The sequence below is a fragment of the Hylobates moloch genome, unplaced genomic scaffold (assembly GCF_009828535.3).
Source record: "Hylobates moloch isolate HMO894 unplaced genomic scaffold, HMol_V3 SCAFFOLD_13, whole genome shotgun sequence".
NCBI classification, from domain to species: Eukaryota; Metazoa; Chordata; class Mammalia; order Primates; family Hylobatidae; genus Hylobates; species Hylobates moloch.
The window spans coordinates 97,188,794-97,260,716 of NW_026652288.1; the positions used below are offsets into that span (position 1 = coordinate 97,188,794).

The 71,923-nt window shown below is 43.6% G+C and overlaps 2 protein-coding genes across 8 annotated transcripts in view; both read right to left on the minus strand.

Moving 5' to 3' along the window:
* The window catches only part of RTP2 (receptor transporter protein 2), a 17,067-nt gene extending 7,331 nt beyond the window's left edge, over window positions 1-9,736 (minus strand). Inside the window, exons 1-2 of the mRNA XM_032172312.2 lie at window positions 9,541-9,736; window positions 5,942-6,030 (exon numbers count right to left, since the gene is read on the minus strand). The gene's annotated coding sequence lies outside the window, so the exon portion shown is untranslated. The remainder of the gene's footprint in view (window positions 1-5,941; window positions 6,031-9,540) is intronic.
* Window positions 9,737-15,846: 6,110 nt separating this feature from the next.
* BCL6 (BCL6 transcription repressor) lies at window positions 15,847-39,668 on the minus strand. Of its 7 annotated transcripts, none has more exons than XM_032171886.2 (10): window positions 39,540-39,635; window positions 29,016-29,054; window positions 27,672-27,842; window positions 25,848-26,069; window positions 23,189-24,160; window positions 22,477-22,661; window positions 20,858-21,025; window positions 19,622-19,752; window positions 19,372-19,509; window positions 15,847-17,060 (listed from the first exon to the last, which is right to left on the minus strand). In XM_032171886.2, the coding sequence occupies exons 3-10, from the start codon at window positions 27,830-27,832 to the stop codon at window positions 16,917-16,919; spliced, it is 2,121 nt and encodes a 706-aa protein (XP_032027777.1). In that variant the 5' UTR covers window positions 27,833-27,842; window positions 29,016-29,054; window positions 39,540-39,635; the 3' UTR covers window positions 15,847-16,916. The 7 variants fall into 7 exon arrangements, with proteins under 7 accessions (XP_032027777.1, XP_032027779.1, XP_032027778.1 ...); XM_032171888.2 differs by lacking the exon at window positions 39,540-39,635 and adding an exon at window positions 31,699-37,808; XM_032171887.2 differs by lacking the exon at window positions 39,540-39,635 and adding an exon at window positions 30,244-31,681.
* Window positions 39,669-71,923: the final 32,255 nt, after the last annotated feature.

Consider the following 71,923-nt stretch of genomic DNA (forward strand, 5'->3'; position numbering starts at 1 on the left):
AGGCAAGTCTTTCACTATAAATAGAACAAATTTTACCTTGAGTATCTATCTTTAGGAACCAGGTCACCTTCCAAAGGCTGATGGGGAGTCCTTGATGAGCAGTCAGAAAGGCTGTTTGGCCCCAACGCTTAGCTCAGTTAACTTCCTTGGAGACTTTACATTCCCAGAATTGACTGTGTACTTCAATTTACATGGGAATGAGGAAGGAAAGGACTAATACACTCATTAGTATTGTATTTACTCTTAAGGCTGGATACTGACTTTACCTTTTTTCTTATCCAAAAATTAAGATAAAATTGTTCAAGTGTATAAAATTGGACAAACATTACATAGATATTACAAAAACAGGCAGTTAAAAGCCCCCAGTACAGACTTAAACAGACCACTTAGCTCTGACATTGGAACCAGAAGATACACAGTCAATAGGAATCACAGGCCCAAAATGATCAGGCTTTGCTTAGAGTTAAGTTAAATATGCTAGAAACACTTCAATTTATTTCCCCAGTTGTCAAACAATTGGAAAGAGCAGATCTACATAGTATAAAAATGCTTTCTTACTCCCAAGGATAAGGCAGGTAGATTTTATAGTAAAACAAAGCATATGAGATGCAGATCTTACATGAGATGTAAAACAAACATGTTAAACGAAGATGTTTTACATGAGATGCAAAACAAAGCATATGAGATGCAGATCTTTATATTTCTCAGTAAATTTGAGCTTTCTTGATATGTGCTTATAGACACTGTAGTTAAAAAGCTACATTTCTTGCAAAGTCTCAAGGTAAATGTAAGTAAAGCTTTGGAAGAGAGAATTCTGCAAGAAAACCCACTGACCAGAATAAGAAGAATTTTAAAACAGAAAGATCCCTTGTTAGTGAAACAAGAAAATGGCCACAACTACAAGCCAGAACATCTAACAATTATAGTTAAATTTGGATATAGAGTGGGAGCACATGAAGAACCAATGCATGCCTCACTTCATCTCACGCAGAGTGAATATTTCTTTTCTTTTATTCTCTTGGGACAGAGTCTCACTATGTCACGCAAGCTGGAGTGCAATGGCGTGATCTCCGCTCACTGCAACCTCTGCCTCCTGAGTTCAAGCAATTCTCCTGCCTCAGCCTCCTGAGTAGCTGGGATCACAGACGTGCACCAGCACACCTGGCTAATTTTTGTATTTTTAGTAGAGATGGGGTTTCACCATATTGGCCAGGCTGGTCTCGAACTCCTGACGTCGTGATCCACCCATGTCGGCCTCCGCAAGAGGTGGGATTATAGGCATGAGCCACCGTGCCTGGCCAGAGTGAGTATTTCATTAAACATGACCCACCCCAGTAACAATGAGCACACCTACCATACACATCTGGGTTCCTAATACCATTCTCCAATTAAAACAACAACAACAAACTGGGTCTTCTTGGAAAAATTACATGAAGGGTCATTCATTCCTATGTCTGGAGGTTGATGCTGCCTGTGAGATGGGACCACAGCTAACGCTATAGGCCAAAACATCTACACACGGCCTTTCTATGGAGCCTGGGCTTCCTCACAGGATGCTGGCTGAGTTCCAAGGGCTGTTGTCCCAAGAGAATCAGGCAGAAGCTGTGCTTCCTTTTATGAGCTACCCTCAAAAGTCACAAGGCAACACTTTTTTCACCATTGCCCAGATTCAAGGTAAAGGAACATAGACCCCACATTTGGATAGGAGGAAAGTCAAAGCTATGTTGTAAGAAGATGCAAGTCGGGAGATACCAATGTGATCGTCTTTGGAAAACATGCATTGTCACAGCAGGTAGGGAAGTCAATAAGGCTTCCACAGAAGGAGTGGTATGTGAATAAACCCTTACAGGATGAGCAATTGGCAGCTAAATAAAAAAATTTTTTTGAAGGGGTGCTTTTCCCTAAGGAGGGGAAAGCATGGGCAAAGACTTAGAAAATGAAATGACATAGAATCATTCTTGAGACTCCGTATCATTTAGGACATCTGGATCACACAGAAGAGTGGTGGAAGTTGAGGCCTGAAAGATACATGGGACCTGGATTATGGAGTTTTTAATGCCCTGGCAAAGTTGAAATTTTGCCTTAGAGGGGATGTGAAATTACTAAATCATTTTAGGCCTGAACTACATGATCCTATTTGCATATCAACAATGTGCTATTTAAACGCATTGCTCTCTCTTCCTTTTCCCCATAAATTGGTTGGTGTCTAAAAATGCTGTTTCCATGACACACTTGCCGTGAATTCTAATCCGCTTAGCTCCTTGCAAATCTAGATCCCTCTGTAGGAGGTGTGAAAAGGACCTTCACTCCATTATCCAAAAGTGTTCTCTAGGGAGAAGACTCCATTGAGTATTCTTTTGTATACTCCCAATTAAGACCTACTGGATTAAGTGTCATGAGAAGATGGAGAAATAGTTTATAATGTTTTATATTGAAAAGTTATTAATAGAGTTGGGATATTAAATTTTTAATGAGTTTTATTATCAATAAAACTTCTATGGACTATTTTCACTAATGAAAGTACATGTGAATGAGAAATAGATACACTGATGCTTATAAGTCTCCAGTAGTACCTCAGCATGTGACAAATGAACACAGACACCCACGGGCTATATCTACCAAATTGTCTTAAATCTCCTACCTAGATTTATCATGCTGTAAGAAGATAGAAAAATCTTAATGTGGATTTATGCTGGTAGCCAGGGGGAAGAGGGAGTTTGAAAATAATTAACAGTGAAAAGTAAACTCTGTGAATATAAAGTAGAAACTGCTGGTGCCGGTGCCATAACAGTTACTTAATCTGTGTCATGACCTGCAAGGCAATTAAATGAAGTCTGAGTGGGTGAAGAAACTCTCAAGATTCAGTCCAAAATGGTTTCCATGTCCAAGGGGACCCATTGATGGAAGCTGGTCAGGGGACAACACCAAACTCATTCTATCCAGAGAATTTATATGATGCAAGAAATAGCAAAAGCTTCAAGCTGATTCTCGAGGCATCAGAAGCTGGGCAAAGAAACAGCAGACTAGTTCCTCATCTTAAATACTAGTTGCAGAAGTGGACCTTAATTTAATATACCTTAATTATAATAAAAGGTAATAGTGATAAAGCCCTCACTATGCACTATGAGTTTTTCTAAGTATTTTGCATATATTAATTCATTTAAGCACACACAAGAACCCTATGAGGTGGATACTATAATTATTTTCCCCATTTTCCATAAGAGGAAACCAGGACTCAGAAAGGTTGAGTGATTTACTGGTGGTCATATAGTTAATAAGTGACAATTCTGGGATTTGGACTCATACAATCTGGCTTACTGACTATGCATATTTATCCACTAAGCTATTCCCTAGGCCCAGTTTTTTTTTTTTTTTTTTTTTTCCTGTCTTCCCCGGAGTAGAACCTAGGCACAGTTTTTAAAGTAATAAACTCATTGTAAAATTTCAAATGATACAAAAATATATTAACTATTAAATGAAAGTTCCATATCCTGTTCACCCCACCTCTCCCTGCCCTTCGTTTTTTTCCAAGTTACTATTGTTAAACATTTAGAATTCATTTGATTAAAGAATGTATTTGATTTTTTAAAACATTGCAGTGTTTTATAGTATCTCTAATGTTTAAAAAAGTTATATGGCATTGACATCTTCCAAGTTTGGTGCACAATGGCTTGTGAGACACAGATTTGGAGCTTGTTTGTGAGCCTCTGTTAGCTCAAGAGTGCCCCTATCTGAAACCGGCATCAGCACCTCACCGAGGCTTGTGTGTGCCACTGCACAGGCAGTACCTTGGGAATTTATTAAAATACTGTCTCTGGCGGGCACGCCTGTAATCCCAGCACTTTGGGAGGCCGAGGTGGGCAGATCACGAAGTCAGGATTTCCAGACCAGTCTGGCCAACATAGTGAAACTCCATCTCTACTAAAAATACAAAAAAATTGGCCAGGCATGGTGGTGCGCCCTTATAATCCCAGCTACTCAGGAGGCTGAAGCAGGAGAATCGTGTGAACCCGGGAGGTGGAGGTTGTAGTGAGCCGACATCACGCCATTGCACTCCAGCCTGGGTGACAGTGAGAGATTCTGTCTCAAAATAAATAAATAAGTAAATAAAATACTGTCTCTGTGTGAAAGTGTTTATCTAAAGAGGGAGGAAACATCATTGAAAGTTGAAAAAACTGTTAACATGATGTGAGGACATGCATTGGCAACACATGTATGATGAATAATTTTATATGTCAACTTCGCTTGACCAAGGGGTGCTCAAATATCTGCTTGGACACGATTTCTGGATGTGTCTGTGAGAGTGTTTTTGGAAGAGATCAGCCATTTGAATTGGTGAATTGAGGAAAGCAGATGGCCCTCCCCACGTGGATGGGCATCATCCTATCCATTAAGGGCCTGAGTAGAATAAAAAGACAATGCAGGAAGGTTGAATTCACTCTCTGCCCGACTTTTGAGCTGAGACATTGATCTCCTCCTGCCCTCAACTCCGGGTTCTCAAGCCTTGAGACTCGGACTAGAATCTACAAGATCAGCTCTCTGGCTCTCAGGCCTTCAAACTATACCACTGGCTTTCCTGGGTCTTCAGCTTGTAGTTGGCAAGACTGTGGGAGTTTTCAACCTCTGCAATCACATGAGCCAATTCCTCATAATAAATGTCTTCCTAAATATCCATATATATATATAATATATTATATGTGTGTATGTATATATCCTATAAAAGCACACACACATAAATATCTATATTAGTGGTTCTGTTTCTCTGAAGAACCTGGGAACCATATGATATGTATGGTTCTCTATATATTTAGGTATATATATATATACATGTGTGTATATGATATACATATACATATGTGTATATATGTGTATATCTTACCTAAATATATGGAGAACCATACAAATACACATACACACACACAAACACACATACACACCCCACATATAGATCTTATCAATTCCATTTCTCTGGACGACCCTGACTAATACACCATGATTCTCTCTAAATGGGATTTCAGTAAAAGCCTGAAAACCTTTGCAGACATTTCTGGGTTTTCGACTGGAGGATTCCTGAAAGCAAAAATTCTCTGGCAATGTCAAGGGTCCACTCTGTTGGCACAGAGCTCTCTATGGGGAGTCAGAGACCTAGATTCTTATCTCAAGCTTGTAATAACCCTAGTTAAATCAGTTTAGTACCCTGAGCATCAATTTTCTAGGTGCTGAATCAGAAATTTCGAAGATGCTGACCTCTAAAGCCCCATTCTCTGCTGAGATTTTGGATGTCTAAAGGCGCCATGTAAAGCAAAGTGCTCTCACTGATTTTAATAGGGATAGCCACCCCTTTTGCTGTTTCTATGCATCTCTATCCTGGTTTTGGTGTGCTTTTGATTCCAGTGGTTCAAAGAGTCTTCCAGCTTTGTCTGCACTTTAGGATCCAAGGGAATATAGGCAGTGTCCAGAGGAGTCTATTTTTAAATGCATTCAGTAAGCATTTATTAACACCTTGTCAGGTGAGGCTCTGAGGCTATTGGCATAACTGAAACATGGTCCCTGCCCTCGTGGATTCAGTCTGGGGCAGACATAGTATTACCTTCATTTGTTTTCAGCCTTGAAGCACTCAACACCTGCACCATGCACTATGTCATTAGGGAACCTACTGCTCTCCTGTTAGAAGTAAACTCTCAGCTTTCCTTGTTTGACCCATGAGTTGTTTTGAGGGAATTTTTAAAAAAATGTATAAACAAGTGGAATTTTTCCAGTTCCCGTTTTATTCTTGATTTCTAACTTAATTGCACTGTTCTTAGAGAATGTGGTCTGTATGGCACCAATCCACTGAAGTTTTCTAAGGCTACTGTTGATCTTTCTTAATTATACTTTTCTGTATTTAATTTTTAAACATTTATGCTGAATCAATTTAGAGAGATAATATGATAATTACAACCTCAGAGTCTAGAGCCAGATCTTGATTTTCCTTTCAGCTCTGCCAGTGACTGGCTGCATAAAATCGGGTGATGACGTCAGTCTCCACATCTGTAAAGTAAGAATAATAAAAGAGACTATTGCAGTGGGTTCCAGAGAGGTTCAAATAAGCTCATACTTTCACAGAACCAAAAACAGTTCTTGGCACACAGTGACTGCTCAGTAAATGTTATTTAATATTATTTTTCTACTTATATATTCCATTTATAGAACATTCTCAAAAAGACAAAATTATAGAGGTGGAGAACAGATCGGCGGTTGCCAGAGGTTAGAGATGAAGGGAGGGAAACAGGATGACGATAAAAGGGTAGCACAAATGGTCTTCAGGATGATGGAACTGTTGTATATCTTGATTGTGGTGGTGGCCATGTGAATCTACACATGCAACAAAATCGCATAGAAACACACACGCACACATACGCATATACACATACACACGAGTGCATGTAAAACGAGTTAAGTCTGAATAAGGTCTGTGGATTACACCCACTGTGTCAGCTTCCTGGCTTGGATATTGTGCTATGGTTAGGGAAGACCTTACCATTGAGGGAAACTTGCAGAAGGGTACACAGGACCTCTCTGCACTATTTTTTTGTAACTTTTTGTGAGTCCATAATTATTTAAAAATTTAAAAAACTTTTAAATGCTCCTGGCATATGGTGAATGTCTAGTAAGTGTTATTTATTACGTTTTGTCATAGCTGTTTTTCAAGTTTTTATGTATATTTAACAGATATTAATTTTGAAATTAAATTCAGAACAATAGATGCTATTTTTAAAAAGACAGTGTATCTCAGCAAAGTTCCATATTGTTACATGTACCGGAACTTTGAGCCCCTTGTGAGCTGAAAAATGAATTAGAATTTCTGATAACTAGTGTCATTTTGTTAGCCCCTTTTGAATTGTGAAAATATCAGGAGGCATGAATAAGAAAACCCTAAGTCCTGAGTCCATGCGTGTTGGTCTCCTGGATGCAGGAAAACTCGGGAACAGTAGATGAGAAAGGGCTGGCCCCCAGCAATTAGAACTCTGCAGCCTCAACGAATGCTTTATATTCCCAGAACCCCCCTAGTGAGAGCAATCTCCTACCTCCATCACTCAGTTACTTTGACCAGAAAAGTCCTTGTCAGTGTTTCCAAAAGGGGTCCTGAAGATTATCTCATACAGTCTTTGCATTTGCAATCAGAAGCTGAGGCCCAGGGGCAGTAAGTTTCCTGACCAAGGCCAGTAGCTGGTCAACAGCAGAGCCTGGTCTTCAATCAAGGCAAAAGCTGTTTGCCCTGGGTTTCACTGTGGCATGTCCCAGGACAGCAGGGATTTGATGCTGTCTCCCACCCACAACTACCCGGAGTCATTGAGTGTAATCAGGAGACCAATGCTTAAGGGGCACCTCCTCAGGCCCTCAGCACCGAAGGGGAGCAGAGAGGAGATTGAGATGCACCCAGCCCGCAGCCTAGGCACCAGCCGTCCAGGGACACAGGCCTACACTGTGATGCAGGTGGTGAGAGCCATGGCACGTCCTGGTGGCTTCCGCTCTGTCTACGCCCAGAATTTACAACTTTGACCCTAAGAGAATACCAACCCTAAAAGCCTAAATTTTCTCCTTACACTGTTGTGAGTTGAAAAAGCTGTGCTCAAGGGTACACAAATGTTACCAGTGGAGGGTGCCCAGGTTCTTGGCATTTTGAACAAAGAATTGGACAAAATGCACAAACAAAGCTATGAAAGACTAAAGCAAAGATGGCATAGATTTATTGAAACGAAAGTATACTCCACACAGGGGCAGTTGGCTGGACCTCAAGAACGCTGGTTACAGAATTTTCTGGGCTTTAAATACCTTCTAGAGGCTTCCCATTGATTAGTTGGTTCACACACTATGTAAATGAAGTAGTGGCTCACAACCAATCTGATTGGTCATGGAAGGTAACCAATCTGATTGGTCATGGAAGGTGACCAATCAGAGGCTAAAGTGAAGTTACAAAGTTACACCCCTATGCAAGTGAAGACTAGGCCTACAATCAGTCTGATTGGTTGCAGGAGGGGACCAATCAGAGGTACTTTCATTTTTAATCTGCAAGGCAGAAAAGCAGGAGGGGTGGAGGGAGCAGGTTGCAAAGGGAGTAGCCTCCGATCCTTTTGTTACTTGGGTGTGAAGAGATGGGATTTTCCTTTTTATTCAGTTCTAGGGAACTAGTGCAAATTGGCCTTAGGATCTCTGTCTCCAGACCCTATTCTCCTGCCTCACAAAGACAGGTGTACCTTTTTGTTAATTCACCCACTGACACACAACGTTACTGCGTATGCTAGCTGAGTGTCTGACAGCAAGTCAGAAGGCAAATGGTCTGTTCTCGGCCCTCACCCACTAGCCAGATGTTCTTAGGCTCTCCTCTCCGAACCTCAGTTTTGCCACCTGTCAAATGGGATATCTTGCTTCCTTAACTGGCGAGATTGTGGTGAGGATTAAGTGAACCCTTGGAGACGAAAGGCTTTTACGATTTGTAAAATTTGTTATGCTAGACACTAGATTAGTGTCATATCATAAACCCCTGCCTCTCTCCACAGTTCTACTAGGAATTGGCCTCTTTTGCCCAAGAATTGAGATATAACCCCTTATGTTTTCAAGAAGAACTGGAAATTCCTGATCCCCAAAGGAGTGATTCAGAATGGAACTTTACACACATTCAAGTAGATCTCCGCAAGAAAGATTTGGGGGCCAGAGCCCCCCAGTCAATTCTGTTAAATGGCTCTGCTGAGATGACGAAGAGGCTTTAGAAAGAGAATAGGTACAAAGGCATAGGAGACCAACAAAAAAGAGCACTGGCCCCATTTATACCTTCCTGCTTCCCTGGAGCCAGAAAAAGTGGCACCTGCAGCCTTCACTGCTTGGTCTACCCTGCCACCTTGTGGCTATTTGCTAGACTGCACCAGTAGAACAGCCTCAGAGAAAGCGGGGACCAACAGGAACCCTTAATCACGCACTCACTCCTTTACTCCGTCACTCAACAAACTCGTACAGATGCTCACAGTTGTTCAGGCTGAAGAAATTCACAGGCTGGAAGAAGAGAGGGACTGAAGGGAGGGTAAATGGAGAAAAGAGACTTGCTAGGCAGGGGTCTTGGTGTTTGCAAAGACACTGAAGCCTCGAAGTGGTGAGCTTCTCCATGTGACTGAAGAATAGGGTGCACCAGGTAGAAATGATGGGAGATGGGGTTAGAGCCTCGCTATCAGAAAATGATATGTATGAAACTGTAAGCCTCTGTACGTTAGAAAAAAAAAACACACACACACACACAATCAAAAAACGAAGAAAGACACAACTTGGTCCCTGGAGTGCAGGTCAATTCAGGTTACAGGAGCTGTCCAACCCTCCGCAAATGGCCCCCAGACTTCCATGGCCCTTCCTTCCTGAGACTCCTAGGAGGAAACACATACTCTGAATCCCTCGCCGTGATTAAAATCAGTTTCTAAATGAGATAGGATCTTGTATAATCTCAAGTTTGAAAGGGACCTTAGAGTCATTTAATCCAACCCTCCCTGCAAGCCAAGATTGCTGCCAACTCACCACACATCTTGAGCTTAAATCGCCTTCAGTGATGAGTTCAGATGCTCACCCAAAGCCCGTTCCATCTTTAGACAGCAGGAAGTCCTTTATTCTATCAAGTTGAGTTCTTCCTGTTTATAATTCCTGTTCATTGATACAAGGTTCCCCCCGGCCAGGGTTCTGTCAAAGAAGTAATCAGATAAATGAATGTATATGAAGAAGGTAACCATTTAGTGGCAGCACTAAGATTTCTGGAAATAGGAAGACATGGTAGCATTATTTCTGAGGAACTAATACTGGCATAGGCTTTGGGGGAGCCGTGTCCTCGTCCTTATAGAATTTCTTTGCTTAATGTCACTTGACTTCCTTTCTTTTATGATAGAGTTGGATTCGATCAGAATTCTCAACCCTGGTTCTAAGTCAATCACCTGGAGAGCAGGCAGCAGAATGTCTGAAAGCTCCCTATGGTACAGAACTGCTGGATGAGACCATCAGTGGGGTAAGCTCAAATACTCCATGATTATTCAAGACATGATTAACTATAATAGTCTCCAGTTCTTGTTAAGGGGTTTGTATCAAGCCCATGATGGTCTGGTATGTAAGTTCTTGGTGATTCCTATTTCATAAAGACCTACCTGGATCTAGAGCTTTCTCCCATCTGCATGATCAAAGTGTGGTTGTTCATGGAGCACAATTATTTTGTTATCTGGTGCTCTTTTGGACAGAGACCTACCAGTGACATAAAAGACAAAACTAGCTAGAGAAGAAAAAAGAGACGTATTGCCTGATCTTAGCCAAGTGCCATGACCTTCTTGTACCCCATTCACCTCATCTGTAAGAGGTAAGACAAACCCACTTCAGTGAGTTGTCGTGAGGGTAATTGAGACCATGAGTGTAAAGCCTACTGGCAAAGAGAAAGCTCTCCAAATCTCAATTCCCTGAGTCTTTGACAGCTGGAAGAAAGTGCAAACAAGAAGCTAGGGTGGTGCCTTTTCTGAGAGCATTTTCCTCATCTTTCTTCCCATGAACAGCCTCTGTTGAGTTGTATCATATCCCCACAAAATTTATATGTTGAAGTCCTAACTTCCAGTACCTTAGAATGTGACCTTATTTGGAAATAGAGTCATTGCAGATATAATTAATTAAGTTGAGGTCATGAGAGTGGGCCCTAATCTAACACAAGTGATGACCTCATAAAAAGGGAAGAACTATGGATACAGAGACACAAACACAGAAACACCATGTGAAGATGAAAAGACTGAGGTGATGCTTCTACCAGCCAAAGAATGCCAGATTGCCAGGAAATGACCAGAAGCTAGGAGAGAGGGCTGGAACAGATTCATCCTTACAGCCCTCAAAAGAAACCAACAGTGCCAACACCTTGATCTCGGACTTCCAGCCTTCAGAACCATGAGGCAATAACATTCTATTGTTTAAGTCATTTCAGTTTGTGGTACTTTGTGTCAGCAGCCTTGGCAAACTAATTACACCTCTAGAGGTGACTCCTACTGGTGACATCAAAGGACAGCTCTGTCCAGATGGAAGGAGGCACTGAAGTTCCACAGAACAAACGGGAGACATACGAGAACCCTGAGAGTGCCTCTCCATGGGCCACCAGCTCAACACGGCTGTCCACCTTGTACTGCCCTGAAAGAACGTTTTGCCATTCTGAACATGCCCCTTCTCAAGACATGCAGAATCCATAGGAACATCAGTTTTTTATTATACTTTAAGTTCTGGGATACATATGCAGAATGTACAGGTTTGTAATATGGGTGTACATGTGCCATGGTGGTTTGCTGCACCCACCAACCTATCATCTACATTCGGTATTTCTCCTAATGCTATCCCTCCCCTAGCCCCCAACCCCCAACAGGCCCCAGTGTGTGATGTTTCCCTCTCTGTGCCTATATGTTTTCATTGAGGAACATCATTTATTAGCCATAGTTTTCTATATTTTGGTGTTTCCTTGTAATTTTCCTTCCATATATGTCCATGTTTTGTTTTGTGATTTTGACTACGAACCCTTTGAGGGCTGGAACCACGTTACAAACCTCACTGGGAGTCAGGTGATGTTTGATAAGAATTCTTGGTGTGTCCTTAAGCATGTCACCTTTCCTTTCAGGGCTGGTTTCCTTGTCTATGGAAGAAATTATCATCACTAAGCTCTCTCCAGTTACAATATTCTGTGATCCCAACTCCATATGTATTTATATAACCAACCTGCCTTCTTGGGGTCCTTAAAGGGAAAGAAAGACCCAGGAAACACATCTCTTAGATATGTTGAGCAGCTGTCATCTGGGGTTAAATGAGTCAGCCTCATTTAATAAGGGGCTAGGCCCCAAAGGTTTGGGAGCAATGTATTACTCAGGGGCTGAAAACCCCACTAGGTCTCTTTTCTAGACTCCAAAGTCCTCCTGCCTGGGCATCTGTCTTTCTAGAAGGCCACTTTTTTATGTTAATTTTTTTTCATTTTTTCTCCCATGAGTCATAGGGAATGAGAGAAGGCCACTTTCTTAGTGAGTGCTGAAGCTTTCTCTTCTTTGGAGGCAGGGCCTGGATGCTACATTTCATGTAATGGGCAGCCTTCCCATGGTAGGGCTGGGCTTCTGTGTACCGTTTTGAAGCTTCCTAGCTCTGCTCTGGGATGGGAGGAACATTGCCTTTCCAATTGGGTACAGCATTTTGGGTAAATGACATTTTGTTTCTTACATTGGAGGGATTACAGCATGCCTTGGCCTCCACTACAGAGAAGCTTGGGCCTAGTCAAAGAAGTGTAAGTGTCCTTCTAATGGCAAACACCCCAGAAGCATGGCTATCTGTGTGTAAATTATGCTCTTTTGGTTCCAGGAAATAGACTCATACAGGCCAGTCCAAGTAATGGCAGTGGTGTAGAAATGGAGGCAGTGACCCCATTATAGAGTGGTTATAAGAGGGGCCGGGTGCGGTGGCTCACGCTTGTAATCCCAGCACTTTGGGAGGCCAAGGCGGGTGGATCATGAGGTCAGGAGATCGAGACCACAGTGAAACCCCGTCTCTACTAAAAATACAAAAAAATTAGCCGGGCGTGGTGGCGGGCGCCTGTAGCCCCAGCTACTCGGAGAGGCTGAGGCAGGAGAATGGGGTGAACCCGGGAGGCGGAGATTGCAGTGAGCCGAGATCGGGCCACTGCACTCCAGCCTGGGTGATAGAGCAAGACTCCATCTCAAAAAACAAAAAAAAAAAAAAAAAAAGAGGTATGGATTATCCTAGAAATCTAAGACTAGAAACCCCCACACAATTATAAGCTTCATAGAACTAGATTCTGAAAGGTCACCCTAGTTCTGCCGACCTCATTCTGGAGCTTTGCCGTTAATGTGGCCCAACTACTCTTCAGGGATCAGCTTTTCTCTGCTTCTCTTCCTCATTCTAATTCTCTTAGTGCTTACCAATGCATATGTCTGGTAGAACACAAGACAACTTATTATTATTATTAAATTTTTTTTTTTTTTGAGACAGAGTCTCACTCTGTCTGTCGCCTAGGCTAGAGTGCAGTGGCACGATCTTGGCTCATTGCAACCTCCACCCCCTGAGTTCCAGCACTTCTCTTGCCTCAGCCTCCCTAGTAGCTGGGATTACAGGCATGCACTACCATGCCTGACTAATTTTTGTATTTTTAGTAGAGACGGGGTTTCGCCATGTTGGCCAGGCTGGTCTTGAACTCCTGACCTCAAGTCATCCACCTGCTTTGGCCTCCCAAAGTGCTGGGATTACAGGAGTGAGCCACCGCGACCAACCTTATTATTAATTATTACTATGAGTGAGACAGAGAGAGAAAGTGGAAACCCAGATTCCAAAGGGAATAGCTCATTTCTCCAAGAAGCCTGAGGCCTAACAATTGAATTGAACTGATTAAAGTTCTACTGACAACCATTGTGTGAATTCAGCCTACCGGGACACTTTTAGCTGCATGACCTTGGACTAGTTCCTGCCTCCATTTCCCCATGTCTAAAACGGAACATTTGTAACCAGGCATGGTGGCGTGTCCCTGTAGTCCCAGCTACTCTGGAGGTTGAGGCAGGAGGATTGCTTGAGCTCAGGAGTCCAAGTGAGGTATGATCGTGCCATTGCCGCACCCCAGCCTGAGTGACAGAGCAAGGCTCCGTCTCTAAGAAAAATAAAATAACAAATAAATAAGTAAATATTAAAAATTAAAATGGAACATTTGCCTCTGGTTTTCCTTCCCTTAGGATTGTGTAAAAGCAGGAGCCTGTTCTCCGGTCTCTACCCCAGGCTATGGATGGCAGTAGCAAAGTGCCTTCACCCCTCCTGCCTCAATCCTTTTGTGGATCAGATGCAAGATTTGAGCTAGGTGATCTTACCACCCCAATCTCTTCCAGCTTCTAAATAGCTCTACGTAATTCTAACCACCCCACTTCTCTGGGATCACCCCTTACACATCCTCATCACCCTGGTCCTCAGAAACTTATCTTCTAAAAATCTCACAATGTAGAACATCATGCATATTCCATGTATTGGTGGAAAGTTGCGTTCACATCGTGCTTTTTAGTAAACATTTTATATTCCCTTTGCCCTGGCTTATCTGCTTAGAGACTTTTCTTTTTAGTTATTATTGATTGTCAATTGGCTGCAGTTACTCACTCTTTGATGTTCCCTTTTGTTTAAATGGCCACCCACACTATCTGCCCTCACCCCTCCATCTCTCTATTAAACAGTAATGAAATGCAAACAAACTTGGAGGTACTTTGGGAGCAAAGGGACCCTGGGGCCAGCTTCCCTTAGGCCTGTGAATTGTCGTTCCTGAAGCTGTCTGTTTTGTAAGTTCTTCTGCCAAGTTTCTATGGGAGCAGAGGGATCATTTTCTCCCTTTTCAAAGAGCAGGGTGAGTTGAGGCCTCGAGCTGGCAAGTCCTTTAAAGTCATTTTCAAAGGAAACCTGAGCTGAAAGGCCATGCAGCTGGCAGAGGGTGCTGTGCCTTTCTGAGGCTCTCTGTGGGGCACTGGGTGGTCAGCTCCCATAGCTTCCCAGCACGTGCTCGGAGCCTGCTGCAAAGGCACTGCCAAGGGACACGACTGCCCAACAAGTGGGCCCATGGCCCTGGGGACAGGCTCAACTCCACACGCTCTCCCCACTGCCACCTAGGAACAGGAAATGGGGTGTGCAGGCTTCTCCTCTGGGCCAGTGACCAGAACCACACTTGTCCTCACTGTTCTCAGGTCAAACTTGATCCTTGGGGTTTTTTGAGGTAAAATAAAACTAGATGCCAAAGCAAGCTAGGGTGAACTTGCATCTGAATCAGGGAATCATAAGTGGTGTAGTTCACTCTCATAGCAGGTTGGAAAGGGGACCCAGAGGGAAAGTGCTTGTCCCAAGTCACACTGGAGGAGGTGGCTGAGCTCTACCGCAGGGCTCTTGGGACAGAGCACCTCTGCAGGGTTGGAGGTTTGCTTGGCCACTAACCCTTCATAAAGCTTCTGAGTCTGCAGATGTCTGCCAATCACCCAGCAGACACCAAAAAGCCCCAGATGCACTCAGGCTGAGAAATATATTTCTGGGGCCACATGCCTTCATACTGCCCCATGAGCCGAGTGGAGAGAAATTGTTCGTGAAGCCAGAAAGCAAGATGGGCCTTCTCAATTCCAAGACCGGGCAAACTGAGGTCCAGAGGAAGAAGAGATGCCTATCTATGTGTCAGCAGAGCTAGGAGGGAAGTCATTAAATGCTTAGCCTAGGCCGGGCATGGTAGCTCACACCTGTAATCCCAGCACTTTGGGAGGCTGAGAAAGGCAGATCGCCTGAGGTCAGGAGTTTGAGACCAGCCTGGCCCACATGGCAAAACCCCGTCTCTATTAAAAGCACAAAAAATTAGCTGGGCATGGTGGCGTGCATCTGTAATCTCACCTACTTGGGAGGCTGAGGCAGGAGAATCACTGGAACCCAGGAGGCGGAGGTTGCAGTGAGCTGAGATCGCACCACTGCACTCCAGACTAGGAGACAAAGCGAGTCTCTGTCTCAAAAAACAAAAAACAAAACAAAACAAAAATGCTTAGCATAGAGCTGAGTGGGAGGTCCTTCCAAAATCTCCCACCTGAGCTCTTCAGAAAGGGCCTGGAGTCCGCAGTCCCTCCTGGTGCTGGGATCCAAATGTGCGTTCATGCCAAGGTACCAGGAACCCAGCCTCATCTCAAAAGACGCTCCTTTTTTAGAATGCAGCAGTCAGCAGCCCCTTCCCTCCAAGAGCGTTTTCCACTAGGTTAGGAACTGAGGGAGCCAGACACAGGCCAGGCCCCATTCCAACGCAAGAAAAGCCCTCCAGACCAAGCCAGCTTGACTTTTCAACATTTTATTCTTATATTTGTACAGCTATATTTTACAACGCGGTAATGCAGTTTAGACACAGCCAAACCCTGTCTCCGGAGTAGTTATAACACAAGCATGACGCAGAATGGGATGAGACAAACATTCCCAAAGAGAGTTTAGTTAGTAACAACTTCAAGTCCCTGTGTCTGCCTACACTTCAAAAAGGGATGGCGCACGCTCGCCCATCATTGAAAACTTCCGTGAAAAAAGGCACCGTGAGGACACGTTGTACGGGTATATACAAACTGAAAACTACAACAAAATTACACATTTTTCCTTCTGCAGATTTTTTTGTTCTTTTTTTTTAATACACACTTTGTAAATTGTAAACCTTCACTTGCAAAAAAATACAAATACACTGAGGCATTTTAGACAAAATATTTTCTTACTTATACAGATGCAATACTTAAAATATTCTCTTAAGTGCTCTTTCTCAATAAAGATTCTCAGATCCGTGTCTGCCTGCAGATACAAAATCGAGCCTTTAACGCAGTTTTATATTTTTAATATATCTTTTTTAGGTTTATATATATTTATTTTATATATATATATATTTATATATTTACAACTCTGCCATATATTCCTTCACCTTTGGTTAAAAAAATTAAAGCCCTCTCTTTGATAACATACTGAAGTCTTGTCTTTTAAAAGAATGCACATTTACATACAAAAGAAACATCTGTTCCCACAAAACATATACATTCCTCATTTTGCAGACTAAAGTCAAGTCAGAACTTTTGCATACTCCCCTGCTTTGACATATAAAATGATTTTGCTTTTTGCTGACATGGTTCACCTTACACATAGGAGAAGAAGCAATATGATTTTCTTAATGTTTTATGGCAGTGGGGGAGGGGGAGCTGCTGCGGCTCCCGATCCCCCAGGCCCCGACCCCCACCCCCCCCACCCCCAGCTATGATTTGCACTAGTGGATGAAAGAGGCACTACATCATGGGATGAACATTGTAAAGTGTTCCAGTATCCTTTGGGTAGATTCTGAGAAGGGGCTGGAGACGAAAGCAACAACACTCCATGCTTCAGCAGGCTTTGGGGAGCTCCGGAGGCAGGTCAGTGGCTGACACGCGGTATTGCACCTTGGTGTTGGTGATGGCGCCATGCTTCTGGCGCAAGTGAAGTCGCAGCTGGCTTTTGTGACGGAAATGCAGGTTACACTTCTCACACTGCAGGGATATCAGAAGCAAACTGTTAGCTGTCATCAACCCAAGAAAGGTGTCATTGCTCAAAGACCCAGAGAGGAAAGATTCTCCCTCCAAGGGACTGGGGCAGCTCTTGCCTCTCCAAGGCCAGGTTAAGAACCCATATGCATCCGGGCTTCTGCCAACAGATAAGCTAGCGTTCTGCAAATGTCCGTTCCCTGCTTTCCCAAGTGCTGCTTCTGCCTCTCCCTTGCTAGAGATGTCCTTCCCTGCCTTAACTCCACAAGTTCAAGTCTTATCCAAAAGTGCAGTTAGATGCAAACTCCTCTAATTATTAAGGCATTTCTGAATCTCTCAAGGATGAAAATAATCCCTGTTTTCCTTTGAGCCTCTGTAAGATTTCTACCTTTACCACACAGCCCTCCGTGTGCATGGATCCTTCTTCAGTGGGTAACACTTTGAGGGCAGTGGCTATTTTTTTCTAAACTTTATAATCTTCCTAGTACCTAACAGAATATACCTCTTATTCAAATTATGCAACTAATCTGAACACATCTGGACAAATGGACTAGATCAGTCTGAATTCACGGAAATTCTGGAGTCTAGCGTAAATTTTTTTTAAATGCAGTTATATTCTTTCCTAGGGTATATATCTTAGATAAGCTAACTAAACATTAGCAAGTGGAGCCATTTCTTGATTTAATTCAATGAATGGGTAATAAGCGCTTTAGTTGAGATAAAAGCTACTTAAAAGTAAAACGGATGACTAAATGTAATGGGGTAATCTAGATGAGACCTTGAATGAGAAAGGACATTCTTAGATAAAAACAAAGAAAATGTAAGTAACGTATGAACTTTAGCTTATAATTATATATCAGTACTGGTTCATTAGTTGTGACAAATGTATGGAACTAACGTTGTTAACAATAGGATAAAATGGGTGCATGTAGGAGCCCTCAGTACAATCTTTGCAACTTTTCTATAAATCTAAAACTATTCTAAAACAAAAAGGGTAATAAAATATGTTCAGATAGAGTATATGTTTTCAAGTGAAAATGGAAATAGATGAAGACAAATAAAAAATGAGCAGGGCCATGTGTAAAATCTCTGGTCTTGGGGGACACAGGGTCTACTGTATCTATGCCATTCATCGCTATGTGTCCCCAGCATGTCATTTCTCTCTCTGGGCCTTGGATCTCCCTTCTGAATGGCCTGGGTCAATACAAGCTGAAAGTCATTCTCAACTCTGATATCCTATGCATCTAAAATTCTAGCAAATCATCATAATAGCAGATATTTATTTTACTATTACTATGTGCTATCCTCAACACTTTAATAATTAGTTAATACTACAACTCCATGAAGTAGATACTATTATCAAACTCACTCTACAGATTAGGAAATTAAGGTACTGAGAGGATAACGAATTTGCCCAAACAGCAGGTAAGAAGATATTCACTCACAGCTTGATCAACAAGTGAACAAAAATAATCACGTTTTGCAGGTTAACCTCTGGTATGTAGGTTAACATTCATTGATTACTTCTTTGTCTCATCGCCACCTAGAAGGATGTCATCAACTCCTCAAAGCAACCATAGGCAAAATTACACAAATGAGCGTGGCTGTGTTCCAATAACCTTTTACTTAGGAACAATGAAATTTAAATTTCATATAATTTGCATATGGCACAAAATATTCTTTTACTTTTTAATTGTAAAAACCATTCCTAGTTCATGGAATATTCAAACATTGGCACACAGGCTATAGCTGCCGAGACTCCACCCTAGAACACTCCAATCCCAGTGACCTATCCACAGTGTCGTGCTGCACGACTGGCCGCCTCCTCTTTCTTAAAATGACCTTCTCTATGTTTTTTTTTTATATTTTTTCTTGTAACATCATTAATTCTTACAACATTCTTTTTGTTCTCTTGCTCCCAAGACTGTTCCTTCTCAAACACCTGAGCTCCTCTTAAATGTGCATCTAGCCCAGTATGGGGTGTCCAGTAGGCAATCAATAAGTATTTGTGAAATGAATGAATCTAGGTGGAGTGAATCAAGTCTATGTATCCACAGTCTAGACTCCTCTCCTAAGGCCCAGATCACCTAGTCCAATACCCTTATTTTAAAGATGAGTCCCCTAAGGCTTGGGCCAAGGTCAAGCAGGGTGTCTGACCATCAGGCCCAGATCTAGGTCTTCCAACCATTAGCGTAGTTGTTGCCCCACTGTGTGCTTGAGATGGGAGCAGACAGTTCCACTGCCTCCCGGCTCCACCTCCTTCCCTGCCCTCCACATCCCCGCAGGCCAAGAGAGCGGCCTCAAGAGGCTTACGTACATGGTAAGGTTTCTCTCCCGTGTGGATTCGCAGGTGGCTCTTCAGAGTCTGAAGGTGCCGGAAACGGGTGCCACAGATTTCACAGGGATAGGGCTTCTCGCCAGTGTGGATGAGCACGTGGGCACGGAGGTGGGCCACCTGAATGAAGAAGAAAGCGTGAGACGTCTTCTGGGTTGGCTGCAGGCCTCTGGGCAGCCCCTCATCGGCACACAGCGACGGAGTGGGCCTTTCTCCAGGCCACTCTGCTCACCTGTACAAATCTGGCTCCACAGGTTTCGCATTTGTAGGGCTTCTCTCCAGAGTGAATTCGAGTGTGGGTTTTCAGGTTGGCTGGCCGGTTGAACTGGGCCCCACAGATGTTGCAACGATAGGGTTTCTCACCTATTACCAAGAAAAAGGGAAAAAGAAAAGCCAGATTCAATAAGGAAGGTCTCTGCAGTCCCTGGCTCCTGGATTTCTAAGCAGGCTGCTCCTCCCTGAGGCCACTTGTGTTTTCCTTTCCCTTAGGGAATGTCAGAGAGAGTATCCAGGGGCCTGCCCCCACGCCGGCCAGCCCTCTCTCACACACACACCTGCATGCCTTGCAGGGGACCAGGGCCAAGAAACAAGTGGTGGCATGGAGTAGCAACAATGCCAGGTGTGGGATAGGAGAGGGGGAGGTTCCAGGAAGCCTGGGCTTTAGAACCAGCTTTGTCATTAGGATTATCTGCCTGTGGAACCTGGACAAGTCACTCTCCTTCTCTGGGCCTGTTTCCCTCTCTGGAACCTGAGGGGCTACTTCAGATTACCTGGGAAGGTTCTTCCAGTTTTTCCCTTGGATAAGACAGATTCACTCATCAACTCATTCACCAGGGAGACACAATCAGGCTGCTCTAGTTTCTCTCTTTTAGAACAAACATATTTTTCCACTTGTGGCAACTACAGCTGGATTCCATTTGCAAGAGGGGTGGGGCTTGGGTCTGAGTAGATGCTCAGGCAGAGGAAACCAATAGAATGGCTGAACCTTCCTTCATGGCAAGTTTCTGAGATAATAGGGCCATTTACAGTACTAAGAGAGTAGATTGTAAACAACAATCAGGTCATGAGAAGCTACCCGGTAAAGGAATGTGAGTTGATAAGGAACAAGTCATTGAAACAAATCAACAGGCTTTTTTTTTTTTTCTGGCTTTACAAAAATCGAATCTATTTATCTTTCCCAGACTTAGTCTCTTCACCTGTACAGTGGGATTAACACTTCTGACCCCAGCAAAGGCAGAAAAGCAGGATAGAGCATCTCAGAGGAAAGACAAAAGATACAGGGAGTGGATGAGTCAAGTCACTAAGCAAAGACAAGAAAGGGCTAGGCCCCTCGTTCAGGCCAGGATGGGGCCTGCCTCCTGCCTTGCCCCACCAGGTCTCCAGGCTCCACACAGCTTTCTCTGGGATCCTCTCCCTGTCCTGCCCCAATAACTGTGGAGAGTTCGGGTCGTGTGGGGCAGGGCCATACCGGTATGGACGGTCTTGTGGCTGGCGAGGTTACCCTTGTAGCGGAAGGAGGCCTGGCAGCGGTCACACTTGTAGGGTTTGTCACTGTGGGTCTGCAGCGTGTGCCTCTTGAGTGAGGCCTCCTCAGAGAAGCGGCAGTCACACTCATTGCAGAAGAAGGCCCCGTTCTCTGTTGGAGGGTGGTAGGGGGACACCAAAGTCAGCACGAGGAAGGGAGGTAGGGCTCTAAGGCCGCTCTCCTCCGTAGCTACCCCCTGTGCCAAACTGAACCCTCAGTCCCTCACTCACCCACCCGACATTCATGGGAGCTCAGAGCAAAGGATCTGTGGGGACTTTATTTTTCTTAGCATTTAGAGTCTTAGCCATAGAGAAGGGAAAAAGGAGATGGATTAAGGTACAGAAGGGAAGCTCAAACAAATAGGTGCTCAGAGGGCCTGCACCAGTTTGAGGAAAGCTCAACAGAGATTTTCTTTCCCCAAGAGCTCTGAGAATTGATTTTAAAAAATAAGTTTACAGTTTTACTTACATTTATACACAGAAGCCCTAGGGCAAGACCCTTTTCTGAGCCTCTCTCTGTATCTCTGTCTTCAAAGTCAGATAATAAATCCCTGTCCTGCCTACCTCACAGGAGGATATTATATTACACAAAATAAAACACAAAGCATTCCAGGAATGTAAGATATAGGTCAAATTCAATTCTGCTTTGAGGTCACTGAAGGAGGAATTAATGATGAACACTCTGTGGTCACCCTTGCACCTATTTGGATTTCATGTCTCCGAATCCTCCTGTGAGATTGGGAGACCAAAGTGATGGTGGAAGTGGGAACAGAGGTCCAGAGGAAAAGAACTGGAGTGCAGAGCAAAGGCAAACTAGCCAGGGGGCAGGAGGGGACAGCCCTCGCGCTCCCATCTATGGGTCCATGACCCTGTGCCAAATCTCTTGGTGTAAGCAGCTGATTTATTTTTTCCTTTGTTGTAACAATTTGAAAATGACAAGTCACGGTGATTTAACCCTGATTAGGTACTACTGGGCTCCATTACTGTAGCCGGAGCTGGGTGAATAATTAGACTTTTTTTGTCTGGTAAAAACTGGAAATGCCAACCACCGACTATCCAGAAACTCCAATTTAATAATTCTCTTCAACTTTTTAACTCGACTAATATTACTGAGTTCCTACTCCATGCTAGGGACTTACTACTACCTATGGGGGATACAAGAATAAATAAGGTCAGATGCTTCTCCTTACACAATGTACAGCCTGGCACAGAATAACATGCACACAGGTCAGTCCTAGTTGTTCTGGTATTGAGGAATGGAGAAAGCTCTGGGAGTTACAGCCAGCCCCACAAGCTACTTTTGCTGGCGTGAAGCTAAAAAGACTGTATGGTAAGTCTTGATTACCCCAGATCAGCTCTAAAACCCCATCCCTTGCTTTGGTTAGCCCAGTTCCCTAAGAAGCGAAGCGTGGGATGAACGGCTGGCGACTTGGAGTGCCAGTGGACTTCCAATTGAGGACTGCTCCAATAGAGACAACAGCATAAGTAAAATGGAGCACAAAACCTATGGAGCAGAGGGGCCTTCCCCCTCCCTGACAAGAGGAGGGAGGGAAAGGGACTCACCACAGCTGGAGTCTGAGTACTCAGACTGGGTCTCTCCCATCTCCTCAGGAAACGTGGGGCCAGCGGTGTGGAGGCACATCTCTGCATGCTGTGGGGACTGAGAGCCGCAGGACGTGCACTTCGGGGGGTGCATGTAGAGTGGTGAGTGGCTCTCGCTGCTGCTGCGGGGAGAGCCCGTCATGGACCTGTGGGCAGAAGTAAAGACAGCCTCAGCACCTGGGGCAGGGCCTCAAGACCACCCTCTCCTCCCTGTGTGCGGGCAAGCCCAGAGGCCAGAGCTGGGCTGCCCACTCAGGCTCTGAGACCCCAGCGTTGTCCTCAAGTTTATCTCCAAACAGTATCTGCGGAAAGATCACTGACCAGGGTCAAACTGAGCCAGAGCTTCCCCGCAGCCCACAATCCCTCTCAGTCCAAGGGTAGTAGGATGGTCCCCTGCCACATCAAGACCACAGGAAGTGCCTGTGGGATTTACAGAATGCTGTTCTGCCCCAGAAGGGAATTATCTCTCTGGCTATGAAAAAATATACACTACTTAAGTGTAATATACTTCCTCACTTAGACTAACTCAATCTATAGGCACTGATTCCACACCTCTAATAGGCTCAGCAATTCAGGCAAGAAAAGAAGAAACCCCTGCATCCATCAGAAGAAATGACACGGAACCCTGCCCAGGTAACCCCTGACCTCAGACCCAGACAGTCTCTGAAATCACCTGTTAACGATGCTATTGAGCCGGCTGGCTTGTGGGATGGTGGAGTCCTCCCCGCTGGCACTGAGCTTGGTTGGGGACTGGAGGTCAAGATTCTCAGGCTCCATGGGTGGCTGGCAGGCAGGTGGGGCAGTGTAGGCTCGTGGGGAAAGGCGGCCCAGCTCAGCCTGCTCAGGCCCCTCTGGTTTGGCATTCTGGTTGAGGCTGTTGAGCACGATGAACTTGTATTTCTTCCAGTTGCAGGCTTTGGGGTCAGTAGGGCTCTTGGCTGGAGGGGAGCCAGAGGCCTGGAGGATGCAGGCATTCTTACTGCTGCAGGACTCTGTGGGTGAGTTGGGCTGGCAGTCAGATTTCTGGGGGCTCTGTGGACTAACCAGACCCTTCCGGTTCAGGGGTGCATTGGGGGGCTCGAAATGCAGGGCAATCTCATCTTCCGAAGAGGGTCTCTCTTCTTCTTTGCTGGCCTTGTCACAAGGGAAGTAGGGGGCATTTCGGGCTGAGGGGGCAGCAGGCTTGAGGCCCTCAGCCACACTGTAGTGCATATCACTTCGTGCCTCTTCTGGGACTGTTTCCTTGGGTGAATAGATATTGCTGTGGCACACACTGGGGGACACCTCCAAGGCCGGCCGGCTGTACTCACCGGGGACTGGCCTGGCACTATCACACGGGAGGGCCCGCTCCTTGGGGAAGGGGTTGGCCATAGGCATCCGGACATCCCGAAACTCCTCATCGGAGAAGAGGAGGCTGCTGACAGGGAGGTGGCTGTACATGGAATAAGAGGCTGGCGGTGTGGACAGGCCACTGTACAGGCTGGGGGCGAAGGCTCTGCTCTCACACCCAGGGGCGTTCCTCAGTGGCAGGTTGTTCTCCACCACCTCACGACCCCGATAGGCCATGATGTCGTGGGGCATCAGCATCCGGCTGTTGGGGAACTCTTCACGAGGGGGCTTGATGGCAGGAATCATCTCTGCTTCACTGTGAAAGAAAACAAGAGGAAAGACACCGGCCCCAAGTGAGAACTGTGAAATAGATGGCCTTCCAGTGACACTTACATAACCACATCTGTGTCTGAACTAGCTAGACATGGGTGACGTGGCTGTGGGGCAGTGAATACAATTACAACGCATTTATGCTAGAAGCCTGGAAATCTAGCCTACAATTGGGAAGACTGAGGCCCAGAGAAGGGAAGTGAGTTACCGGCATGATCTGTGCCTGATTAGACATAATCTTGTATGTTTAAGGCACATGTCTATGCATGTGTGTGAATCTATAGCTCTTCTGATGTTATAAAATTTTATAGCTCACATAAAACTTTCAAAGCCCTTATCTCATTTCACCCATGCAAAATCCTCAAAGGAAGGAAAGGCGGTTATTATTATCTCCATTTTACACATAGGGAAACAGGAAAAGAATTTATACAATGTTGGTACGACACTTTTGGAGGATCACACACGAACGAGTAACCTACTGAAGAAAGAACTTGTCCCAGATGCTGATGAAAGTTTATATAAAGAACAGGCGGCAAATGCCAACGCATGAATCCCTGGTCTAGAGCAGCCAGACCTGGTTTGCAAACCTAGCTGTGCCACTTAGCAGCTAGGCGACATGGAGCAAGTTACTCAGACATTCTAAGCACAGGGCCTGACCCACTGAAAGTACTTGTAAATGACAGCAATGATGATCTTGCCACCATCATCACCCACAGGAGACAAAGAACTCTAGCTGTATATACCTGAAGGAACATCATGTGGGTGAAATAAATAAGCAAGCTCACCATGATCACAGTCAACAGAGCTAGAAACAAGAAGGTGGTTAAAGAGAAGCCAAAAAGAGAAGCTTTCTAACGGTCCAAGGTATGCTGTGTGGTTCTGGGAACACTGAGTTCCTGGCTCCTGGAGGTTTTCAAACACAGCCTGGAAAACCCTTCTGTCTGAGCGAGGATGCAATCACCCTAGCATGGCTGGATCAAATGGTTCTAAAGAAATTAAGCTCTGAGTCTCTGTTCCACTCAGTGAAGCTCTTCACTTCTTTGGATCTCAAGTTCCTCACCTTTAAATGAAGGTCATGTCTTATCACCCCTCAGGTAGGAGATTAAACTCAGTGAACTCAATTCAATTCAATAAATGTCCTGCCTAGTAGGAGCAGCGTGACATAAAAGGTGAGTAAGATAGCTCCTATAACCTTGAGCAGCCCACAGTCTGGTAGGGAACTGAGGCACATATGTAAATAGTTATAATAGGAGTCTAAAGGAGAACTAAAATACATATGCAAATATTAAAATAGAAGGAAAGTTGAAAGCACAGGCAAAATGCTTCGCAACACAGAGGAAGAGCTGAGGGAGGAAAAGTGGTAACCAGAAAAACTTCCACGGAAGAGCTGGCATCCGAGATTGGCCTTGCAGGATGGGTGGGAGGAGAGGGTATATTAAGTGAATGGAAGAAAGCAAGATGCAGTAGTGCATAGGACATATCTGTACAGCCACAGGAGTTAAGTCTGCCTGGGGCACAAGAGTTAAGAACAGCAGAAGTGTGCAACAAGAGTGGAAATGTGGGTTGCAGCAAATCATAGAGGAGTATTTTTTCTGTATGCATGAATTATCAAAGGTTTCGGATCGAGGACTATCTCTTCCATCTCCGAGGCTTCCACCCGGGTAGCAACTCACCTGGCCTTGATAAACTTCCGGCAAGTGTCCACAACATGCTCCATCTGCAGGTACATAGCTGTGGCCATCACAGCCATGATGTTGCCCTCCCGCAAATTGAGCCGAGATGTGTACATAAAGTCCAGGAGGATGCAGAACCCCTCAGGGTTGATCTCAGGATCTAGATTGATCACACTAAGGTTGCATTTCAACTGGTCTGTAAAGATGCTATAGAACAGGCCACTGTAAAACAAACAAATGTCCCACTATAGTAGACATATAGAATCTGTGATCCCTTACAGTCAGCACTGATACTCAGCCCCTTTCCCCTGGGTCTACCTCCAGAACTTCTATGGTAATTAATAATAGCTGCTATTTATGGAGAGCTTACCAAATGTCAGAGAGTCATTAAGCACCTTACATACATTATCCTTTGCTCCTTACAACCCTGCAAGGTAGGTACTATCATTCTCTACCTTTACAAATAGGAGAACTAAGATCAGAGGGGTTAAGTGAATATTCTTAAAGTCACAGGGCCTGTTTTCCTTTTAGTCTTAACTGTACGGATTACCAGAGTTAAATTTAGCCCCCATTTGCAGTAACTATTCTTAGTCTATCTTTGGTATAAGCATTCCCTCTTGTTCCACTGCATTTATACTTATTTTTAAAATTCTATCTTTTTTTAGAATTTCAGTATGAATGACAAATAAATAAAAATATGCCTACATCTATACTCTACTGCTTTTATCAAAGTCCATAGATTAACAGAGAGTCTGTTACTCCTAGAAGAACCAAGTCAAACCCCAAGCAATGCCTCCAGGTGCCATGCTGTCTGGTGGTGGAAAGAGTACTCAATTGTAAGGAAGAATTCTGGGCTATCATCTTGATTCTCGATTCTACTTTTTCTGAGTGGGTTGCCAGAAGCGAGCCAGACTTCCACCAAGTAGCTATGCAACTTTGGGTAAGATATTTAGCTTCTCTGCATCTTGCTTTACTCATCTTCAAAGTAGGAGGAACAATCGTGTCTGCCTTATAGTGTTGTGGCAAGAATGAAAATGTGAAGGATATAGAATGATGCCTGGCATATAGTAAGCATTCACTAAACATTATCTATTATTTTTCTCTCTCTATAAGCCTCTGTTATTTCCACTATTAAAAATCAGGTGCTTAGAGTAGATGTTGGATACGTTTTCAAACAGCAATAGAGATCCCTGATTCTATATCATTTAACCTCCCTGTGCTTTCCTTTTACCATCTATAAAATGAAGGCAATAGTGCAATGCAGAACACCGAAGGCTACTAAAAAGATCCAGGGAGATGATATCATGTAATATAAAATTGCTTTGAAAACTCGAAATACTTGATAAACATGAAGAATCAGCTAGTTTAGTCTAAGTCTTACGTATACTCTGAACACCCATGGAAATTCAGTTGTAGCATAAAATAAATACATTTATAGCATAAAAGAGCAAACTATTTCAAATTAACTTGCTTAAGCTACTTAAAGACAAAGAAAGTTCATTTGAAATCTTTTGTCATTTATTCACTGGTTAACTGAAGTTATTCTCCATTGTCTGCCCCAAACACATCCTTTCTTGGGGCAGTATATAATCTTTCTCCCTCTATGCCCACAGAACATGACTCTTTCTTTTCTAAAAGTGCATTCATCAATTCATTCATTTATTCACTTGGGATCCTACTGTGCCAGGCCATGGTGCTGAGATCTGGAGACAAAGCAAGACGTCACCCCAGATGCAGTAAAAGGCCTACGTGTTCTGCCTTGCTTGGCTGCCAGCGCCATCACCCCACTTGGACTCACCCACCCTTTCCTTTCAGATCCCTCACCTGCAGGCCATGAGGACCGTTTTATGGGCTCTAAACTGCTCACGGCTCACAACAATGACAACATCAGTCAAGATGTCTCGACTCCGGAGACGATTAAGGTTGAGAAGAACATCACTGGCATGGCGGGTGAACTGGATACAGCTGTCAGCCGGCGAGGCCATTTTGTCTTCACTTGAAAAAAGAGGCCAAAATCCTGTTAGTCCTCCAGAACCTGTTTCCTGCTTGCCACGGGTATCAGAGCAGGTGGCTCAGCCTGCTGTGGTACAGAATGCAACTCAGGTCCCTTGGGTTTGATCTTTGAACAATTCATAGCCCACCTCTGGCCATTATTCTTCGTAGTTTTAAAATGGGGAGAATAACTTTTATCCAACAAGTTGGGATAGAAAGCCCTTTAGGGGAAAAGCAAAGGGAATGAATATTCGCTGAGTGTTTTTCCCACATACCAAATACTCTGCCAAGCACTGAGAGGCAGTGAGTATGTTGCAATGGAGAGACACCGTGTTTTTTGTTTCTGTTTTTGTTTTTGTTTTTTGAGACGGAGTCTCACACCGTCACCCAGGCTGAAGTGCAATAGCACAATCTCAGCTCACTGCAACCTCTGCCTTCCCGGTTCAAGTGATTCTCCTGCCTCGGTCTCCCGAGTAGCTGGGATTACAGGTGCCTGCCACCACGCCCAGCTAATTTTTTTGTATTTTTAGTAGAGATGGTGTTTCACTATGTTGGTCAGGCTAGGTCTCAAACTCCTGACCTCGTGATCAGCCCAACTTGGCCTCCCAAAGTGCTGGGATTACAGGCATGAGCCACCGCGCCCGGTCGAGACACTGTGTTTTAAGATTATCAGGCTAGACTTGCCTTTTGCTAGCTGTGGGACTTTAAGCAGGTTGTTTACTGGTTTGGGGCTTTGCTTGCCCCAAATGGAAGTAGTAATACCTATGCGGTTATAAACGTTAGAAATACATTCCTCGTTCATAGGAGGTTCTCAAAACTCACAGCTATTCTCATAAGTATCTTATTTCGTCATCTCAGTCACCATCGGTCTCTCTCTACTGTTAGGCTTTAGAGCTACCTGACTTTTGTACCTCGAGGAGCTAGCATATTGTTGGTGCACAGTAGCTGGCTAAAGTAGTTTACACAAAGAAAGAGTAACAGAATGATTGACCATGCAAGTGTTAAGACAGTCTAATACAGAGGTGAAGGATGAGGACTAGGAGTGATATAGAGGGAACTGGTTTTCCTTGTCTCATATAATGAACAGTGGCAAAGTTCACAGAAACACATGTATTGGCAAATTCAAAAGAAACACTCTGTCCCAACATTTTAAAGCGTATAATTTTATTTACTTACCCAATGCCTTGCTTCACAGTCCAAAATCTTGCTCAAAACCTACAGAGAAGAGAAGAAAGCAAACAGAAATTGATTTAACGAATGTAAGATTGTCCACTATAGTCTTATTTTGGGACATACACATTTAGTTTTGCTTTGATAGTTGCAGCTTGCCAGCTGGTGTGGTTTTACCACAAGCTAACAAACATTTTCCAGCTCTGCTCTTACGGAAACAACAGGCACCCGAAGCTATGAGATAATAATGTTTTTATCCTGAGTACTGGGAGTACAATTGCATACATTAATTAGTTATACATACATACATACATATATTTCCTTCTTCAAAGAAAAAATTTATACCATCCAAAGGCCACTAGAGTTTATGGGAAAGAAAAAATAAGAAAAATGGTTCTGTCAACATTAACAATAATGATCCGTCCGTGGCCTAAAACCACTGGATGTCATTCAAAACCTGCTAAAATATTATCTTTCAAGTCTTAGAATGATTCCCCAAGGACGATAGGGCCAATATCTTTATCCTTATTTCACTGGCGATGAAACTGAGACTTAGGGGTTCAAGTGGCTTGCTCAAGACAAACAGGCAGTATTTCCTGCCTATCTCAAACATTAAGACTGAATATAGACTCTGCAGAACACAGCCTGAGATGTCATGTCTACGTATTCCTTGAAAACCTTTCTCTTCTTTTTCAAAGTGTTCTCTCCCTTCCCTACTGGGTCTAAGACAAGACAGAATGCTATTGCTTCTAAGTTTGTGCTTCTCCCTGCTGGTAAAAGACTTAACTATGTGATTTAGCTGAGAACTGGCCAGGGAGCACTAAACCTTAAAGAGATTTAATGAAATATGTACCTCCTTCCAAACCGGCTTCTCTAAAACAAAATCATTAAAAGCACAGGTGTAAGACCCTCATTTATGATCAAATATGGGCTGCAAAACAAAACAATATTTGAACTGTCTTCCCCCCTTTAAAAAAAAAAAAAAAAAAAAAAAAAGCAGAACTTTAGAGCTATTTTCTGGGTAAAGAGGCCTGAGGCCAACAAGGTCATGTTGGGCCATGTACATGGTTGGTGACCTGGCCCTAGGTCTTCTGGCTCAAATTCCTGTCCCCTTTCCAAATCAGCCTACGTGCTGTAGAACATGCAAGACAGCACCCTGATGTGGGTGAATCTCATTTTTAAGTTCCTTCCCCCACACAAACACTTTGCCCCATTCCAGGCTGCTGAGTCTTACCAAATGAGCACTCTAAAATGAGAGGTTTCCTTGAGTCTGTAACCAAACACTCTGACATTCTGTGGTCCCAAGTGCCAGTCACTCAATCCCATCGGCTCCAAGGTTAGTGTGTGCATGTGAGCGAGTGGGGACTGAAGAGAAGGAAGTGGGGAAGGGAGAAGACAGAAAAAGACAAAAGAACCTATCTCCTCTTCTCCCCAGCCCAACTCGAGATAGGCAAAGAGAGATAGACTAACTTGGTCTTTACCAAACTTCAAGGATTTTCTCCTTTGCAAAAGAAAGCTGAAGACACGTGGGAGGTTTACTTATAAACTTTCCTCTCTTCCCTCATGGAAGGGATCCTCAAACACTTCTGGAATACCTAGGCTGTTCTTTAACCAGCTTCAACCACCAGCTCACTTGTGGATTTCCAGTCGCAGGCTTCTGGAACCACAGGAAGCCCAGATTTGCCATTTCACCATGACAAGTGGCAATGACTCACTCCAGATGCGGATTGAAACAAACAAACATATTCCCCTGTGTCCACTGTCAGCTAGGCCTTGGGCTTTTCACCGTAAGCCTCTGCCTGGTCAAAAACAAATGTACATACACGAGGCGCAGGTCCTTCCCAAGTTCACTCCTTTGTAAGCCAACTCTTCTTAAGAACCAGCCCCCCCAACTCCTGAGTGTGTGGGTTGAGTGTGGGTAATGTTGTCACCATCCCCACCCCAAATGCCGCAGGTGTGGAAGCACCACCAGCATTTGGTTTGTATTTTTACAGAGCTCTTAGTCCTTTCCCACACCTCACGATTGCATCTTATCCTTATAACAGCCCTGCTTTATTAGGGAGGGAACTGAGGCTCCATGTGAGAAGCCTTGCCCAACATCTCAAAGCCAATTTCCAGCAAGTTCTGGACATGCCGCGTCTCCTAGATTCAGCCATTCCATCAATGCCACACACAAGACTACCCACAAAAACAATCTCCAAGGAGCAGGGCTGTCAATGAGAAACTGACAACTGCTGGCTGCCCCCAGACCTGGACTTCCCATCCCAATCTCCCCGCACCCAGGCTGGGTCAGTAACCACCATGGGAGAGTTAAATGTTTTCTCTGCCCTTCCTCCCTTTATCTCTTTTGCCGCTTTCCTTGTGCGTAGCCAACTAGGCTCCTTGAGAGGAGCTAAAAGAGCTTTCCATTGAGGAAGAAAACAGGAACCAAAAAAAAAAAAAAGCAAAGAGAGAGAGAAGACAGCAGAAACGACAGAAAGAGAGAGAAAAAATGAGAGAAGAGCGAGAGGCGAGGTTAAGAGCCAGAGAGCAAGCCGATACAAAAGACCCCATCCTTTTCCTCCCTCCTCCCCTGGGCTGGCACCAGGAAGCCCCATTTTCTCGCTCACACGTAAGAGCACAAACACCAGCCCTGCGCGCCGGGGCAAGCCTAGGCAGACTTCGCTACCCCACCCCGACGACTCCGTACCTGTCTTCCAGGGACTGCCCGCCCGTGGGCGATCCACCTCGAAGCCCCCCGCAAGGCGCGACGGAGGCTTTGTGGTATGACCGTGGCGGCCCTTAATTTAGTTACATTCAAATAAAACTTTTCGTGCACCTCGGTAGCTAACATTGTGTGTATGCCTTTTTTTTTTTTTTTTTTTTTTTTCCTGTTACGCCGTCAAGGCAGCGGGCAATGAGGGGAATGACACAGCCCTCTCATTCCCGGAACGTAGTCAATCTCGGCCCTGCGGATTTCACAGAACACACTTTGCCTATCGCCGGCTCCAACAAGAAGTAACTTTCCAGGAAGCTGCCGGCCCTGGTAGCCGCCAGGATCGCTGCCTGCGCTGCGCTGGCCGCCGGGGATTCACCCGGGGAGGCGGGGCCGCTGGGGAAGGCTCGCGGGGAATACAGCACACTTTCCCCTAAATCCCTCGTCCGCGCCGAGTGCAGGGCTCTCAGAGTTCACCTAGTCCAACCTCTCACCCACAACAGTTTATAAATGGGGAAGGTCAGACAAGTTAGTAGCAGAGCTGGGTCTAGAACCTAGGAGTTCGAATACAATCCGAGGCTCATATCGAGACTTTAAGTTGTCTGATTCCGAAGTTTATTTGCTTTTTTCCCTCTTTTTGCCTTCCATTCTCCCTCATCCCCGTTCTTTTAGGAGAATGTTTGGGCGAGACTTCAAGGTCAAAAAGATGGAGTCCCTAGGAGCCGAGGGTCTCCATCATAGGCGCCCCAGGCAAGGTTGGAGAAAAACTAAACAGAAAGCCCCTTCCGCCTACGTTGGCAAGAACGGGAACCCAGCTCCACTTGGTTTCCGCCCAGAGTCTTTAGAATAGGAGCTGCCAAGCCGTAAGGATTTCCGAATCCGATTTCCCCGAAACCGTAGAGACACAGCTTGGACTCGGCAAAGGCCAGGGCCCCGACCCCTGCGCGCGCACTGGCACTCTCCAAAGTTGCCTCGCCTTCCTGTAGCCCTCCCGGGAATTATAACCCCCGGGTGCCATGTCCTAATTGGTCTCGGTAGCAGGCTCCGGGGTGCGCTTTCGGAGGCCAGGGGACAGCAAAAGACTCAGCCACAAAGGCCGCAGTCTGGTCCTAAAACTAGCCAGTGGCGTCACACTGCGCCGCTCATCCCTTCTGCGGCAAGCGGAAGGGTCAGAGTCGGTCTGCAAAGACGGAGCCTTTGGCCTCAAAATCCTACATTGAAGCTTTCTCACCCCTTCGCCCGGTGGGATAAAGGTGAAAGAGACGGTTGGGATTTAATATGGGGGTAGGGATGAGAATCTGGGAAGTTAAAATTAAGTAAGTGCATGCATTGGAAATTAGGAGTCCCGTGGTTCCGGGAGCTCAAACCTAATGGTGTTTTTACCGCTGCCTAACGCTAGAGAGAGCCCTCCATCAAGGTTTGAAACCGTCAACCCCTTTCTCGCCCCTCCCCTCCTTCCCATTGACCTAGTTTGGCCAGAGCCTCCCGATTTGGAGAATGCCTTCCGCCCTTCCCCCCTCCTCTCTAGCTAGGCCGGCTGTTGGATTATTGGTAATCTAATAACTCCAATAACCCGCTGAAAAATCCAAAGGGAAATCTGAAAGTGTAAAGCACTGTTTAGGGACAAGGACAAGGAATTTTAATAAGGCTGGAACTGCCGTAGTGAACCCCGCATCAGGGGCCCTGCCGTGGGGCTCCCGGTTTCAGCAGTGTTTCAGCCAACTAGCTGCACGGCTGCAGACACCACCGTGGTCCGGCGGCAGGGGATGAGGTCAAATCGCGGAGCTGTTTTTATTCTTGGGGGAAAACACTCTTCGCCCTCTTGGCTGGGGAACGGGAGGGTGCAGGAGACGACAGTGAATAAAAGCGAATTTGATAACGCGATGGCCTCGGCAGCCGCTTTGGATAACCGAGGTGTTCGGGGACATTATGTCCTGACTTTCATTTCTATCACGTTTCCTGCCAACAGTGCTCTTGCAAGCCTGCAAGCTTCTAGGAAATGCAATAAAACAGAGGGATGTGTTTTATCATCAAGATCTGAAGAGGAGTTGCAGAAGGGACGTTCCCCATCCGCTTAGCGCGAGACAGCCTTCCAGAAGGGCCCGAAGACAATGCCAGCAAAACGCGTCCCGGAGCAGAGATCCCTCGGCCGTCCTGGCTGGACTGGGCTCAGCCTTTGCAAAAAGGCTGGCGGGGGAGGGGAGAAGCATGATCTCCTCAAGCAAACAATGCCTTTAAAAATCCGATCTGGAAAGAAGTCAGCCAAGGTCCTTATTCACGTTAATGAAGATGGAAGGCACTAACTGTCCTTGGAAAGCGATGAGTCAAACTTGACCGCGCTTCAAACTCGTTCCCAGATTCGTTTCCAGTCCGAACAGAGGCGCGTTTCTCCGACGCGGCCTCTGCCGGCTCCCGCAGTGGGAGAGGCCGAACTCGATCCCCGCGGACCCGGGCGGGGGAGACGGCGCTGTCTCCCGCTGCAGAACGCGCCTGCTGCCGCTAGGGGCCGCCAGCATGCGGACGCGCGTTTGCCATCTTAAGTCACGAGCTCGGAGAAAGAAAACTTTATGGAGGAACTGTTGTGGCACAAATTCTGGCCTATCCACATGACCCCCACCCCCTCACACACACACCCCCGGTTTCTCGCCAGGCTGCTATGCAGAGGATGTTAGGAAGGGGAAGAGAGCGATTTCAGAATCAAGGCTCCCCCTGCAAGTCTTTGGTCCAGGCCTTAACGCCCCTCTTAACACGCAAACCCCCGAGCTCTGAGACCCACACCCTTCAGCACCATCTAGGCTTTTCGTGTCTATTACCGAAATCTTAGGCCATATTTTCTTTAAAAAAAAAAAAAAAAAATCCTCCAAGACTCCTGGGGAGCGGTTTCCAATGAACACTGGCAACAAAGGTGGCCTAAGAGGTTAAACTCATGGTTCTGGCAGCCGCTCCTTTCTCATAAATACTTCAAAGGAGCTGAGATAAACCCGCCTTTGACTTTCAGTCACTGACATGAAATTCAGAAGCTTAAAATCTGGTCCTGGTTAAGTCACTAACTCACCACTAACAAGCCTCCTCGTCGGGCCTGTTTCCTCAACTGTAAAACAGAGTTGTACGTCCCAAAGCCCCTGAGCTCCTAGATGGCATCCTTCCACTACCGACTTCCCCTAAGAAGGGCCACAGGGACAGGAAGATGGTGTGTTCGAAGCGGGTTATTTGTGGTTTCTCTTAGTGGAAATAGATGCTCATCGCTGAGTGATGGGCGAGCAGCGAGGCCTTTTTGATTTTCATCCCTCTTGTCAAAACTTTGGAGGTTGTATGCCATCCCCATTGGAGGGTGCCCTCCTTCTGTCAGTCCTAGATCTGGTCAGGGTACCGCCGCCCGGGAGGTGGAACGGCGAGCCCACCGCCCATGGCCGCGAACTCGATCTCAGCCCACCGCTAGGTGGCAGGCCAGCCCGTCCGAGAATCGCCGCGCGGCCGCAGCTTCCACACCGACCCCTAACCGCCCCTCTTTATTTTCTGTCTGGTGGGGAAGAGGGTTGGGGGTGTGATTGCCTCTAAAAGCGAAGCTAGAAAACATTTAATTTAGTGGATGTAATTCCGTTCTTCCCGATGCTCCCGCCTCTAGCAACCACAACGCGGTATCTGGAGCTGGTTTCATGTATCGTAAGTTGATTTCCCCCCCAGCCTCCGAAAAGCTTTATGTACTGGGAAGGGAAAGAAGGTGCACTTGTCTTCAAAAGGCAGAATGGCACTCGACGGTATTGGCAGAGATTCTTGCCAAACACTGGTCATCCAGCAAAGAAAGTCGGGAATAAACTCCTGATCTTCTCGGAGGAAAGGGGCGCTGGGGGCCGAGTGCTGGGATCCCCCTCAGGCTCACTGCGCCTGGCAAAGCGGGGGAGCGGGGAGTCGGGTATGGTCTTTTGGTGAAGTTGTGGGTCTCGGAGTGGACATCGGGAGGGTTGGGAGGGGCCGTTCCTGGTTTCCACTGGGGCAAAGAGAAACCAGCCAGTTCTGCCACTACGCTGCACCCTCGCTGTGCTCGCGGCGGCAGCGGCGGTCCCACTTGTTGCGCAGTGCTGGAAACCCGCACGCGCCATTCGATGCTGACTCACAGAGGGCTACCTACCATTGCTCCACGCCATCCACAAACCTCCTCAACACACTCCCTACATATACGTCCTGCCACCGCCGGCAAAACTACAGCATTTCCAGCCACTATGGTGTTTTACACCAAAACATCCCTCCCTATTTCGGTATCAGACAGGCAGCAGAATTAAGATGCCCTGAGAAGTCAATCCAGGGGAAGGCCGGGCAACCTCCGCCTGGAGAACTCTTCTACTTAAAATCAACCAGGCACCCTTCCCCCACCAAAAAAAATATAAATATATTAGAACCACGTTGCCTATTATAACACCATCCTAGTTGGAAAGCAACATTTTTCTTCCCTACTTGATAAACTTCAAAGTCCTTTTATCCGTTAGTTTTATCTCCCCTATTTTTTTTAAATCTCCGGGGGAAAAAATGTTTCATAAGTTCACTTACCAATATTTTTCAAAAATTGACTTTTGCCAATAGTTTCACCCACCGAGGGGTGGCGCTGCTGCACCGCCTCCTCTAAATCTCTAAGTTTTTCACAACAAAGTGGGTTGTGAGTGTCATTACCCTGTAGGGGATAGTGGGAAGGAAGGGTTTTGACATCTAGCCATGGCTACCATTTACTCAACCAATAACTGGAACTCTTCAAGGCCTCAGCAAACGACAACTTAAGAATTTAGAGTCCCATCCCTATCCACCAAACCCAGAATAAGTTAGTCTTTTCAAGAAAGCATTGGGATAAAACCCTTCAAAACTGAAAAGAAGAGGAAAGGGGCAATTGGAGAATTCCCACTTTTTCTGGCTGTCTCCTTCAAGTCGCCTAGTTTTTATGAACAGCATCTAGCCTTACTGTCACTATCAACAGACCCTTAAAACTAGCCAATGCTTCGGCCTCTAGTATTGGAAAGTCTTCCAAATAGGATACTGGAAACTTCTATTTATAAGCTTGGGGTGGCGGGCGGGGCGGGGAGGTGGAGAGAGAGTTCCCATCTACAGGTTTCTATTTTGGCCTGAAGACTCAACTGCAGTCATTGGAGTAAAGGAATGCGCATCTCCTGGTACCTGTTCGCCATTTCCTCCTCCCCCAGAGACAAATATCTTTTCGTCTTTTTAAAAAAAAGTATATATTTTAAAGCAAGAATGTGATTTCATCTCTCTCCTTTGAGCTCATGTTTGCTACCTCCAGGAATAGCGTGTGGACTAGGGCCAGATGAACTTCAACTTGGGCTGCAGATTTACGAGGTTCTGTTCTAGTGCCAAAGGCTCTTGGTAGTAAATAGTGAGCAAAATAGATACCTGTCTCCTGATGGATCTTGCCGCCCCCTCTTTTTTTTTTTTTTTTAAGTTATTTATTAAAACCACACACACCTTGCAAAGAAAAAGGGAAACTGGCAGTCTCTGTAGAGGAAGCCGGTGGCATCGCTCAGAGCCACAAACTGTATTTCTAAACAGCTCTTTCCCTGGTTCCCTCTCTCCTGCCCCACTTTTTTAAAAATCCAGACTGTAAAAAACACATCTACTGACACTCACTTTACTTTAAAAAAAGAAGAGAAAAAGTAAAGCGTTACAAGACTTTCCTCCTGGAAACTATAAACTGATTGAAAAAAAAAATCCATAAAAGATTAAATCCTGGCGGGTTGTGGGGTGGCGGGGGCCGGCGTGGGGTGGGGGGGAGTGGAGTGAAGATTGGCTCTTTGAGGTGGTCAGGGGCCCTGTAACAGCTTGGGACTTTCAGCACCTGGTTCGGGGTCATTTATCTGTTCAACTGTCAGGACCCCCCACCCCCAAACCCCAGCCACCAACTCAACCATCGTAGGAGGGAACACAACACAGAGGGTCTTTTTTCATTTTTTAAAAAAATCGGTTTGGTTGTGTTTTTGTTTTCCATGGGGGAGCTTTAAAACTCATTATTGCAACACTAGTTCCATTTTTCGCCAGGGTTCCAATAACACGGCATCATAAAGGCAACGCAACCCACAGTTCTCAAGACATTTACCACGGTCACTACATCCGGCAGCCGGGTGGCCCCTAGCTCCTGCTGCCCCCTCCCCCCCCCCCCCCCCGCTTTCTCCTCGCCCGCCCCCGGAGCTCGATTTCTGAGGCTCCAACTCTACCCACTCCCTCCCCGGGCCGCCGCCGCCGCGCCTTCCCCCATTCTTACTCCCTCGAGGAGAGCCACAGGTTGCAAATCCAACCAGCCTCGCAATCTATTTTTGCAAAATCACTCACAAAGATCTCCCTTTCGCGCCCGCGCCCGCTCCTCCCGCGCCGGGTCCCCCCAGCCACAGCCACAAAGTGCCCTTCTCTCCTCCTGAGTCTTGCACATAAGGAACGCGGGTTGGGGCTCTGTTCGTCTTTCTCCTCGCCCAAGGTAAGGACCTCCGGAATCTGAAGCCTGGCGTCCACTACGCTCAGGCCCGCAGTTCCCTTTTTACAGAGCTTGCACCATGGGAAAAAATAAAATAAAATTTAGGAAAGGGAGGCAACAGCCATTGGGAGCCAACACAGAGTCACGCAGCGCCCAAAATACAAACACCGCAGCGGCCAGAAATCCCGCCACCTTTCTCGTTCTCCCGGGCTGTCCTGTCGAGGTTCTCTCAGTCCCCCCGCACACTGAAAGGCATCGCAGGTGCAGTGCGCACCCCTTTCCCACCCACCCCAAGAAGCCCTGTCCCGCCATCAGTCTCTCTCCTCGGGATGAGCAGGGAGAGCGCGCGGAGGTTCCCGACTCCTTCGACTACAACCAAGAAAGAATAATTTTCAAAGTGTTCAACATCCCCGCCCCCAAGCTCCCCAAAACACAGGGGCAGGGGACACCAAAACACTAGGCTCTCGTTAGGAAGATCACGGCTCTGAAAGGAAATAGTAGACACGATACTTCATCTCATCTGGATTTATGACCAAAAAAAAACAAAAACAAAAACCCGAGGAGTTCGCTTGCATTTTTTCCTTCCAAATCTCGGTTCGGCTCGAAGGCAGGGAATCTAAAAGACCGAGGCCGATGGAAGAGAGCCAGCGGGGCGAGCGAGCGGGCAGCCTCCCTTTTTGCCTCCCGGAGTTACCCAGAAGGACAGGGGAAGGGAAGGAAGAAGAGGCGAGGAAAAAGAGGAGGGAGGGAAGGGGAGGCCAGGAGCGACGGAGCAAGGCAAGCAGTTTGCAAGCGAGAAAAGAGGGAAAAAACACAGCCGCACGAATCCAGGGAGATCACAAGCCGTACGCAAGCAGCAGCAGAAAGAGCGAGAGCGCGAGCGCGCGTCCTCTCCGCGGTCTGGGGCCAGACAGCCCCCAGACTAGCCCGAATCACCCCCCAAGCACTGTCTCGTCCTCTCTGCTCCGGCCGCCCCCTAATTCCCCTCCTTCCTCTCCTCCACCTCCTTTCCAAAAACCAAAACAACACCAGGGAGGGTGGCAAAAGCCTCCCCAAACCGGCCGATTCACTCAAAGACAACAATAATAATAATAAATACATAACAATCTATATCCTAGAGTGGGAGAGACGTGGGACTAATCTTCGGCATTTATTTTAACACCTGACAGCTAGAATAAATAAATATATACATTTATATCAATAGATACACATAGAAAACTTGGAGCCAAAGCATTTGGCAAGAGCGGAAAAAAAAGAATTAAAAGGTAAAATAATGATCATGAGCAGCGGCGGCGGCAGCGGCACCAGCGGCAACAGCGGCGGCGGCGGCAGTAGCAGCAGCAGCGGCGGCAGCAACAGCAATAATCACCTGGTGTCCGGCCTTTCCTAGAAACTTCTTGCATCACCACTTCTAAGAACCCCAGTTCTAAGAATCAACAGAGCTCAATTCTCGGAATTTGAGCTTCGGACTTTACCACTGCTACGTGGCAGGGGAGGACTTGGTGTCAGCTCTCCGAGATTTTTACTGCCTCTGGCCAATCAAAAGCCCTCAAAGCCACAAGATTTTTTCACTGGCCGGCATATTTCGAGGTCCTCATAAGCAGAGCGTCTCGGATTTGGAGGTTCCGGTTCGAGACTCGAGGGGCCTGAAGGTGGCTCTCCCTCCCCAGGCCCATGACGATGGTATGGCCTGCTCCGCCACCGTCACGTGGGCTCCTCCTCTGTGACGTCGGCGCCTTCGCTGTAGCAAAGCTCGGCCTCTGGAATTCTGAGAACTAATTTGCTATTCGGTGACATAAGAGGGGGAGTGCGCTTTGCTTTCCCGGGGTCTGGGGCTAATTCCTCCTTTCTTACCCATAAACTCAGCAGATCGAGCTAAATGCACAAAAGGGAGCGAGAGGTTTGAGCCACTGGGAAAAGTATGTTATATATAGTAGGGTTAGAGAGGCGAGTAAGAGAAAAAAAAAATAAACACCACAGCTCTTTCCAACTAGAATATTAGGCACCACGAGAAAAATATTTGCCAAGCAGTTTTCGGTGGGTTCATTTGCTTTATTTTTATTTAGGATAGGGGTTTTTCCTGTTGTTCTGGGTTTTTTTTCTTTCTGGTGTGGTGGCTTGGGATTTTTGGTTTCTGTATTTTGATGGTTTATGGATTTTTGCTTCTGATTTTTTGCCTTTTGCAAGTTTGTGGTGTTACGTAAATCACAGGATCGGCATCGGTTGGATTTTTTTGTACGTGCCTTTTCTTTCTCTATCTAATCCCTCAAGCGTTTTAAAGATGTATTATTTCAATACTAATACTATTGAAAGAAGCTTAAATTTTTGGCCATATGTAACAATCCCAGCCCCCACTTTTTTTTTTTTTTCCTTTGGTGCAATTTTCTTTTTCCCCTTGGACTTTTGCTGAAGTGTGTCTCTCCTGCACTTGAGAGAAATGTTCAAAGGATTTGTTTTGGTTTGGTTTGTTTCTTTCCAGGACAGCAAGTGGTGGGTTTAATCTGTTATTGTTGACTCTTAGGAAATTTCTTGTTGCAAGAAACGTGTGTGGGGGGGGGGGGGGGGGGGGTGGGGGGTGGTATGTGTGTGTTTTCTACAAAATTCTGTGAGCCAAATACCTGTTTGTGTTTTGTTTTCTCTTAAGGTCTTGAGATTATTTTTTCGAGGCTCGTTTCAAGGTCGTTGCAAAAAAATCTCTTCAGTCTGTGTTTAAGAGATCAGCCGGAGGGAATTCTAAAGGCCTGCCGTGCCAGTATCACAGATACTGCCTGTATTTAGAACAGACCGCCACAACTACAACGCACTACACGCAGCACAGTCTTCTTAGCTTTGAAGCTGAGTTGGGGGGCGGGGTGGGGGGGGGAGAGAAGAAGGGAAAAATCTTTCCTTCTCTTTTTCTCTATTACTTTCTTTTTAAAGGCAATTGCAGTGCAGAATCATTTCATTGTGGGTCCTAGTTTGTTTGTTCAGAGCTGCTAGTTTCCTTATTTAAATGTTGGTTCGGGTTTTTTCCCCTCCTACTCATCCCTGAATAAGGGAGACTCTTGTTTCTTTTATGTCTCTCTCTTAAAAGAAGGGTGTGAGGGGAAAATAATATTTCAGATTCCTCAAGAATTAGCCCAAAATGTTTGGACCAGAAGCAGCTTTCAAAGGTCAGGCTGTTCTGTGCCTTGGCTATGAGAGTCCTTCAAGTGACTTATTAAATTACAGATGAATTCTTAAAGGTTCCACAAAATCTCGTCACTTGTTAATTTCTAATAAAGATATGTCTAAAATAATCTACCTATCTCAACCCAAAATTTGAGTTTATAATGGAGCAGTGATCAGAGCTGTGAAAGATTGCTGTTTGCTGGGATATTTGGAAAATCTCTTTCATTGAGAGTCCCATAAGAAGTTCCATCTATCACTGAAAATGTTGTTGGCAATGCACCCCCCTACCCCACAACACACACACATTTTTAAAGGCTGTATTTTAGGTTTTAAAACCCAGAAAGGTGCAAAGAGGTTGATTATTTTCCACAAGGGCTGGAGCTTAGGAAATATGCGTTAAAGTGTCTGTCCCTGTGAAATCTGAATATTTTAATACTTATTGACAGATGGATTACTGCAGCCTCTGCAGAAAAGCCTGTCTTGTGAAGGGTTTTTGAAAAATATACGTAGGCCTAATCCTGTCACTGTTGTTGAAATGTACATTTTACCCCCAAAGACACATGATATTGTCAAGTTCAGATTTATTCTGCCAGAAGGCAGACTATCTGCTTTTTCATTTGAGTCCCCTTCCTTCTCATTTTCAAAGAAATTAAAATGATTCCCACTGGATGCAAAATGACACCCCGATTTTGTGGAAGGGATTTTCTTTGTGTGTTTATATGTGTGATAATTTTTTCTTTTATGAGTAGTTAGCACTTTAGGATTTCTCAGATGTATCTATATGGTTTGGAATGTGAATTGTATGGCTCTGCCCTACTATTGGTCCTTCAAAAGATTATTTTTATGATTTTTGGTCACTTTTTTCTTTGTCAAAACTGCCATTCAGCCTCATCCACCGCCCCCCCCCAACCTGAAACGCAGCTTGTCCCTCCTGTGTTCCCTTTGCCACTCCACTCTTAGCCCCATGGGGGCGCTGCAGAGCAAAGGGAAATCTGCTCCCTAAGGCAGTAGTAGAACCAGCCAGAGTGGGGGCTGGGAAGGAATTCACCCTTCTCATACCTCAGCCCTCTTTAATTCTCTGCAGTGAGCCCCTAGAGGGAGAACCCACCAGGGCTGGTTCATATATAATTAACCTCATCACCAGGGACCTCAAATCTTCCCAGCATATTATTTCTGGGACCAAGTGCCAGAGTGCCACATTTTCCTACTGCTTTTTGCCAAATCAATGTGTTTACACTGAAAGAAATTGACTGGAACAGAAGATCAGTTAGAAAGAAAGAGAAAATGATTATTGAAAATTTTCTAAAGATAGACACTTACTTTTCAGTGAGTCTCTTTTACTTTGAACTGAATGAAAGGTGAGGAAAATTGTGCACCCGCCTCTCAATCTCTTTTCAATTCCTAGGAAAGTAACTTTGTCAAATATTATACCAGTTGAATTTCTTCCAGAATGTCATTTCTTCTTTCATTCTTGACCTCTCCTCAGTATCCAGTTGGCATCACTATGTGGGCCTCCCTCACTCCCGCAGTGCCGTGTTACAGGATTAAAGAAAGGGCTGACTTGAACGTATTCTGATTCTTTTAAATCATCCTTAAGAAGCTCTAAAGAGTGATTCGATGTCTGGGGTCGTATGAATAATTTCTGCAGACTTGGGGGCACTACATATCAACTGGTCCCATGATTTAATGGTTACTGGCTGCTAATACTCAATAGAGGACCAGGCCAACCTCTTTGCCTCATGGACTGGGCATAAGAATCGATCCCTGATCATTGCTGCTGGGTAAATGTAAGCTTTACTACAAAATAAAATAGCCTGGTCCTAATATTACATCTACTTAAGGAAAAGAACAGACTTCACATCCAATTCCCCCTTGCAAAACCTTCCCCACCATTCAGTCATAGCCGAAAAAGAACCTATCCTTGGAATAAACATGGTTCTGTCCTCTTTCTAAGAGGGCTCACACGAGGAAGTTGGTTTCACCTGTCAGGAAACTCTGGCACCTTGGTAGGTCTTTAAGATACCACATCATAGGACTATAGATTTTAAAACTGGAAAGACTTTTTCAAATCAATCACCTTCTCTAGGCTTTCTTCTTTCAGGATTACAGGCTGGGTCTTCACTAGGCGCATGTGTGACCCCAGGAACACAACTGAAAATGGGTCTGCATGATTTAGAGGGTCAGGGTAATCTGACAACTTGAGTCTGTAGGTGGGTATCTTGTGTCCTTGTAGAACTGAGAGAAGCAAGGCTGCCATGGTCTCTTTGTAAACTGCAAAACTCAGAGCCAACTCCAAGTCATGATGAGTTTTGATGGTCATTTTGGTTTATTTATGCCTCTCAGCTACATTGAAGTTCTTGGCACTACTTTTGATAGATTTGGGAGATATTATCTATCAGACTTTTTAAATTTTACCTGTTCATTTTATTTCAAACCCTTCATTTAGAACTGTTGTAAACAAGCTTTTTGTAGTATCCTTGGAGAAAGAAAGGCGTTTTTAACATAGCAAGATGAGCAGAAAGTTTTGAGACATTAAAAAAATATATAATTTCCAGCCTTCTGAAAAGGAAGTATCAGTGTTTAATTTTCATCCATATGCTGCCTGCTTTTAGCCTTTATTGTTCTGAGATTTTTTTTTCCCCCTTAGAAACCTTTTCAGCCTGGCTCAGAGTTTACCCCCAAACACTAATTTTCCACACTTTTCTCACTTATTTAAAATGGAAATAAATATCAGGAGCTTAAAATAGAGAAGTGTTGGGGGTTAGGGGGTGTGTAATGATTTGTTTATTGCATTCGATCGCTGTTTTGAATAGCAGAGTTTTCACTTCCTATGAAACCTTAGCATGAAGGAAAGCAGCAGCTGGACTCTGAGAGGGATGAGGGAAGGAAAGCACTTGAATGTTTGTAAACTCAGGGTGGCTGGTCCACCCGCTGCCGTTGCCGGGCTGCTGGTTGCTGTACTTAGCTGTCTCTACTACCTAAGGCTAGAAGTGGAAAAACTTGATTTGCGTGTTGTGCCTGCATTTTTTTTTCTTCTCCCCACCGCCCTCTTGTACACCTGACCATGCAGAAGCCTATCTGAAGCCAGCCCGATGGCAGGGAGAGCTGGAGAGCGGAAGAATGTGCGGAGGGAGGGAGGGCTCGGTACTTTTCCATTCACATCTCCACGGTGAATTTTCTTGTTTATTTCAACCTCCACCGGCAGAAACCTTTCAGCTGCCTGAAATTCAAGTCATTATACTGTTACCTGAGGTCAGACGACAGACACTTTGGTGCACGTTTCCTACATGCCAGTGTCTGTGTAACTTATGTACGTACAGAGACACAGACACACAAATGGGACTCCACGGGGGCACAGTGTGGGGAGAAAGAAAAAAAAAAACCACTGTATTTGTTGCAAACACACACGCACACGCACACACCCTTGGTTTCTAATTACAGCTCTGCCTGAAACTCTTTATGGGACATTGAGCAAAGCCATTTGTGAGGGGACTCCGTTTCCTCAGCTGTGTGAAGGAATAGCCCCGATGATTTGCGGGATGCCAGTCTGCGCTTAGTTCTGTACCTTTACATTTCAATACATATTTACAGAACTGTGCGAGAGGAGTGGAAAGGAGCTGTGTGTATATGTGTACCTGGGGCTAGGGAAGGAGTTAAAATGTAAACTTCTAAGTAAAGAAGGCAGTCCCAGAATCCTCACTCTATCAATTTTTAACCAATTGTAGACCAAAGTCTGGGATTTTGCTGAATGGGTTCAAAAGCCAATTGAAGATTTTAAACGTTAAGAGGTGGAGGAAGTAGGTTCTAAGACCTTGCACCTTTGATCTCCAGCATTCATAATCAAATGTGACAGTTCCCAAGTGTCTTTTCTGCCCTGTATTTCCTTTTCTATTTTCCTTCCATTTGTTCTTGGAAAGTGTCCCCATCAATGATAGAAAGGAGATGACATTTGTACACTGGGTAGTATATGGATGTAAAAAACACATCATAACATTCAAGAGAAGGAAGGGAGGGAGGGAGAGCATAAGAGAGGGAGGGAGAGAGGAGAGAAGGAAGGAAGAGAAAAATAAAAAAATAAAAACCTAGAGAGAGATTCCTGGTAAGAAACTTAGAGGTGGCTCAGCCATCACTGCATTAAAGGTAATTATTTGAAGTCAGAGGAAAAAGCAGATGAGGAGTTTTCCCTTACTAAAGGAAAAAAAAAAGAGGAAGAAGTCTTGATCTATCAGAATATGAAACCAATGAAAGAGATACTTTCCATCAATATTTTTTATACTTTTTTGATCTTCATTCTTTAAAAAGAAAGGTCTAAAGTTTCTCAGGCCCGATTGTCTAGACAATCTAAAGCCTTTAACAGGCCTTGGCATTCCCAAAAAATAATAAAATGACTCTGATTTATTAGCAGTGACCTCCGCACCCCCATGCCTCCACTGGTTTAGACTTTCTGGAATATTAGGCCTGTATACAAAGACTAGTGGAGCCAATTCTATTTCCCCAGTGTAAGTCTATTGAAAATTATAGTGTGCTAGAACTGGGAGGGCCTTTAGCCATTATCCAATCTGATGTTCCTGATTTTATATCATTGGAAATTGAGGCCCAGACAGAATCCACTTGCTATGTATGCCATAACACTAACACAGCTGGATTCAGAACTTTCATGCCCTATTTCTAAATCTGGTATGCTTTTCTTATGGCATATTATGGAAAGAGTGTATGGGGTTGGCAGCCTTGCAAGAGCCATTTGTTGTGGCCACACATCCAAAGAAGGCCTCAAATTTGGACTTTTGGGCCAGACACAATGACTCACAACTGTAGTCCCAGTACTTTGTGAGGCTGAGGTGGGAAGATCACTTGAGACCAGGGGTTCAAGACCAGCTTGGGCAACATAGACCCTGTCTCTAAAAAAACGGAAAAAAAAAATAGCCAGGCATGATGGCACATACTTGTAATGCTAGCCACTTGGGAGGCTGAGGCAGGAGGATTGCTTGAACCCAGGAGTTTGAGGCTGCAGTGAGCTATGATGGCAACACTCCAGCCTGGGCCACAGAGTAAGACCCTGTCTCAAAATAAATAAATAAATAAATAAATAAATAAATAAATAAATAAATAAAATTAGATTTTTGATATTATCTCCACTGAGGCTATATACATCTCCCTTTCAATCCTAACAGGACTGAAAGAAGATAACCATCATATGCAAGTTTTTTGTGTGGGATCCAGTGTAGGACCACAGGCTCCTATGATATCATGATTGAATGTTGTTAATAATCTATAATTGTTTTATGAATAGTGCAATTGTATTGTAGTTGTGTGGGTGCTGGAGTTAAAAATATAAGATTTAAAATATATTTGTCATAGCAACAAGCATACCTGGTGCTCAGATCTCAGTTTTGTTTTGTTTTTGTGTTTGTTTTTGTTTTTGACACAGAGTCTCACTCTGTTGCCCAGGCTGGAGTGCAGTGGCACGATCTCAGCTCACTGTAACCTCCGCCTCCCGGGTTCAAGCGATTCTCTTGCCTCAGCCTCCCGAGTAGCTGGGATTACAGCTGTGCGCCACCACGCCTGACTAGTTTTTGTATTTTCAGTAGAGATGGTGTTTCACCATGTTGGCCAGGCTGGTCTCAGTTTTAATTCCATCTCTCAGCAGCTCGAACCAAGGCTTCTTGGAGAAAGGGTTGAGTTCTAAAACTGGGGCAGGAAATACACAAATGAGAATGGAAGATCTTGTAGCACCTTAAAGTAAGGAATTATTCAAAAACAAAACTACATTGGTGGGAGATATATCAAAAAGACACAGGAGCTACTTGAAGAGCTCCCAGTGGCCAAAGCTGCAACAATTTGAGCAACAAAATAGAATAGTATTTTGCATTATAACCCAAAGTGTAAAATAAATATTAATGAGTCCAGGGCTGGGTGCAGTGGCTTACACCTGTAATCCCAGCACTTTGGGAGGCCGGGGTGGGCAAATCACTTGAGGTCAGGAGTTCGAGACCAGCCTGGCCAACATAGTGAAACCCCGTCTCTACTGAAAATACAGAAATTATCTGGGCATGGTGTCGTGTGCCTGTAATCCCAGCTACTCGGGAGGCTGAGACAAGAGAATCCCTTGAACCCGGGAGGTGGAGGTTCAGTGAGCCGAGATCGTGCCACTGCACTCCAGCCTGGGCAACAGAGTGAGACTCCGTCTCAAAAAAAAAAAAAAAAGTAATGAGTCCATACTAATATAAATAAATTATTAAGTAAATTAATAAACCAGAGAGAAAAGACAAACATCCTGTAATTCCAAATTTATTTATATAGATGTGCACAGGGATTCCAAATAATTGATACACATGTGCCGGCCTTAAGGAGGAGAAACAGAAACCGCCACTCTTTAATTGTGGGCTGTAGACAGTAACTTCCTCCTGGGAGTACATTCTGTATGGAAAGGTAGTCAGGGGAAAATAGCTTAAGAGAAGCCTGACAAACACTCTCTCAGCCAGGGGATTAAGACCAACATCAGGCCGGGCGCGGTGGCTCACGCCTGTAATCCCAGCACTTTGGAAGGCCGAGGCGGGCGGATCACGAGGTCAGGAGATCGAGACCATCCTGGCTAACACGGTGAAACCCCGTCTCTACTAAAAATACAAAAAATTAGCCGGGCGAGGTGGCGGGTGCCTGTAGTCCCTGCTACTCGGAGAGGCTGAGGCAGGAGAATGGCGTGAACCCCGGGGGCGGAGCCTGCAGTGAGCCGAGATTGCGCCACTGCACTCCGGCCTGGGTGAAAGAGCGAGACTCCGTCTCAAAAAAAAAAAAAAGACCAACATCAACAATGATAAATCATCTTGATAACATATGCTCTTGATATGATGTGATGAAAATTGTTCTTTCTCTCTGTGGTCCCGCTCTCATAATGCTAGTCTAATCATAAGAAAAACATCAGACAAATTCTAGTAGGGGGCGTCCTACAAAAAACCAGCAATCCTCAGACCCGTCAAGGTCATCAGAAACAAGGAAAGTCTGAGAAATTGTCACAGACAAGGATTGGCATAAGGAGACATGACAACTTAATGTAATGTCGAATCTTAGATGGAATCATTGGCCACAAAAAGACATAAGATAAATCTAAACAAATCTGAATCAATGATGAACTTTAGTTAATAATAATGTGCCGATATTGTTTCACTGTTACACGTGTACCATATAATGCATTATGTTAATCATAGGGGAAACTGGGCACAGGGTTATTCTCTGTACTATCTGCTCAATTTTTCTGTTAATTGAAACATGTTCTTAAAAATTAAGTCTATTACCTGGAGGAGATATCTATATCTATATCAGTATATATCACATAGATATATGATATATGTATCTATATATCTATAGAGATATATATCATATATATATATATACACACCTGGAGGAGATATATATATATATAGAGAGAGAGATATATATATATATTCAATACCAGAAACCTCCAAAAAGTGACCCAGATCTCTCCTGAAATCTAGGAGATCCTGCTTCTCACTCATTTTCCTAGAATAGAGTCAGAGAAATGGGGCACCTCATTTATTCTTTTAGTTTACTAATTTACTCAATTTCTGTATGCCACCATCTGTATAACTAACCGGAGAATACTAGACAGGCACCAAAGGCCAAATGTTGTTGGGGTAGATGGCTCAAGCCACTTCATGGACCCCCGTATTCAAAATTTCTCTGTGGAAACCCGCTAAGGAAACAGTGCTCTCAAAGATCTTGTCATCAGTTTATATGGGGCATATAGAACTTAGAGATTCATTCAGGAAGTTGGGGGAGCCCCAAGAGATTCCAAGAGTGTCTGCTATTTCATGGCACAACTCCAGTAGATCTGTGGATCTCATCAGAGTTGTGAGTCTGGGTGTCTACAGAGGAGAAGCACCTATCAGACCTCTTAACCCTATGAGTTTGTCTGCATTATCTGAGTACAACCCAATACTCTAAATTCTGAAAGCATCTATCTTCATCTTGCAGCTTACCAGTTCTACAGTTGAGAAAGGTCCAGAGAGGAAAGCAATTTGCAAAGACCACTTAGCAAATTAGTGGTAGAGCTGATTCCCATCACCAGTTTACCCCGAATCATTTATTTTGTTGCAGTATCCACTTTGGTAAACTGAGGCCTGTTATTGTATTGATGTACATTATGACTTCAAAAGTGCTTTTTTAATTTCTAACCAATTGTCAGTTATCAATGGCTTTTAGTTCTAAAGCTGCACTTGAGTTTTAAGTGTCTCTTCTCTTCTTCCCTTCATGTTTTCTGACATCTATCGGCCTCTCTGCCAAGTAGTTGTAAGATCTTTGAACTAACACTTATATTCACTATGAAAGCCAACATTTAAATAACTCTTGGTGAAGTGCAGTGAGACTAGGTCCTACTGTGTTGATTAGTACGACTTTTTCAGATATATTGGCCACATATACCAAGAATCATAAATATAGTCAGACCCTTTGACCCAGAGATTCCACTTCTAGGAATCTATCTTTAATGCATTATTCAACATACAGGAAAAATCAATGAATGAGTATATGCATCCTAGCGCTGTATCTAACAACAAAAAATTTGAACTGCCTACATGTCCTATCATGACTAGGTTGGAAGAAAGAATGTTGGGTGAAGAATGATTAAGTAAATTACAAAACAACTAATTTCAAAAAATTAGAATTGAAAAATACTTATGGTAATATGTGAAGTGGAAAGAAATAGAATATGTATATAGAGATATATGCATATTATATATCTATATAATATTTGTATACAGTATGTTCACAGCAATTTTTAAAAATATATTCTTTGTGGAAAATAGACTGGATGTAAATAATAGTACACAATTGACAAAAATATGTACAGTAATTCTCTTAGAGTAGTAGGATTATTAACGCTTTTCTCGCCTTTATTCTTTTCTTTATCTTCCAAAATGCTTAATATCTATTATCTATCTGTCTGTCTGTCTGTCTATCTATCTATCTATCTATCTATCTATCTATCCCACAAACACACACTCAAGAAATAAAAAGCCCTAATTGAAGTATTTTAAATGCAAGCAATTAGTCCCGTTATTCACAGGTTTGAATATCTGACTTAAAGTTGAAGCCACCTACATCTTTAGGGAGTGCAGCAAAAGTCAAAAGTATCCACACACTCTTGGAGAAGACCTTTCACTTTGGGAGACATTTGTCTCCATGCCAACAAAATGTCACTCTTTCTGAACACATTGACCATAATGAGATGCAGTAGACTCTGTAGGTCTTGCACCCTTGATCATACTGTGATTATCTTGTTTTTTGGTGTTTCATGGCATTTGCAAATGTTAAAGGTTCTTCTGGTTATTATATGAGGCCACTCATGAGCTCTCCTTATAGATAGAACTTTTTGGGGGACTATAGGTGACTATTTAACATTTTTATAATGTTCGGCCAGTGAATGCTGAGGAAAAAAATTTCAAATGAACTATCTCAATGTTTTTTTCATCAGAGAATCACAGAGCTGATAAGAAGACCCATTCATTGGGTCTCTGGTCTTAAAGAAGGGCATAAGGGTAGGCATCAGAATCTAAAGGCTATGGTAAAAGAAAAGTGTGAGCAAAAAAAAGAAAAAGAAAAAAACGAAAGGAAAAGAAAAGAAGAGGGGAGGGGAGGAGAGGAGAGGGAAAAGGAGGAGAAGAGAGGAGAGGAGAGGAGAAGAGAAGAGAGGAGAGGAGAGGAGAGGAGAGGAGAGGAGAGGAGAGGAGAGGAGAGGGCAAAAGAATCTAAGGGCGAGGGTAAGAAGCATATGGGCCTGATAAGGCCCTTCTCCCTTCAACTGCTGATGGGATTCTGCATGCTCAGCTCATTCTCTTCACTCTCACATTCACTCCTTCAAACAACATGCATTTCACTGACTGTTTCTTGTGAGGTAGAAACTGTGCTAGATGCTAGTGAAACAAATATGAATAAAATACGGGCCCCTGACTCCACAGGGCACATAGTCTACTGAGGAAACAACAGCCCAGAAAGGTTCTGAAACTTGCTTTAGGTTATGCAAAAGATAGTCCTTGAGCCAGGACTGGCCTCCAAATGTCCGGGTTCTGCTCCCAGTAAAACTCTACAGCCCCTTCTCAGAGGCAGTTCCCTGACCCCAATCCCCCATCAGGGTGAAGCATTGAGTCCTTCCCTGTGCAGGTTCAGCCACTTTGAGTGCTTCCTCTAGTATTTATTGGAATGATGGATAACCCAGCCACATCAACATACCATTGAATGGCAACCAGCACCTAACGCAGGAAGATCTGCAAAAGCCTGGGACACAACAGAACCTCAGCTTTCTCTACACCATCATCACCATGTTGTCTCAGCCTTCGGGCCAGAACCTTACTGCAAGAATGCTCATTCCCCCAGTGAGACTAGAGCCCTGTATTGGACTGCAGGCCTCTACTCCTGCTTAACTTTTGTCAGCCCTCTCATTGGAGAGCCTGGTCCTGATTTCGATAGCTTCTTGTGTTTGGTACCCATCAGGTTCTACCATGAACAGACAGATCACCCAGCATTATGCTATTCCAAAGCACACAACCTCAATTAATGTCCACAGTCTGGACTCCAGAACCAAACACCACCCCTAGTAGGGACTTGACACATAGTAGATCCTGATGCCTACCAACTGAAACCAACTTCACCTCAGCCTTCTGGGCATTCCACACCTTTGGGTGATAGACTGACAACAGGTAATACCTCCAGGTGCCAGGTCTGCACCCAGACCAATTTCCACAGCATCCTAATTTCCATGGCCCATCCTGCCTCAGGGTTGGGTCTGTCTGCCAGAAGTTGTAACCACTTATTTTCTGTGGCCAGGCAAGAGCAAGATGACATAATGGCACATGCATAATGCCACCAGACAAGATTTAAGCAATGTTACAATTAGCTGAAGTCCAGCAGCTTTCAATATCTAAACATCGAGTTGTTCAGACCAACCTTGCCCTTTGGAGGCACTGGCACTAAAATGCCAGGAAACTGCTCAGTAGGAAATGGGACAGAAAAAATATTAGTAATGATGCTAATGAAGGCCACGATTTGGGAAGGCATATGAAGAAGACTTGATGATTTGGTGATGAATCAATCATTCAAGCCCTTCAGGTCCTCTCACTTCTTTCCGGTCTTATCTCCTACTACAATTTTCTACACCAGATTCCTCAGCATTTTCCAAGGATCCATGCACTTTCCTCCTCTCCAACCCAAGCCTTGCTCTCTGCCTTTGTTTGCTAAGCTATAAGCTTCTCAAGGACAGATACTTTGTTTTCGTTTTCTTAGAATTGTGTTCATTACATGGTGCTCACTTAGAAAATGTTGATTCAACTAAAGTAGGTAAAACTGAAATAGAATTCAATGTGGGATCTGAGAATCCGGGTTTCAGTTAAATCTCCACAACTGACTAACTCCTGTGGGTCTCAGTTTCTTGTTCTCTAAAATGGTACTTTCTGTAAAGGGTGTACATTGCAGGATCTTCATGGGAATCAAGCACGATGGAGGAGAAAATACTTTGAAAATCATAATGCACAGTTCTAAGTGACTGATGAATGAATGGATGGACTAATAATGAGTGAACTATTGTAGTTAAGTAAAGCCATCAGGTTATTAAGTAACAGATTCTGAGGCTTGGATTGTATCTGGAGAACAATGTATTTAAAGTGTCCTGTCTTGACTTTGTAACCATCCTCAAATACAATTATTTCACTTCCCAAAATCTTTTAACCCTTTAAGTATAGGAAGACATATATTGCTACTAAGGATTCATACTGATCCAAAGAGAATAAAAAAAAACAAACCACCAGAAAGCCTGCTTGTTCTTGAAATGCAGAATTGGAAATGAACCATTTCCCAGTAGTGGGAACTGAAATCCAGTATTAGATCCTCCTTTTTGGTACCTTCTTCCTCTTTCTTCCCCCTCTTTTTACCTTAGCTCCTCCCCATCCCTCTCCTCTACCCAAATGGAAAAAAAATCAGTTGTTTTGAGCTAACTTCAGTGTTAGATAAAGGTATAAGCAAAAGCCAAATTTATTAGGGCTGTTTTCTAAGATCAACAAGGTGGTTATTTATAAATTGCTTAAGCAATTGAGTTGATGAGTGAGTTATCAAAACAAAGAGTTAGGTAATTTCTTATCAAAAGCCTAAAAGACAGGAAATGCCCTGGTCCTGCTAAGAGAATTCCTAAATCTGTCCTTTCAACCTCTGCAACAAATGCAGAGTGGATCCCATGAATGTCAAGGTGAATATAAGAAGGGATTTGGAGCAAGTTGGTTTTGATAGGAATGAAAGAAAATACGAGCACAAGCCAGACAACGGTGGCTCATGCCTGTAGTTCCAGTGACTCAGGAGGCTGAGATGGGAGGATCTCTTGAGGCCTGAAGTTCAAGGCTGCTGTGAGCTATGATCATGCCACTGCACTTCAGCCTGAATGACAGAATGAAACCCTGTCTTCAAACAATGACAGCAAACCCAAAATGATGAGCATAGGGACTGGAGAGAAGTAGTAAGGACTTTTCATTCCAGTAACTGAATCAGGCAACCAACAGGCAGATGAAGCAACAGATGTTTATTAGTGTTTTAAGAAAAAAATAACGAGAGAAAAACTACTCAAAACCCATTTCCTACTTTCTGTAGTCTGTAACAGTAGGTAACTAAATGGAATAAGAAGTCCAGTAGACTCAACAGGAATAGGTACATGACAACTTCCACAGAGACCAGGCATGGCGGGTGGTGGTAGCACAGGAAAACTCCTGGAATCAGGAGCTGTCTGCTCATACTTGCCAATTTTGCCAGCACCAAGCCCATGCTTATTTATTTTTGGATTCCTAGAGGTGGGAGAATGCTGATGTATATGGCATAAAAACTGCAATCTTAAAGATTAAAATAAATTAATGAAAACTTTTTTTAAATAAACATAAAAATTCCAAAGTGGATGAGCTGGGACAAAATCAGGAATCCTGGGTAACGTTCATGCTGAGTGAGGCTAGGCACCTCCCCTATATAGTTTCTTTCTTTTCTTTTTTATTTTTTCATTTTTCCACCCATTCTGTTCCCAACACCTCTCACCCAAACATACCTGTGGAAGCCACATTCCTTCACAAAGCTAAATATAGCTGGGGGGAGCAAAGCACAGGGGACATCATACCAAACTTCCCTACTCAACCCTGAAAGCCTGGAAGGTTCAGTAAGAGAATGGAGGAGTGCTACAAGATACTAGGAGTTAAGAACTGAAAAAATTAGAGAAACGGGACATAGTCAACTCTATTTCCTCATTCATTGCCCACTTGATTGCATTTTTTCAGCATGGAATAAACATGTATTCATATCATTAGATCTTACTAATATGCAGGCACATAGGTTATAAACTTAACCACCGATCATGAATTGAGCACCTACTCTATGCTAAGCACTGGGATAGACTTTGCAGATGCAAAGAACAATGCAGACCCATTCCTAGGGGAGCTCTGAATATAGTTGAGTAGACAAGCATTACACAAGCAAATCCACAGGTGAGTATTTTATTATGAAGTATGATAACTGAGATACAGGAAATCGGGTGCTATAAGATAAGGGAAGGGCCGGGCGTAGTGTCTCACACCCATAATCCCAGCACTTTGGGAGGCTGAGGCAGGCGGATCACCTGAGGTCAGGAAATCGAGACCATACTGGCCAACATGGTGAAACCTTGTCTCTACTAAAAATACAAAAATTAGCTGGGTCTGGTGGTGCGCACCTGTAATCTCAGCTACTCAGGAGGCTGAGGTAGGAGAATTGCTTGAATCTGGGAGGCGGAGGTTGCAGTGAGCCGGGATCATGCCACTGCACTCCAGCCTGGGTGATACAGCAAGATTCCGTCTCAAAAAATAAAACAAAACAAAAGACAGGGGAAGGAGATAATTTACTTACATGTACAGAGCTCTCTAGTAAACTTTAAACTGGGATTTGAAAAAGGAAGATGGGTTAGTCAGGCCAAGAGTGAGGGGAAAGTGTGCCAGGCAGAGGAAACAGAGACCAGACAACACTAAAGTGAGTAAAACTGTGACATGTTCAGAGACCTGAAAGAGGCCAGCACGGTGGAAGATGAAGTTGGAGGGAGAATCAAGATCATTTAGGCCTTCATAGACCATGGTCAGGAATTTATAGTTTAAGTGTATCAAGAAGTCATTTAAGAGTTTTTTGCAGGATGGTGACATGATTGACATGATCTGTTTTACATTTTAAGAAAAGGATCAGTCTGGGTGAGGTGGTTCACGCCTGTAATTTGGGAGGCCGAGGCAGGCAGATCACTTGAGGTCAGGAATTTGAAACCAGCCTGACCAACATGGAGAAACCCCCATCTCTACTAAAAATACAAAATTAGCTGGGCGTGGTAGCACATGCCTATAATACCAGCTACTCAGGAGGCTGAGGCAGGAGAATCGCTTGAACCCGGGAGGCGGAGGCTGTGGTGAGCCGAGATCGCATCATTGCACTCCAGCCTGGGCAACAAGAGCGAAACTCCCTCTCAATAAATAAATAAATAAATAAATAAATAAGAAGGAAAACGGTCCCAGCTATTGTGTAGAAGATGAATTAGAAATGGACAAGAGGCAATTTTCTAAGTGACTATTGTAGCAGTCCTAGTGAAAGATGAAGGTAGCTTGGACTACACACCTTTGACACATAGGTGGTGAGGTGTAGAAATATTTGAGAGACACTTTGAAGTTAGAACTGGCAAAATTTAACAATGAATCAGATTGAGCCAGAGTGTGTGGTAAAAGAAAGAGAGGTATCAAGAATGAATCCCAAGTTTCTGAATTGGGCAGCTGGGCGAACGTGTTTCCACTTACTGAGTTAAAAAAAAAAAAAAAACCACTGTAAAATGAAAATCTTTTGGAGGTGGAGAAATTGGTGAAAACTCTGTTTTGAACAACTGAGGTAGATGTCAAAGTAGGCAAGGTGATATTCAAGACTTGGATTCAAAAGAGATGTCTGGCTTTGAGATATGCATTTGCGATTCATCAAAATAGAGGTAGTATTTGAAGCTAGAAGAAAGAGTTGGCTTTCATAACAGACCAGGTGTTAAAAAATAGACCCAAAAAGCAGGGAAAGTGGAATGGTCCTTAGAAATACTCAAGTTCAAACTCATTTCTTGATTGATAGTGAAATTGGGGCTTTGGGGAGGAAAGTCACTGGTGGAAATGGGGTTGGTAAGAAACTAGCTCTCCCTTCTCCTGGCCCAGGATAGTTGTTGTTGTTTCACAATATTTTCACCACATTTGACATCAAAATGGTTGAGACTGAGAAGCACTTTCTATGAGATACATTCTAGAGACGTGGCTTATGGTTTTACCTCCTCATTTATATTCTCACCTGCTGTATTGCGAACTACCACACTCTTATAACTGACTTGTTCCCCTCTGCCTTTAGTCAACTTGGAACCTTTTTCCCTGGTTCCTTACTTATTGAAAAAGAAGGTACAATCATCCCAAATGAACATCCCTTGGCAATTTGATGTTGAGAGGGTCCAAATCTTAGAGAGATGACTGAGCTGCTGAACACACATCCCTGTGCTGTTTCATCCTACTCAGCTTAGCACCTATGACCCCCTGTGACTATTTAGTAATTGCACTGTCTCTCCTCTTGAATGTGAGTGCCTGGAAGCCAGTAGCTATTTGTTTCTTCTCCTTGTTATCTTAATCCTCGCCTGGTGCCTGAGATAAGCAACTTACCCATCTCATACATGTGTTGAAGGAAGGGGACCCAATAGACTGAGACTTTTATTGGAGTTTATGCACCTTTACTTATCTTCCCATATTTTCAAGTAAATACACTTAGTTAGCACACACTGTGTGTCAGGGAGAGTGCAAAAGGTTGTAATTTTGTTCAGTCTTGAAAATGTAGTTATTATGTAGAGGGTGTTATTAGCTGTTATACAATATATTTAGGCTTATTCATGTGTATACATTTGCTTTGCATACCTTCCATCCAATTCAACAAATATTTAATGTACACTGACCGTGTGTACAGAGGTAAAAGAGCAAACCTCTGTCACTTAGGGCCCCAAAGCTGGTGGGGGAGGGAGATATAAACAAACACACAAGCAATGACCAGAGCTACCGCTAAGCTACAATCAATATACTTTGGTTGAATGCGAGAACATGATTGCTTCAGAGATATAAGAAAGTTTCTTGGAGGGGTGGGATTTGAACATAATAATAAAATAATGCAAAATGATAAACATATTCTTGAAATAATAGACATCAAAACAATAAGCATAGCCTTGAAATAATTATGGCTAGCATTTTATATGGTATGGAGTATATACTGTTCTAAGTACTTTACACTTGTTAATTTAATACTTACAACAATCGTATGAAATGGGTATTGTTTTATCCCCATTTTAAAGACTGGAAACTGAAGCACAGCAAGGTGAAGTAGCTTGCCCAAAGTCAAGCAACTAATAAAAAGCAGTGCTGGGATTTGAACCCTAGCAATCAGAAGACTTTAATCTTAGCTATTAATGTTTTACTGCCTTATGAATGAAGGATAGAACTTCAACAGGCAGGTTAAAGAGAGGAAATATGGAGAGGGAAGCCTTTCCATACAAAAAGAAGGGCTGAAACGATGGCACAGGGATTAGACATACACCTAATAATGTTTTATTTTGTTTGAGCTATCTAGTTTTCAAAGGACTTTCTCAGCCATTTGTTAATTGTTTCTCATCATGACTCTGTGAAGTATGTGGCAATTGTTACTCTCATTAGAAGATAAGAGAATTTGGACCCAGAATGGGGAAGGCACTGGGCTAGTGAGCAGCAGAATGAGGTTCAAAACCTGGTCCTTTTACTTCAAACAAGAGTCCCAACAACTAATACATTTGCTCAATGCTCTGAGCAAAGCTCTGTGCTAACCTTTTCCTGTATCTTCTAATTTCGTTCCCATGATAGCCCTGAGAAGTAGATGTTATTGCGTTTCAAAAGGGGAAACAGTTCAATTCTGCGTCTACTGGGAACCCTGAGAATGGAGTATTACCTGTGCATTAGCACATGCAGCTTCTCTGAAAATGGAAAATCCCAATTAATGTCTTTGCCAAAATCTTCCAGTCACTCCTGCATGTGGCCAACTTTCCTGCATGGTGAAAGTCAACATTCAAATGTGAAACTTGGCTTCAGTTTCCAAAAACTGATTGCATTATTAGGAACTAGTTTCTGAAAGTGGGCTTTGTGAATCTATGTGGGAAGGGCTACGATTCAGACTGGATGATAATTTGGTGCAATTACTAAAATACTTGACACAATTCTGGACTGCACTGGCGGCAATACCATCATCTCCAGCTCAGTGAGCACTCATTGTGTAGGGCATAGTTCTAGGCCCCCAAGGGAGAATATAAATCAGTGTCTTGAGAGAGTGGCTCTATCATGGATCCAGCAGCAAGCACGTCAAATGCTAAAGAAAGACAGTCAGGTAGGAGCTGGGTAAAAATTCACAGCCAGCCCCACAGCCTCAGGCAACAAGGGCTGAATTCCCAACCATCAGCTTTGTTTATACATGTTTAGTCCGGGAACAAAGTATGGAAGGCTCTGTGTTCAATCCTGTCGTCTTCCGAATTTGATTAGGGTTCTTAGGAGAGAGAGTCATGACCTCAGCCTGGAATGGCAATATTTAAAAGAGACAACAAAAAAGAAAGATAAGACAACTAAAGCTCTTAGTTCAAGAGGAGGGAGAAGGGACAGAGTGAATCTGGGAAGTTTACACTTGATTTTTAAGGCCAAGTGTATCATGAAGAGCCTCGTTTTTGAATGCTGTTGTCAAGCCTTTAAAAGTCTTCCCTGTGTGCTGATTGACAGCCAGAGGTATGGGATTATTTCCTCTATGCCTCTTGCCTTGGTTTGCTCATTTGTAAAAGGTGAAAGCAACTACTGCCTTGCAGGTATTAAGGATTAAATGCGGCAAAGCATAGTAAATGTCTTGTAAACATAAATGTGTACAAAGTAGACTGTTTTATATACTGTCCAGCTATCCCAGCTTTCTGGTAAAAAAATGGGACTAGACAGTTAGACTTATTGAATGGAATCTTAGATATTGTCTGATCCAACACCTGAATGTGGCAGATGAGGACGGGAGGAAGCAGTCTGTGCCTGGCCCAAGGGTACCCAGGACGTTAGAGACAAAGGGAGAATTTGTAGGTATGAGGAAGAATGAAATACTGAGAAACAGTGTGAGCTGGTACTCAGCCTGCTGAGCCCCTTCCAGTGTAATCTCATTTCATCCCGACAGGAGACATGCAGGTCAGGTATCTTCATTTCATAAGTCAGGAGCCAGAGGTTCAAAATGCAAATAGACTCCCTGAGATGAAGAGCCAATAAGCAGATGAAGGAGGTTCAAACCCAGGTTGAAATAATTCCAAAGCGCACGCAATTGACTTTATACCATCCTACCAAATTTTCTGCATCTTTGCCAATACCTATTTCTGAGGGTGTCCATAGCACCTACAGAAAACAGTGGCGGCTAGAGAGGGAGTTTTTTATTTCTATTTTTTTTTAAACATCTGCCTATGAATCACTGTGTAACTTTCCTTTATGCAGTTCAGTCTTCAATCTAAAATGGCTAAATGCACCAGATGACCCAGGCCTCCTTCACCCCTCACATCCTGTGATTGTTGAGTCACACCAAAGGGAAAATGGTCCTCCTTTGCCTCCAAATTCGAGCAATTCTAAACTATATAAATGATTTATTTAAAATTGTATATATGCCTTTTGTGGTTATCTGAGGCAAGTGCAAAGAGACATGCCTTCTGTTTCCTTTCATCAGCACCCAGTAGGTACCCTGTAAATTTTCTGGTGCATTCATGTTCAAAGTAAGCATTCTGTCAGCATCCTATACATGATTACAGGCTATTTTGGGAGACATTTCTCTGACATCTGGGCCCTGTATCCATCCATCTGTACATTCATCATCTATACAAACGAACTTACATACATAATTATCAAAACAATACTGTTACTATACATGCTATATATATATATACAGATATATGCATATATTCAGTGAACTTTTATTTTATTTTATTTTATTTTATTTTATTTTATTTTATTTTATTTATTTTTCGAGACTGAGTCTTGCTCTGTCACCCAGGCTGGAGTGCAGTGGCGCGATCTCAGCTCACCACAAGCTCCGCCTCCCGGGTTCAGGCCATTCTCCTGCCTCAGCCCCCCGAGTAGCTGGGACTACAGGCACCTGCAACCAGGCCCGGCTAATTTTTTGTATTTTTTAGTAGAGATGGGGTTTCACCATGTTAGCCAAGATGGTCTCAATCTCCTGACCTCGTGATCCGCCCGCCTCGGCCTCCCAAAGTGCTGGGATTACAGGCGTGAGCCACCGCGCCCAGCCTCAGTGAACATTTATTAAGCCCCATTATGTGACAGGCAGCAGGTAACTTGCTGCAAAAGTGTTGCTAGTTAAAATCTAGACTAAGTTTACTAATCATTCAAAATAATCATATTTCTTATACCACTGCTTTTTTTTTTTTTTTTTTTGACAGAGTCTCACTCTGTTGCCCAGACTGCTGGAGTGCAATGGCTTGATCTCTGCTCACTGCAAGCTCCACCTCCCGGCTTCAAGTGATTCTCTGCCTCAGCCTCCCGAGTAGTTGAGATGACAGGTGCCCGCTACCACGCCCGGCTAATTTTTGTATTTTTGGTAGAGATGGAGTTTCACCATGTTGGTCAGACTGGCCTCAAACTCCTGACCTCAAATGATCCACCCGCCTCGGCCTCCCAAAGTGCTGGAATTACAGATGTGAGCCACCATGCCTGGCCTTTATACCACCGCTTAAAAAAAAAAAAGATTCTGATGCTTAGAAAGACCAGTGGACATTGATCCAGCTTTATTATTCTTACACTCTTACTAAAACTTTAACTCAAAATCTTCGTTTCTTCTAAATTGTTACCAGGTACTGCTGAAGGGAAGCATTCATAGCACAAGGCAGTGACCTAGACAAGGGTTAGGATTCACGGGTTTAGATGCACACTGACCTTCCTTTTCACTTTCGGAATCGTGTTTAATAGCTCAATCTGTTATCTGCTTGGGCCCCCCAATGTTAGACTTATGTATTAGTCACTTGCCCAAATTTAGGTAACTGGGATAGTGCTGCTGCTGCTGCTGCTGCTGCTTAATTATTTGCACCAAGGTGTCTGAAAAGGTAGCCTACTGAAAGAGCAAGGCTCTTGAGACAAAATGGTTTCTTCTGACTCTGATACCAAATACTTGTATGACAATAAGCAAGTTACTTAACCTTTCTGAGCATTGGTTTTCCTACCTTTGATGAGTGAGATACTAATGTTTAACTCATAAATTTTTTATAAGGGTGAAAGGAGAAGAATTAATCACTAGAACCTGGTGCACGAGGAATAAATAGCTCCTCATTTGCACACTGACACATCCCCAGGAAGGTACACCTTCCAATTCCTCCTCCCATGTAGTTCCCATATATGAAAGCTGAATGATGAAGGATTTCTGAACTAGTCACCAATCGGAATCCTCTAGCCCTTTCCTTACCACTATGGTAAATAATCTGTACATGACTCTGAGTAATTATTTCAGCCATACGCAGATGCGTTTTACTAATCCCCGTTATAATCATCCAACTTTCACTGTGTGAAGCATTTTTCCATTTGTTGCCTCATTTGATCTTCACAACAGCCCCAAGAGAAACACAAGCCAGTGTTGTTATCCTTCTCTGACAGATGGGCAAGCAGAGGGTTAGAGAGGTAAAGCGGCTTGTTAGATTTCTAGATTCAGGTCTATGACTCTGAATTCCATCCATGAGCTTTCTATTATACCAAGCAGCCACAGGATTGTTACCACATCCTAAAAGACACTAGATATTCTGGAAGAAACAAAACCGGGAAGGTGAAGGCTGATGGAGAACAGGTCAGTTAGTCCAGCCCTAGCCATCCCCACTGGGCTCCCACCCAGGCCTTTGCTGAGTGTCCCTCTCTCCCAAGCACTTCTTTCTCAGGCTATTTGTTTGCTCAGATCCTCTCCATGGCCAGTAGCATAGCTCAAACCCAGGTTCCTCCATGAAGCTGTTGGCCAACCATCCAACCCAGTTCTTCAATTAATATTTACTGAATACCCTCCGCTGTGCTCCACTGCCCATGTGGAGTTTCGTTCTAGTGGAAGGAAATAATCAATAAACTCAATAGTAAATATGTATGGTTTTGTTTTGTTTTGTTTCTGAGAATGGGGTCTCACTCTGTCACCCAGACTGGAGTGCAGTGGCACAATCACTGCTCACTGCAGCCTCGCCCTCCCAGGCTCAAGCGATCCTCCCACCTCAGCCTCCCAAGTAGCTGGGACTACAGGTGTGTGCCACCATGACCTGCTGATTTTCTTGATTTTTTTTTGTAAAATGGAGTTTCCTATGTTGGTTGGTCTTGAACTCCTGAGCTCAAGCGTGAGACCAACCTGGGCAACACAGGAGATCAAAGTGTTGGGACTACAGTCAGGAGCCACCACGCCTGGCTTGTATATTTTTGATGGTAATAAATGTTGAAAAGGAAAAAAAAAAAAGCAGGGAAAGGGGGATAAGACATATATGAAGGGACAAATGCAATCTAAATAAGATGGCTGGGAAAGGCTTCACTGAGCATTGGACATTGGATTAAAGACTGAGAAGAGGTGAAGGTGAGAACCATTTGGATATCGAGGTAAGAATATCAGGCAGAGGGAAGTGCAAGTGCGCGGGTCCCGGGCCAGATTATACCTGGAGGGTTCGGAAAGGCTGGTGTGGTGGGGGCAGAGAGGGAGGGCAGAGCAGGGGGAGATGAAGATGGAGAGAAAAAAAAAAGACACCTCATATGGCTTTGGAAGCCCTATCACTCTGGATGAGGTGGAAAGCCACTGAAGGTTTAGACAACATTTAAATTTTACTTTCACAGAATCCCTCTGGGTGCTCTGTTGAGAAGGGCAAGGTGGAAGCATAGAGGCTGTTTAGGAAGAAATTATCATAATCCTGGAGAGAGACAATGGTGACTTGGACTGGGAGGTAGTGAGAAATGCTTGAATTCCTGCACATATTTTCAAGTCAGAGACAAAAGTATTACTGATAGATTTGAAGTGGGTTATGGAGAAACAGGAGTCAAAGATGGCTCCCAGTACTTGGACCTGAGCAATTGTAACAAATGGGCTTGTTATTTACTAACATAGGAAAGACTTTAGGTAGAGCAGATTTGAAGGAGTTAGGGGCATATCAGGAACTCCCATTTGTATATGTTCAGTTAGAGAGGCCTAATAGACATTCAAAGGCACATAACTCAGCAGGCACATGGATTTCTGAATCTAGAGTTCTGAAGAGAAATCTAAGCTGGAGATAGAAATTTAGGAGTTCTCAGGGCCTAAGATTTTATTAAACCTGTGAAACTGAATAAAATCTCCAAGGAAGTGAGCACAGAACAAGAAGAGGTTCAATGACTAAGCCCTGGGCCACTCCTTGTTCAGAGGTTTGGGAGAGGAGAAGGCACTAGCACAGGCGAATGAGAAATAGCCAGGGAGATAGGAGAAAATCTTCACCATCCTTTCTGGAAAATCTGACCAAAATTTGCACCTCCTCTTCAACTATTGGTTTATATTTCCTTAAAGGAGGCAGATTAGAGAGAGGTATCTTTAGAGGGAGAATCATGCCCCTTCTCTATGCTGCATAGTGCTTAGTGTCCAAGAGCTCTTCAGTTACATTCAATTAATGTGTTAATTGACAGCTGAATCACAAAATAATAGAGTATAAGGGACTCAATAAATCATCTGTATTTGTGATTTCCCGACCGAATTCTTTGGAGCAAGTCAAAGGACTTATTTTCTTTCTTCATTGGGAAACCTATAAAGCTGTGACCTTCCTTTCCTAGAAGAGCTAATAAAAGCAACACCATCCAGGCAGTCAAAGATGCAGGCCTCGCCTCTTCCTTCTAAGAAATGGTTGTGATTTTCATCAGACCTCAAACCTTTCAGAAAGTTCCAAGGGCTTGGATCTAGTCAAGAATATCTACAGGGCAGAGGGGCCAAGGGAGAAACACACTGTACTCTGAGAATTTGGCCTCATTTCAGGCTGATGTGAGAAGGGAAAATACCATCTGCCACATTCCTTCCTCTTAATACCAACTCAAAGCCTAGAATCCTAGGCAGGATGGTAGCCATCATCCAGTTTAATCACCTCCTAGGAAGATGAGGAACTTGAGCCTAGAAAGGCCTTTTATTTTATTCAAAGTCACATATCAAATGTGCTCCACCCAAGATTAAAAAACCAGGTCTCAACTTAAAATTTTCTGCTCAGATTCAGAATTAATTAAACGCTACTAACATTTACTATACGCCTGGAAACATGCCAGGTGCTTTTACATGTTATTCTCTATCCTCACCACAATCTGCACCTGTAAGACTGATATGATTATCTCTCTATTACAGATGAAAGCATTGATGCTGAGACAAGAAAGTGATGGGAAAATCCCATGTCTGTTGGATTTCATGTCTAGTGCTTATTCCAGCACACCTGCTACCTTCCTCACCAGGACTCATTTCACAAGCTCATGCACTCTCACAGTGCAAGCAACTAACCAATACCCTGCCATCCCACCAATAGATTAGGCCTCTCTAGCCTGGTATGTCAGTGAATGACTCAACTTTGAAGACAGAGTGTGGACTTCATAAACAAACTGCCTAGGTTTGAATCATGACCTTGCCACTTATTAGCTGTGCAACTTTGCCTCATCCCTGAACCCCAGTTTCTTTATCCGTAACTAGGAATGATGTACTTACCCCCAGGGAGTTAGGATTAAGTAATATAATACATGTACTAATAAATCACTTAGCACAGGTCTGACATGTATAGTATATGTTCAATAAATGTTAAATGTAATAGGAAACGGCTGATTCTTTTAAACCCTGTAGCTGTTTTGGAACAGACTGTTCAGTGCTTCAAACTCCTTTCTTGGAGAATGTCTAGGTAGAGAACCCAATACCAAAACCCAGACGTGTCAAGGCTTAGGAGTTTCAACCATTCTTTGTACCAGCAGGGTTCAATCAGGAAGGCAGAACCACAAGTAATACAGAATAATGGATTTATTATAGGAATTAGATCTTATACAATTGATATGAGGCCAAAGGTATATAGTGAGAGTAAGTCCTAAAAAATCTTTTGAAATCTCAATGAAAAATATTTTTATATATACTTATGGTGTAAGAAGAACAAATCAGAGTAAAATTTGGACTCTCTCTGGGAAAGTGGAGTCTCAAACTGGAGAACAAAAAAAAATTGGCTCCTTGGGACATGGTTTGAATCCTGGATCAAGTCTTACCTGGTCTGTTTACTTACATAAGACAATAAATTCTCTTTTTATGATTTAAAGAAAAGAAAAATATTTTTATATATAAAATGTATACACATAGATATATGTATATCTATATATAAAATGCATGTGTATATGTGTATATATATACACATATATATATATGTATATACATATAAAGACACTGCAAGAAAGCTTACCAAAATCTTTATAGTGGACATCTCCAATTGATGGGATAATGAGAGGTTTTATTTTCATTTTCATTTACTTGCTTTCTAATTTTGTACACTAAACAAGTATTCAGGCCGGGTGCAGTGGCTCATGCCTGTAATCCCAAAACTTTGGGGGCCTAAGCGGGTGAATCACCTTAAGTCAGGAGTTCAAGACCAGCCTGGCCAACATGGTGAAATTCTATGTCTACTAAAAATACAAAAATTAGCCAGGTGTGGTGTCACACACCTGTAATCCCAGCTACTCAGGAGGCTGAGGCAGGAGAATTACTTGAACCTGGGAGGTGGAGGTTGCAGTGAGCTGAGATAGCACCACTGCACTCCAGCCTGGGTGACAAGAGTGAAACTCTGTCTCAAATAAATAAATAAATAAAAATAAAAAAAGGCAAGTACTCAAACTAGAAATTGTTTGTTAATATTTATTGTTAATTTACTTCTTAATCTGCCTTGCATTTTTTTCCCTCTAGAAAACTCCAAATAATGTATTACAGGCACTTGTAATTATAAAGTTAATTATGGGAGAGAGACAAGGTAGATAGGAATAGGAGAATATCAGGCCTGGAAGTGTCAAAGGCAGCATCGTCCAACTCATCATTTAATAAATGGGAACATTAAACAGCACAAAGTCAAATTGTTGTCCAAGACCACAAAGAGCCTGGAGAGAACCAGGGACTCTACACCCCTTGGCTGAGTGTTCCCTCTTCGCCATACTTCCATCTCTCTAGAGTCACACCCATGGTTGATTTTATGATGCTGATAATGATCAAGAGGAGGAAAGAGGAGACAAATGGTCCCATAATTTTGGCCTTATTTGTAGGAACTGCAAAATTTCTCCCACAGCCAGGCACACTCAATTGGTTAGTTTTCTTCAAAACCCTGCCCACAGCAGCATTCTGATCAACATCCATCACTTTCCTTCCCAGGATTCCAGAGGTGATCCAGGTGGTGATCAAAGAGGAGACCCTGTTGGCAAAGCTCCCTTCTGGCATTGATGAACTGGATGTAAGGTCTATCTCTCGTCCCTCTGAATGGCAATAAACATATGCTGACCTAAAGTTGCTCCTTGGATCTCAACAGAAACTTCATAACTGGTCATTGCTCCCAGAAAATCTTCCTACCATTCAGGCTTACACATAGCTGGCCACTCAGCTAAGACAAGTAATGGGCCGAGAAAAATCAAATAAAAGTGTGTAGTTTTGATATATGCATTTTATTACTGGCATTAGTCAAGTAATCATGGACCAGTGAATTTTCAAAGCAGCCTTTTAATACTCAGGCACAGTGCACAGTAAGAAGGATGAGAATATGACCTTTTCAAAGCCCCATTTTTCTTAGGCCTTTTAGTAACTCCATGGCCCCAACTCTGGAATCTGAAGACTTAATCTTAAAAGATTATGTGGGAAGAGGCAGCAAGGTGTAGATAAAAACATGCTGAGCCCAAAGGCGAAAAAGTGGAGACTATATTTTGATGCTAAATATCAGGTGTATGACCCTGGCAAGGCATTTGACTTTCTGGCCCTGGTTTCCTCCATGAAAAACTGGGATAATATTCATATTTGTCATTTGTAACTACTACTGTGTTGTTCAAAGGTAAACAGGAAGGGTATGAGATATTCGAATATTATTATTTTCATTAATTATAATTATAGTATTAGTGCTCAATTGCATTAGGCTTCTCCTTAAAACAAAATTGCTTGTATGTCTGAATGGATCAGGAAAAGAAGATGGGAGGAGCAAAAAAAGGAAAGTCACTCTTTTCCTGGAAAGCGTTGTTGTTTAACTCTTTTCTTGGAGTAAAAAATCCCAGCCACTCTGTAGGGAACAGATCATAGGCTTCTCTTTGATGTCACCCCTCACCCAATAGTATCACTTCCCTTTTTTCACCAACCGCTTCAAAGATCTTACGTCTGGGCTTCTCTAGTGACCACGCCAAACATTTAAATCCCCCACTTAAACAAGTACCAGAGCTGAAACAACCAAAAGAAAGACAAAGCAAGAGGAGAGAGGGTAGAAAGAGTGCGATACAATTGTGTTCGTTGAAAGGATGATGGTCAATGAGACTTACTTTAGTTTAGAGCCAAATAGTTTTCTTCCAACAGAGACGGTCATAGCAAACCCAGACAGGAGCAGGCAGGAGCAGAAACGTGAACCCTGCTCTCTAACTAGTGGTGTTATCACCCATTTGTGGCTCCTGAGAGAGAACAGTGGGGCAAGCCAGGCCTTCGCACTGTGCCTTGCATTGATTAACAAGCATGGACCTGGCCTTTCAGGTACACCAGGGATGGGCGTCTCTCCCCCGTCTTAGGTTCTGCCGGAAGCCAGGGTGAGTCCTGTACAGATTCTGAACCCTTCTTTATGTGCACAGACCCAACTCTCAGGCCTACCGATGTTGGTCTGTGCTACTCCTTCATCCAGGCAGCAAATCAGCATGGACCCAGGGTAAGTCATAGAAATCAGGAAAATGAGGAAGGTACAGAGCCTGCTAAGGAGCCCAAGAAGTGAGAGTTAGGGCAGAAAGCCTCTTCAGTCACTCCTTCACCGGGCCATTCTTTTACTCCTGAGTCACCCTCCACACCCCAGCATTCAAACTGAGAACGATCGCTCTTACCAGGTATAGACAGATGCTGCAAATGCTGCCTTTTGTACGACTATGGCAATTTGACACGATGTTCTTCCTGTTGTATTTGAAATCTCTCCATGCACTTCCTTTCAAGTGGTTGTTTCTTAGCTGGATCGAGGAAAGACCAGCCTTGCATAAGACAAAGCCAGTGATCATTAGCCAGTATGCAGCCTTGAGCGGTGCATGCGTAGTTATACTAATTGGCTGATTGATGCAGGTTCTGTTAGAAAATACTGCATTTTAAGGAAGTGCAACCTTTTAACTTCTGACATGGAGTAGGCAGCATGCCAAGAGAAGGACTGGACTAGTCATAGAACAATCCGTTCAGCCGTGGGCACTGAATTGAAATTGAGCACAAAATAAGCAGGGTTCACAGATTCGCAGAGGATCCAAGGAGAAGAGAGCCAGCAGGTAATTGTCAGGTACCACAGCAAATACCAGTAAGGTGATCTTGGCCCCTCCTGTTTGCCAGGTCCAGGTTTGGGCATGTCAGTTACCTCTATTACACTTTTTTTTTTTTTTTTCCCAGTGCTGCCATCTGTATTTAATCAAATTGCATTATGCAGAACTCCATGGCTCAGAATTCTGGAATATTAGTGTCTTTAGTATTAAAAGACTAAATTAGCCCATGTGCACAGCGGGCTTCTCTCTCTTCCCCAAAAGGGTAGGACAACTTGTTGTTTTTGTTGTTTTTTAATACATCCAAAAATAAAACTCATTACTCACATTCCCAGAGTTGGCCTGGTAAAAGTAAATGGAACCAAAGAACCATAAAATTTTTGGATTACTCCATATCTGAATCCAACTTATAATGCCCCTACCAAAGTGTCTATCCAGATTTTTCTTAGATATCTCAGGGCAAAGAACTCTCCACCTTCCAAGGTGGCTCATACCATGGTTGATCATATTTGGAAGTTGAACAGTTTAAATCTGGACTTATTTATTTGTTCAATTTTAGGAAGAAATTTACCACAGCAAATTAGCACTTACCAATGGTATCTGGGGTCTATCGGTGTGGCTGCTGACCTCAATGGATGCAAACAGGATCTATGACCACAGAATATACTCACACTCTCAACTTACATGTAAGTCTTTGGTCAGCAAAATGGATAGACAAAATTATATGCTGCACATAGTACATATCTATTGACAGGACTAGAGGAATATTTATAAATCATAGATTTAGGTATTGATGATAAAGGCTTATATGGGAATCTTTCCTTGGTCACAGAGGAGGAAGCTAGATCTGGTCTACTTTGATTCTGGCTTGTAGGGGATCATGTGAAAACCAGGCCAATATCACATTCTTGGAAATGAGATAGACAGTTATTATGTCCTGGCTCCTTAGTCATTTTTACAGGTTTTTTCCTCTTCTCTTTTGTCTTGAACCCATGCCCTAGGTCAGAAAATCATAGAATTAAATTCCTAATACAGTTTTGGAACTGAAATTTTCCCAGAAGAAGTCTTATCTGATTTTCTTGTCTGAAACTAGAAAATTGGGGCCTGGAAAAGGTAGGCAGCTAGCCTGAGTTCACAGAGCCCTTTTGAGATGAAGCCAGAACTAAAATAAGTCTCCCAGCTCCTAGTGGAGTGCTTTACTCTTATTATCAATGATAGTATGTTGAGTATGTACAGGGTGTGATGGTTTCTCTAATGTGCTTTGGAGCAGGAACTATAGAAAGTTTTGTGGAAGAGAGGAATGAGTCAACCGTGTAGTCTCCCCAGGTGGCAACCTTGTGGAGTGAGGATTGCTAACAGGCCTTTTACATGATCAAAACACAACAAATAAACACATGCAAACACTGTCTGATTGTATCTGCATGCAAATAAATCAAAATGATCCCCCGATAAGATGCTAGTTATTAAGCATCTACTGTGATCTAGCCACTTTACGTACATTATTAGCACTAATCTTGCCAATGACTCTGTAAGATTGGTGTTATTGTGCTTGTTTTTCAGGTGAGTAAACTGAGGCTCAGAAGACCGATAGCCAATGTAGCAGAGATAAGATTTAGAGGCCAGTCTTCTGGCCTTAAAATCTGTGCTATTTTTCACCATGTCTACCATCTTCTCTAGATTTCTCAAACCCATTCTGTGTCCCATCCACCAACAAAGCCCACACATTTTATGTGGCTAGTGCTGGTATGGAAAAAACTTGACACTTTTTAAAAATTCCATGGCTATTAGTTTAATTATCTCATCAGTCAATTAAGGAAGTATCTCCTTAATTTATTGGTGTGTTCCTCATCTTTAATGCATATTATTAATGTATTAAGTTAATAATATTAATGCAAATTAAAACTGTAGCATCTGGTGTTAAGCAGCAATGTTTGATATATAAACTTAAATAAGTAAATAACATTCTGAAATATTTATTTACCGGTCATAATTTTAAAAATTGTTTATACTTAAACATGTTTATAATAAAGACTATTTGCAAAATTGAAAGTCAGAACTTGTGGGATTTTTTGCAGTAATGCTAAGTCCAGCATTTGGTTATAAATTCTTTGCATAAATTTTTTTCTTTAATGTATATATTTTAAAAATATATATTTTGATGTTTTAAATAGAAAACATGGATTAAATAAATATTTGCCTTAATAAAGAAAGAGCTACTTTCCAGGTTAGAGTAATATTTATATACGAAAAATAGATCATGGGTTCTAATAGTTCCAATGGTCTGAAAGTAAAAGAAAATGAAACATTTGATTTTAGCAGAATTCTTCTACTGCTGCTGTTAAAGTCTTGGGTGAAAGTCCATAAATATAAAACATAATGGTCCATGGGGAGTTCTACTGCAGAGGACAATTATGTGGCAGTTTAGAGAAGCCAGTCCTTGGGCTGATGAAAGAAGGTCATCTTGTGAATAAAGCTATTATGAGATGTAAGATGTATGATTTATACTCTTGTTTCATACCCAAGTGATATGTAAGCATCTTCTCTTCCTTCTAAAACTCGCTGAGAATTCTTCAGTTCAAATATACAATTAGAGTCAGCAATAGAAGCACAATAAAAATAGCTAACCTCCAGTGAGTGCTTAGTACAAGCCAGGCACTGTTCTATGCACTTACAGCTATTAACACTCAGTCTTCATAATAAGTCGGTGCATAAGGAACTGTTATTATATCTACTTTTACAAATGCCCAAGTTTGTACAGCTGCTACATGAGGGAGTCTTTGTTCAGAGTGAGGCAGCGGCTCCAGGGCCCTGGGTCCTTTTAACAAAATGCTTCACTGCCTCTATCAAGTCCTGGTCACTGGACAGTTCTTCCACTCCAGAGACAGTAGCCCAAGTAGCAAGAGTGAAGTCTACTATGTGGTAAGTGTTTGAGGAGGATCTTTGTGGTTTCTGCCACCTCAATGCCACCATCTTCCTTACCAGAGAGAACTTCCTATTTTGATGGGTGAGTCATCTAGTTATT

Excerpts from the sequence above, each read along its gene's own strand:
- BCL6 (XM_032171886.2), bottom strand. The coding sequence starts at position 27,832 with ATGGCCTCGCCGGCTGACAGCTGTATCCAGTTCACCCGCCATGCCAGT. Across the intron at positions 19,753-20,857 it reads CCACAAGACCGTCCATACCG|GTGAGAAACCCTATCGTTGC; the intron begins GTATGGCCCTGC and ends TCTTGGTAATAG. Across the intron at positions 17,061-19,371 it reads CGGGAGAGAAACCTTACCAT|TGTGAGAAGTGTAACCTGCA; the intron begins GTACGTAAGCCT and ends ATATCCCTGCAG.